The sequence below is a fragment of the Rattus norvegicus genome, chromosome X, assembly GCF_036323735.1.
Source record: "Rattus norvegicus strain BN/NHsdMcwi chromosome X, GRCr8, whole genome shotgun sequence".
Lineage (NCBI taxonomy): Eukaryota > Metazoa > Chordata > Mammalia > Rodentia > Muridae > Rattus > Rattus norvegicus.
In genome coordinates this window covers 154,628,328-154,700,416 of record NC_086039.1, presented here as the reverse complement: position 1 = coordinate 154,700,416, position 72,089 = coordinate 154,628,328, and the positions used below count along the sequence as shown (strand labels likewise).

Genomic DNA, 72,089 nt, shown 5'->3' with positions numbered 1-72,089 from the left:
TAACACTGTGTCTCTTCCTTATAAAATTCTAATATTCAGCAACAATTTGAACCTTAATGGGTTTATCTAATTCTAGTCACCTCACAAAGTCACCTAAATACTATATTCGGATTAGGCTTCCATCCTTTATACTCCACAATGGTGAATACATTTAAATAAAGTGAAGCACTGGGGGAGCAGAAAAACTACATTGAGCCCATAGCAACTCCTGTCCAAGATTTCATGGATATGCTGTGGGTCTTCAGACATTCCTCCATGGAATACAGAATACAGATGCAGAAGCCTAATTTTCAAATAAGACCAAATTTTGACATACTGGGTCTCAGTTCTTCACACAGGAATATTGTGAAGATACTATTAAACGGTGACATCACATTTCTAGCTAATGTCACTGGAAAGATTGCAGTTCTATCTATGAAAACATGCAGGATAGCAGGTGTTGACGCTTTCTTCCATGCAGGTTAAAACTAAAAAGTCAGTCAGGTATCTATAGTTTAGGGTAAAATATAAGTAGCTACAAGTAATAGTCTATATTAGGTAAAGAGGTGTGTGTGTGTGTCTGTGTGTGTGTGTGTATGTGGTGTGAGAGAGAGACAGAGACAGAGACAGACAGAGACAGACAAAGACAAAGAGATCACCTAGTGTGTAAAAAGATTTAGATAAAACTGAATTCCAGGATCTAATCCCTTTAATATTGAGAGGAATAGTCAGCATGGAAGAGTACCAAGAAGAAGCTTGAGGGTCAAAATGAGAGTAAGTAGAGATAAGCAGTCATAGAACGCAGAGGAGGAGAGAAGGGAATGGTTAACAAATGAATCAGAATTCCCAAAATCCACAGAACATGGTAGTGAATGGGGGATTTGGCTGACTTTTCTTTTCTTTGGTGGGAGCTGGTTCCATAAAGCAGTACACACTGAGGTTGCACATGTGTGTGTTAAGGAGTATTGTGAGCAAGCTTAAGTCCAAGTGGATCAAGGACCTCCACATCAAACCAGATACACTCAAACTAATAGAAGAAAAACTAGGGCAGCATCTTGAACACATGGGCACTGGAAAAAATTTCCTGAACAAAACACCAATGGCTTATGCTCTAGGATCAAGAATCGACAAATGGGATCTCATAAAACTGCAAAGCTTCTGTAAGGCAAAGGACACTGTGGCTAGGACAAAATGGCAACCAACAGATTGGGAAAAGATCTTTACCAATCCTACAACAGATAGAGGGCTTATATCCAAAATATACAAAGAACTCAAGAAGTTAGACCGCAGGGAGACAAATAACCCTATTAAAAAATGGGGTTCAGAGCTAAACAAAGAATTCACAGCTGAGGAATATCGAATGGCTGAGAAGCACCTAAAGAAATGTTCAACATCTTTAGTCATAAGGGAAATGCAAATCAAAACAACCCTGAGATTTCACCTCACACCAGTGAGAATGGATAAGATCAAAAACTCAGGTGACAGCAGATGCTGGCGAGGATGTGGAGAAAGAGGAACACTCCTCCATTGTTGGTGGGATTGCAGACTGGTAAAACCATTCTGGAAATCAGTCTGGAGGTTCCTCAGAAAATTGGACATTGAACTGCCTGAGGATCCAGCTATACCTCTCTTGGGCATATACCCACAAGGTGCCCCAACATATAAAAAAGACACGTGCTCCACTCTGTTCATAGCAGCCTTACTTATAATAGCCAGAAGGTGGAAAGAACCCAGATGCCCTTCAACAGAGGAATGGATACAGAAAATGTGGTACATCTACACAATGGAATATTACTCAGCTATCAAAAACAATGCCTTTATGAAATTCATAGGCAAATGGTTGGATCTGGAAAATATCATCCTGAGTGAGGTAACCCAATCACAGAAAAACACACATGGTATGCACTCATTGATAAGTGGCTATTAGGCCAAATGCTTGAATTACCCTAGATGCATAGAACACATGAAACTCAAGACGGATGATCAAAATGTGAATGCTTCACTCCTTCTTTAAAAGGGGAACCAGAATACCCTTGGCAGGGAATAGAGAGGCAAAGATTAAAACAGACACAGAAGGAACACCCATTCAGAGCTTGCCCCACATGTGGCCCACACATATACAGCCATCCAATTAGACAAGATGGATGAAGCAAAGAAGTGCAGGCCGACAGGAGCCGGATGTAGATCTCTCCTGAGAGACACAGCCAGAATACAGCAAATACAGAGGCGAATGCCTGCAGCAAACCACTGAACTGAGAATAGGACCCCCGTTGAAGGAATCAGAGAAAGAACTGGAAGAGCTTGAAGGGGCTCGAGACCCCATATGAACAACAATGCCAAGCAACCAGAGCTTCCAGGGACTAAGCCACTACCTAAAGACTATACATGGACTGACCCTGGACTCTGACCTCATAGGTAGCAATGAATATCCTAGTAAGAGCACCAGTGGAAGGGGAAGCCCTGGGTCCTGCTAAGACTGAATCCCCAGTGAACATGATTGTTGAGGGGAGGGTGGGGAGGAGAACACCCATAAAGAAGGGGGGGAGGGAATAGGGGGATGTTTGCCCGTAAACCGGGAAAGGGAATAACATTCGAAATGTAAATAAGAAATACTCAAGTTAATAAAAAAAAAAGAAGAAGAAGAGCAAAGAGCACAAAAATTAGCAAGAACCTTACTTATTAAGTGTCATTGTGTACACTCTGTCCCCTTCCTTCTGTGGTGTACTAGTCAACTAACCCCTGCCCAAAATTATGGAGCTACTCTTAGAAAAAGGCATGAAACTATGTATGTATTTCTGTTACACAGTAACACATAGAAACACACAATGCATTGTGGAATATCTGTCCAATGTATTGCCTTTGAATCAGATGTATTGGCAGAATTGCACAGTGAATAAATATCAGGTTTTTTGTTTGTTCTTTAAAAAAAAAGGAGTACTGTGAGCAGGGAGAGAGAAAAGTGAATGAAGACAGGGCTTAGAAATGGAGTAGAGAGAGAAGTCGTGGCAGGAATATGGCGGGTGATGTTAAGATTCCACGCTGTACCTTTTACAGGTTGTTACAAATCTTCTTAAGGGATGGATAGTACTGGACTTTGTATGTTTAGGTGGGCGATTATATTATCAGTTGGGCAAAAAATGGAGTAGAGAACTGTCTAGCTAGAGGAGAGCAAATCAATGTCAAAGAATGATGTATTTTAAGGTAAGGGACATGAACACCATACTTGCATGCTGATTGGAACTGGTGAAATAGAAAGGGGGATTATGATACTGCAGAGGAAGGTAAAGAGGATGAAGTGAGATCCAGAATGTAGACAAAGATATCACTGTTAGGAAGAAAATTTCTTTTAGCATGACGAAGGATTAATACATAGGAAGCCCCCCCCCCAAAAAAAAAGTCCCACTGAAGAGACTCTGAAGCAACTCCTGTTCCATACTTCTGACTTCTAAATTGAACATAAGGAATGGAAGGCACAGAGAGCTGGAAGTCTGAGCATGGGACTGGGAAGACTCAACACATAAACATCTTGAACAAGGAAGAGTGCCTAACTGAGACTAGTGGGGGTTGTGAGCCTATAGGCTATGTGATTTGTTCATCAGCATTTGTAATTCTCTCTTCCCATGGAGACCCTGAGAATAGACAGCTGGGTTCATCCAATGACCGCTACTTGTTCATCAACTGGAGCACAGGCAGGGAGGGCAAAGGACTGACAGTTGTAAGAGAACAGAATGTCTTACTTAAAAGGCTGAGAACAGAACACACAGGAAATGTTAACTGAAGAAGGTCACAAGGGAGTCCACTGAAGAGCTGCAATTCTGATACTGTACACAAGGGGGCAAAAGATGATCAGAAATGAGTCTGACCACACCCTATCATCTGGTTTGGGACTCTTGTGTCCAGAGCATCTCTGTCCCTACTGCCCACTCTAAACATCCCTTGAACTTCAAAGTGCGTGCAGATGCTTACTAAGCTGGCACCATTGCTGATACCACCCAATGGTTGATGTGGGGTGTGGTGTGGTGTGGTGTGGTGTGCTGTGCTGTGCTGTGCTGTGCTGTGCTGTGCTGTGTGGTAGTGTGATTGTATGGTATGATATGGTATGGTATGATATGATATGGTATGTATGGTGTGTTAAGCAAGAGCAGAAGAAGCTATGAATATCAAAAAACAATAGGAACCTTTTTCATCTGTGCTTGTCTTGAACTCCTGGCCCATGTGTGGGGTTTTGGCAAGTCTCCAACTTTAAAGTAACCCATAAAGTACACACTGAGTGTTCTTGGACACCCCAAGTTATGGGAAGTTGGTGTGAAGATGAAACTTATATGCTGATCTTAAAAGCCATCAGACCTTTTGCCTGAGGCTGAGACCATGGTATGTAGCATCACAGGCTGGACCTAACTCACAACATTCCTGGAAACAAATGTGCAGAGCCTTTCAAATGTGTTCTTGATTAAGAAGGGAGCCACTAGCTAGTCAGTCTTCCCCAATGTCTTCTGGCCTAAGATGAACATGGGCTGATGAGACAATGTAAAATCTACTCCTCATTTTTGACTTTATCTCTCATTAATTTACCCTTTCCGTATTCCTTCATGCATGCCAGGAGAAGAGACAGTGAGTGATTCTCAACCTTCCTAATGTTGTAGTGGCCCCAACCATAAAATTATTTTTGTAAATTTGCTACTATTGGTGAGGTAAATAACTTATATGCACATGGTCTTAGATAACCCCTGTTAAAGGATTGTTCTACACCCAAAGTGGTCATAACCCAAAAGGTTGAGACCACTGTCCTAGGTGATAGATGGGAGAAAATGGAGGAGTCAGCCAGATATCTGAGAATTATCTTGGTGACTGAGAGACTGGGAAGGGCTGTTCCTGAAAGAATAAAGTACAATGGTTAAAGGAGGGAACCAAGAGAGAAGATCCAACTGGACCAAGAAAATGGAAGGGACTGTGTGACCATTTAGGAGGGGCTGGTCTCACAACAGATCAGGAGGAGGCTGCAGGTTGACTTTGAGATGACTGATGTTTGTTTGTGCTTTAGTTCCTAGGACCCTGAAGAGCTTTAGGATACAGATGAAGCCTCTGCTGTCAAGCAACGATCTTGTATCCTCCCTCTGTGATCCTGTGAATCAATAGAGATTCACCTGTGGTCCAGGTCAAAAGTCATAATGTCTTGGTTCTCCTAAATCCACAGTAGACACTAATTATTTGCAGGCAATGAATGTAGAACAGAATATCAGTACTAAGTCAGATAAAGCACATCACCAGTCATGGGGAATTTACTGTGCACAAGTACTCAACACAGATTTGCCTAGCAGACCATAGGCCCAAAGGCTCAAGTTTAAGTCACCCTATGATATCGGCCCTCTCCTAAAATCTAGAGCCTGTTTCCTTGGTGAACTCATACCCCACTCCTAGTCAGATGAATTTCCAGCTCCTCTCTCACCTACTTGACCACGGACTGAAACTTGGATTATACAAACATTTGAATTCACTATTCTAAATACTGTAATTTGTCTGTCCTGTCTGCTGACCTTTGCCTGTCTTCATTTGACATGTTTTGATTCTGTAGGGTTGTGGGTTTTGTTCCATCAACAAGGTGACTATGTGGTTAATTACCCTTTGACTTTTGAGGTCAGGGCCTCCATCAGAGCAGGAAACACCCAGGGCTCCAGAAGTTTCAAGCATCTTGGCATTTAACTATCATTGTCAGTCTCTCATCCTTCTACCATCCCCATCTCTTTGCAGTCTCAGGAGTTCTGTGTGCTTTGGAGAAATTTCCAGAGGCTAAATGCAGCCACTAAAGTGTTGGTAGTGTGTATAGCTGTGTCATCTATCAAGTTTCATTAGCTCCCTAGATTCGTCAGACTATACCTATCCCAAGGTTCAGAACTCTGATGGTAGGGGTGCCTCTGTGAGGAGGAAGCCTAAGCCCATTTACTGGTTTAGGTTCACATGCTTAGGATGAGTTACACTTAAGCCAGATAGACTGGGTAGAGGTGGAGTACGTTCTGATCCTCTTAGATTCATAGCATAGTGCAGTGGTCCAAGTCAATCTTGATTTCCCACTTGCTCTTGTCTCAAGCCACTTTCTTTGTGAAAAATTTTCCTGGTGTCAACTAAGCACTGGGTTCACAAAGACATTTATCTTGAAAATTTGTGGAAAGCCAGTTAAGTTCAGCAAGGCCCTAAGTTTTGGGAGCTATGGGAGTATCTACCCATTGTGGGGCAGTTTAAAAGAGTAACTATGCACATACAGCTGGTGCTGAACAAAGTCAAGGATACTCTAAGGGAGCCAGGGGGCTCTTTGCACCTGGGTTCTGCATAGCGGGCAAAGATCCAGAGGCAAGAGGGGAAGAAAAACATAGTGTTTAGAATATTGGCAATGCATGAGAGCAGAAGGGTGCAGAACCTTTGTATCAAGCCCAATGTTTCATCAAAGCTGAAGACAGTGGATGACAGCAGAAAGAAACCACTGTGGAAGGAAGGAAAAGATAGGACAAATGAAGAGAACTTGGATTGCATTGGATAACAATAGATAATCATGCAGCAGTGCCTTGTTTACCTGTTAATGCTAGAAAGCACAGTCACTTAATATCTCCTGTGACATATTTAATCCAACTGTAGTTCTGAATTTGAGAGTTATTTTTAATTTGATGTTTGAGAATGAATAAAATGTACTTTGATTCATCTGCTTCTCTCACTCCCTTCTAACGCTTCATTACGCTTCCTAACACCACTCCCAGCTAATTTCTTTTTATTGGGTATTTTATGTATTTACATTTCAAATGTTACCCCGTTTCAAGGTTTCCCCTCCAGAATCATTGTCTACCATTACCCCTTCTCCTGCTTCTAGGAGGGCGTTCCCTGTCACACCCACCCACTCCCACCTCACTGCCCGGACATTCCCTTACACTGGGGAAATCAAGGCTTAACAGTACCTGGGGCCTCTCCTCGTATTTATAATAGACAATGCCATCCTCTGCTACATATGCAGCTGGAGCCATGGGTTTGTCCATGTGTTGATGGTTTAGTCCCTGGGAGCTCTGGGGGGTCTGGTTGGTTGATATTGTTGTTCTTCCTATAGGGTTGCAAACACCTTCAGCTCCTTCAGTCCTTTCTCTAACTGCTCCAGTAGGGTCCCCATGCTCAGTTCAGTGGTTGGCTGTTAAGCCTCTGTATTTGTCAGTCTCTGGCTGAGCCTCTCAGGAGACAGCTATATCAGGCTCCTGTCAGCATGCACATCTGCAATAGTGTCTGTGCTTGGTGTCTGTATATGGGATGGATCCCCAGGTGCGGCAGACTCTGGATGGCGTTTCCTTCAGTCTATGCTCTACTCTTTTTCCCTGTATTTCCTTTAGACAGGAGCCCTTCTGGGTTAAGAATTTGGAAATTAGTGGGTGGCCCCATCCCCCAACAGGGGGCCTTGCCTAACCTCTGGATATGATCTCTCTACAGGTTCTCCCTCCCCTTTGTTGGACTTTTCAGCTAATCTCATCCCTGTTGGGTCCTGGGAACCTCTTGCTTTCTTGGCATCTGGGACTTGTTGGTGGCCACGCCCAGTTCCCCATTCCCCATAGCTATACACCTCTGTTCAAATCTGTTCTGAACCTCTGTATATCATCCCAGTCTCTTCCCATACCCGATCCTGCCCCCCCTTTATTCCCCTCTCCCTCATCTTTTCCTTGAAAGTCCCTCCAACCCTCTACCTCCCCTGAGTATTTTGTTCTCCCTCCTAAGAAGGACTGAAGCATACATATTTTGGTCTCCCACCTTCTTCAGCTTCATATGGTCTGTGAGTTGTATCTTGGATAGTTCGAGCTTTTGGGCTAATACCCACTCATCAGTGAGTGCATAATGTGTGTTTTTCTGTGATGGGGTTACCTCACTCAGGATGACATTTTCCAGTTCCGTCCATTTGTCTATGAATTTCATGAAGTCATTGTTTTTGATAGCTGAGTAGTACTCCATTGTATAGATGTACCACATTTTTTGTATCCATTCCTCTGTTGAAGGGCATCTGGGTTCTTTCCAGCTTCTGGCTATTGTAAATAAGGCTGCTATGAACATAGTGTGTCACTGGTATATGTTGGAGCATCTTTTGAGTATATGCCCAAGAGAGGTATAGCTGGGTCCTCAGGTAGTGCACTGTACAATTTTCTGAGGAACTGCCGGACTGATTTCCAGAGTGGTTGTACCAGCTTGCAATCCCACCAACGATGGAGGAGTGTTCCTCTTTCTCCACATCCTCACCAGTATCTGCTGTCACCTGAGTTTTTGATCTTAGCCATTCTGACTGGTGTGAGGTGAAATCTCAGGGTTGTTTTGGTTTGCATTTCCCTGATGACTAAGGATGTTGAACATTTCTTTAGGTGCTTCTTGGCCATTCTATATTCCTTAGCTGAGAATTCTTCTTTTTTTAAAGAGTTATTTATTTTTATTTATATCAGTACACTGTAGCTGTCTTAAGACACCAGAAGAGGGAATCAGATCCCATTACAGATGGTTGTGAGCCACCATGTGGTTGCTGGGAATTGAACTCAGGACCTCTGGAAGAGCAGTCAGTGCTCTTAACCTCTGAGCTACCTCTCCAGCCTAAGAATTCTTTATTTAGCTCTGTACCCTATTTTTAATAGGATTATTTGATTCTCTGGAGTCTAACTTCTTGAGTTCTTTGTATATATTGGATATTAGCCCTCAATCAGATGTAGGATTGGTAAAGATGATATCCCCAATCTGTTGGTTGCTATTTGTCCTAATGACAGTGTTCTTTGCCTTACAGAAGCTTTGCAGTTTTATGAGGTCCCATTTGTCGATTCTTAATCTTAGAGCATAAACCATTGGTGTTTTGTTGAGGAAATTTTCACCAGTGCCCATGTGTTTGAGTCTCTTCCCTGTTTTCGTTTCTATTATTTTCAGTGTATCTGTTCTTCTGTGAAGGTTCTGAATCCACTTGGAGTTGAGCTTTGTACAAGGTGATAAGAATGGACAGATTTGCATTCTTCTACATGCTGACCTCCAGTTGAACCAGTACCATTTGTTATAAATGCTATCTTTTTTCCATTGGATGGTTTTAACCCTTTTGTCAAAGATCAAGTGACCATAGGTGTGTGGGTTCATTTCTGGTTCTTCAATTCTATTCCACTGATCTACCTGCCTGTCTTTGTACCAATACCAGGGAGTTTTTATCACTATTACTCTGTAATACAGCTAAGGGAAGGGATGGTGATTCCCTCAGAAGTTCTTTTAATGTTGAGGATAGTTTTTGCTATCCTGAATTTTTTGTTACTCCAAATGAATTTACAAATTTTTCTTACTAACTCTATGAAGAATTGAGTAGGAATTCTGATGGGGATTGTATTGAATCTGTAGATTGCTTCTGGCAAATGGCCATCTTTACTATATTAATCCTGCCTATCCACAAGCATGGGGGATCTTTCCATCTTCTGAGATCTTCTTCAATTTCTTTCTTCAGAGACTTGAAGTTCTTGTCATACAAATCTTTCACTTGCTTGGTTAGAGTTACCAAGGTATTCTATATTATTTGTGAATATTGTGAAGGGTGTCATTTTCCTAATTTCTTTCTCAGCTTGTTTATCCTTTGAGTAGAGCAAGGCTACCGATTTGTTTCTGTTAATTTTATACCCAGCCACTTTGCTGAAGTTGTGTATCAGGTTTAGAAGTTCTCTGGAGAAATTTGGGGGGTCACTTAAGTATACTATCATGTCATCTGCAAATAGTGATATTTTGACTTTTTCCTTTCCAATTTATATCCCTTTAATCTCCTTTTGTTGTCTGATTGCTCTGACTAGGACTTCGAGAAATATATTGAATAAGTAGGGAGAGAGTGGGCAGCTTTGTCTAGCCCTGATTTTAGTGGGATTGCCTCAAGTTTCTCTCCATTTAGTTTCATGTTGGCTACTGGTTTGCCATATATTGCTTTTACTATGTTTAGGTGTGGGCCTTGAATTCCTGATCTTTCCAAGACTTTTATCATGAAGGGGTGTTGAATTATGTCAAAGGCTTTCTCAGCATTTAATGAGTGGATCATTGGGTTTTTTCTTTGTGTTTGATTTTATAGTTGATTAAGTTGATGGATTTCTGTATTTTGAACCATCCCCACATCCTTAGAATGAAGCCTACTTGATTATGGTGAATGATCGTTTTGATGTGTTCTTGGATTCAGTTTGTGAGAATTTTGTTGTGTATTTTTGCATAGATATAAATAAGCTAAATTGGTCTGAAGTATTCTTTCTTTGTAGAGTCTTTGTGTGGTTTTGGTATAAGCATAATTGTGGTTTCATAGAACGGATTGGGTGGTGTTCCTTATGTTTATATTTTGTGGAATAGTTTGGACAGTGTTGTTATTAGGCCTTCTTTGAAAGTCTGATAGAATTCTGAACTAAAACCATCTGGGCCTGTGCTTCTTTTGGTTGGAAGACTTTTAATGGCTGCTTCTATTTCTTTAGGTGTTGCGGGACTGTTTTGATGGGTCACCTGATCCTGATTTAACTTTGGTACCTGGTATCTGTCTAGAAAATTGTTCATTTCATCCAGATTTTCCAGTTTTGTCAATTATAGGCTTTTGTAGTAGGATCCTACACTTTTGAATTTCCTCAGTTTCTGTTGTTATGTTTCCATTTTCAATTCTGATTTTGTTATTTTGAATATACTCTCTGTGCCCTCTGATTAGTCTGGCTAAGGGCTTATCTATCTAGTTTATTTTTTCAAAGAACCAGCTTCTGGTTTTGTTGATTCTTTGTATAGTTCTTTTTGTTTCTACTTGGTGGATTTCAGCCCTGAGTTTGATTATTTCCTGCAGTCAACTCCTCCTGGGTGTATTTGCTTCTTTTTGTTCTAGAGTGTTTTAGGTGTGCTGTCAAGCTACTAATGTATACTCTCTCCAGTTTCTTTTTGGAGGCACTCAGAGCTATGAGTTTTCCTCTTATCACCACTTTCATTGTGTCCCATATGTTTGGGTATGTTGTGCCTTCATGTTCATGAAATTCTTAAAAGTAATTTCTTTCTTATTTCTTCCTTGATAAAGCTATCATGGAGTAGAGCATTGTTAAGCTTCCATGTATATGTGGAATTTTTGTTGTTTTTGTTGTTATTGAAGACCAACCTTATTTCATGGTGATTGGATAGGATGCATGGGATTATTTCAATCTTCTTGTATCTCTTGAGGCCTGTTTTGTGACAGATTATGTGGGTAATTTTGGAGAAAGTACCCAGAGATGCTGAGAAGAAGGTATATTCTTTGTTTTAGGATGAAATATTCTATAGATATCTGTTAAATCCACTTGGTTCATAACCTAGTTTTACTGTGTCTCTGTTTAGTTTCAGTTTCCATGATCTGTCCATTGATGAGAGTGGGGTGTTGAAGTCTCCTACTATTAGGGGTGAGGTGAAATGTGTGCTTTGAGCTTTAGTAAGTTTTTCTTTATGAATATATGTGCCCTTACATTTGGAACAAAAATGTTCAGAATTGTGAGCTCATCTTCTTAAATTTTTCCTTTGATGTGTCCTTTCCTAACTTTTTTGATAACTTTTGTTAGGAATTAGATCGTATTCGATATTAGAGTGGCTACTCCAGCTTGTTTCTCGGAACCATTTGCTTGGAAAAATTTTTTTCCAGCCTTTTACTCTGAAATAGTGTCTGTCTTTAAGACTGAGGTGCTTTTCCTGTATGCAGTGAAATGCTGGGTCCTGTTTATGTATCCAGTCTGTTAGTCTATGTCTTTTTATTGGGGAATTGGGTCCATTGATTTTAAGAAATATTAAGGAATAGTGATGGTTGTTTCATGTTATTTTGTTGTTAGAGTTGGATTTCTGTTTGTGAGGCTATCTTCTTTTGGGTTTGTTGAAAGATTACTTTCCTGCTTTTTCTAGGGTGTGGTCTACCTCCTTGTGTTGGAGTTTTTCATTTGTTATCCTTTGTAGGGCTGGATTTGTGGAAAGATATTGTGCAAATTTGGTTTTGTCATGGAATATATTGGTTTCTCCATCTATGTGGATTGAGAGTTTTGCTGGGTATAGTAGCGTGGGCTGGCATTTATGTTCTCTTAGGGTCTGTATGACATCTGCCCAGGATCTTCTGGCTTTCATAGTCTCTGGTGAGAAGTCTGGTGTAATTCTGATGGGTCTGCCTTCATATGTTACTTGACTTTTTTCCCTTACTGCTTTTAATATTCTTTATTTGTTTTGTGCATTTGGTGTTTTGACTATTATGTGATGGGAGGAATTTCTCTTCTGGTCCCATCTCTTTGGAGTTCTGTAGGCTTCTTGTATATTTATGGGCATCTCTTTCTTTAGGTTAGAGAAGTTTTCTTCTATAATTTTGTTGAAGATATTAACTGGCCCTTTAAGTTGGGAATCTTTGCTCTCTTTTATACCTATTATCCTTAGGTTTGGTCTTCTTATTGTGTCTTTGATATCCTGTATGTTTTGGGTTAGTAACTTTTTGCAGTTTTTATTTTCTTTGACTGTTGTGTTGCTGTTTTCTATGGTATCTTCTGCCCTTGAGATTATCTCTTTTATCTCTTGTATTCTGTTGCTCATGTTTGCATCTATGACTCCTGATCTCTTTCCTCAGTTTTCTATCCCCAGGGTTGTCTCACTTTGTGCTTTCTTTATTGTTTCTATTTCTGGTTTTAGAACCTGGATAACTATCCAGATTTGTTCAATTCCTTCACCTTTTTGGTTGTGTTTTCCTGTAATTCTTTAAGGGATTTTTGTTTTTCCTCTTTAAGGGCTTATACCTGTTTACCTGTGTTCTCCTCTATTTCTTTAAGGGAATTATTTATGTCTCTCTTAAAGTCCTCTATCATCATCATGAGATCTGATTTTAAATCAGAATCTTTCTTTTTTGGTGTGTTGCAGTATCCATGACTTTCTGTTGTGGGAATACTGGGTTCTAATGATGCCAAGTAACCTTGGTCTCTGTTGCTTAGGTTCTTGCGCTTACCTCTTGCCATCTGGTTATTTCTGGTCTTAGTTGGTCTTTCTGTCTCCGACTGGAGCTTATCCTTCCTGTGGGCCTGTGAGCCTGTTATCTTAAGTGTGTAGTACTCCTGGGACACCAGCTCTCTCTGGGCAGAATTTGGGTATGGAGGGTTATGGGACAGCCTTAGCTCCACGGCACAGATGGAGACTGGAAGGATTTTGTCCCAGGCTGCTCCGCAGTTTTTGTGCCCTGTGCGCTCCTGAGGGGTCCCTCTCTGGACAGTTATTGGAGGAAAAGTGGTGGTCTCACCTATGGGCTTAGGATTGACAGCACTCCTGGGAGACTAGCTGTCTCTGGTCATAATTTGGATATGGAGGGCTGTGGGACAGCCTTACCTCCAGGATGCAGATGGAGACCTGGAGGGATACTGTACCCCACTCCCAACTAATTTCAAGTGCTCATTTTAAAGCCAACTTTGTCTCTTTAGCTCAGCCAACATGTGCATGGGTGTAGGGACATTCAGTGGGACCTGGACAACCTGAAGTGGAAACGTAAAGGTTCTTTGGAAACTCAGTTGTGTTGGATGGTGATTTGCTGGGGCAAACATGTGATGAAGTATTTTCCTGAAGCATATACAGATGAAAGGCTAAGGCAGATTTATTAAGGAACATTTTGCTGAAGCAGACACAGGAGAGAGGGTGTTCTACTAAATCAAGCACATGAAAGGACATGTGATGAAGGATTTTTTGCTAAAAGCCCGCATATATTGGTCTGCCTTATACTGCATAGTTAAGCTAAATTTGTCTGGTCTCTATAGAAAGAAATGCACCAAAAATCTTCTGGTGGTGTGCTACAGTTTCCTGCCACTTCAAAGGACTCAGGCTGATTGTCAGAGTGATGTTAACTGAGACAGATGCATATGCTAAGGCAAGACCTTTGGAGGATTTGTGATGTTTGGAGGGTATAAATAGGACTGGACAGTGATAGGAGCTGAGCTAGGTTTTCTTATAGAGCTAGCTGTGCAATGCTTGTGTGATCTTGCGTCTTCACTGTTCATCACTTTGCTGAGAGAGTCACAGTTGAGAACTTCTCTTGGCGTACCTCTGGGTCCCTCCTGCTGACTTGTGCCTAGTCTAAGGCCTGGCTGTCTCTGCTAGGTAATGCCATCACTACTGATTCATATTTGCTAGCCAGACTCTACTGAACTGGACTGCTGGTGTATCCCTGAAGTGTTTGTGAGTGGATCGAGCTGCTGCTTCTGACCTGTCAACTGAACTGCTGATTTCCTGACAACACAGATGGGAGTTGCTCTGAAGAACCTTTCTAAATAGGTCCACTCCCCACTTCACTGAATCCTTTCTTTTCTACTACCTCTTATGAGTGATGGGCTATAAGGGAGGTTAAAGCATTTAAGAACCATCATTAAAAGCAGGCATTTGAAAAAATTAAAGTTACAACAACCTATGAAAGCCTGCATCCAAAGAAAATCAACCCTCCGTCTGCCAGGGGCCATCTGTTATTATTAGTGAGTGGTGCTTGAGGTCGAAAATTTTGGAACTACTCATGCGTAATTAGGATAGCAAGCATAGACCCACATCAGCTAGGGCAAGGTGTGGCTTCTGAGGAATCTTAGGCTAGCAGGCCCTTGTTTCAGTTAGTCAGAAGTCAAGTGTCAGTAAGCCAGAGGTGAGGGTTTCAGGAGGATGCTAACTGCCCAACACAACCCTTCCTTTGACAAGGTCAGAGTCCCAGCAGGTAGAAGTAGGGAAGCACTCTCTGGAGCACATCAGGGGCTCAGGAGCAGTGGGTGGGAATGTTGTTACTGTGGACCATGTGCCCAGATCTGTTAGGGTGAACAGTTCTTGCATGTTAGAATGTTTCAAGGCTACTTTCCTTTTCATTATTTTCAAGATACTCTTCAAATTATTGCTCACTACATAACACTGGGTATTGGCTGGTGCTGTGTTGGGTGGTATGAAAGGAATTAAGGCTGATAGTTTTAATAACACTTTATTATAAAGTGCATTTGGAAATAGGAATGTTTATAAATGTTTATTGCCAGGGCAAACTCTTGAATATGTAGCTGTAAACCTGTGTGTACTTAATGTTCCATTATGAACAGGTCAAGCCTTGTCCTGCTGATGTGGAAGTGAGTAGTTATGGAAGTTACAATGGCTGCCTGGAAGCTCTGCTCTGTTTCATCTTTTCACCTGCACAAACCACACAGAAATGCAACTCCTGAGCTTTCCCAGATATGTGAATTGAACTTGACCTCATGCTGAAAAGGTAAACAAACTCAAAGCGACCCAGCCTGGGGCCATCTTATTGTCATTGTGGCTAAGAACAGAGAACCACATGAGAGGGGATCAGAGCTGCCTTCTTTGAATCTTGTGGTTACTGACTACTGTGTTGAGGATGGTGGAAGAAGGCTAGCACTTCCTCTCCAGTTTCTCCAATCTGGAAGATTTTGCAGCCTTTCCTGTGGTGTGGAATGGAGAGACAGGTCTCCTGGATTAGCATGCCAGGCGAGCTCCAGCTGTTGACTCCAGTGTTCACAAGCTCTGGAGAAGTCCATGCTTCCACTTCCTCTCAGCTGGTATGGACTGGGTCTATGTAGCAAGGGAAATAGCCAAACCAGGAAACTCGACATGTCTCAGCATTTACCCAACAACCTAACAATGTGAGGGCAACTATGCTCAGATATCCCAGGAATTCTTAGAGGAGATCACCACCAAGAACGTCCACATTCTAAACAGTGAAGTAAAACAGTCATCCCTACAGGTGGCCTCTGGGCTCTTGGGATTCCCATGCTTCTCTGAGACTTGCTCGATCCAACTGCTGCATTCAGCAGTGCTGTGCTTTGTGAATAAAGTGTTGTTCTTCCATGCCCTATTCTGCAGTGGAAATGCTGAAGTGACTTTCCAAATGTGGAGCTTTACTTGTAATTGTGAGAACTGTAAGTGTTGCCTAGGAAGCCAAAGGGAACTTCAAAGTCACTCTGGTACCAGGGTGGTTGAGTAGCTATCAAAAGCCACTGCCATACTCCTTCTGTCCTCAGAACTATAATCACCTCTCAAAGACCTCATCTCCAAATCAATCACATTGGAGGTTAAGGATCCCAATGAATTTGGGGAGCACAGAAACATTCCTTTTCTAACACTCTCAAATAAACCATAGGCCTGGAGGCATGTCAAACTACTCTTGGTTGTTTCCGTGGTTTGTTTACTTAAAAGTAAGATGGAGACAGCACACACAAAAAGACAAACTGAACAAACAAAAAGGCTGCACGCAGGAGAAGAGTGCCTATATTCATAGCCAAACACAAGAGTAGCAGCCAGTGACATGTGTAAGTGTGGCAAAAACTGCTAATACACTGGGAAAAGTTATTGCATGAGATGTTTAGCTCTAGAACATGAACTCTTCATCAGGACGTGGTCTACCAAGTCAGTAATATTCCTAGGATTTCAAAACCAACCACATAGACACAAGATTTGTAGTAAAGCATAGTATTTATTAAGTAAAGATGTTCACTATTTTGAGCAGATATTAGTTTCTCCCAATTGGATACAATTTAACATACGTTATCAAGTATCACGGAGATGCAGAAGAGACGTAGAAATAAATAAAAAAACAAGGCCCCAGAATTTGGGGAAAGGGCATGATGGAACAGCTTTCCCCTTGCATTGCACAGTTCTGTGGTATTTTTAATTTTGTCAAGAAAACTATATAGGGCCCTGATATTCTGCCCACTAAAGTCAGCTTGCCACAAAGAAAGCACATATGGATATACACATACACCACATAGTGTTGGACAAGCAGGGGCCAGTGAATACTTGTTATGACACATCAAGTTGGATGTCACAGTCTACTTCTGCAGCATTGTTTCAAAGCAAGTGACTATGCTTAAGAAATAAGTACAAACTCAATTTGCAAGTAAAGAAATGTAACCCACCCACCCTCTCCCATCAAGGGACTCTTCCCATTTTGTATGTCCCTTTCCCACACAGACCATGAAGGTCTGTCTTCAGCCTCATCTTCCCCTCATGGGTGAGGATTGGCGTTCTCTTCAGCACGAGAATAACCAGAATGATCATGCAGAAAGTGTGGCATGTTGTCTCTTCGGTTGTCAGAGGAGGCTTGCTGAAAAATAAAGAGGGAGGAGGGAGAAGAGTGGTCAACTTAAAATGCTGGGCTAGAGTTCTTTCTTTAGGTAATCTATGCTGGGGAAGATTGCAAGTAGGATTGTATTGAGAACCAGCATCTAGCTCAGCAGTAGACAATGGTTTTACTTAGCAGTGAGTTCTACCGTTACATGTGTAACCTCCTTCAAATTGATAATGCTTCAAGTCTGCATTTTAAACACAGACTATATTCCTGTGGTGTTCCCCTTATCAAGAAGTGGACCACAATCCTAAATTCAAAATTAAAAAGCTATAGAATATCTCAACTCTATAATACTGACTCTCTCTTTGGCTGTAAACCCAAGAGTGGACCTTTAATAAATGATGATGTTCTGTAATGGGGTCCATGTCATTATTCTATAGGTGCATAAAATTTTCTGAGAATTCCAGGCCAGGTATTTTTAAGTCAAGACTTTCAGATGATTAAGAAGCACCTACATGTGACATTGTTGATGATGCTGTTGATGCTTGCTGTGATGCCGATGCTTGACACGGTGGTGCAGATGCTTGACATGCTGCTGCAGATACTTGACATGACGGTGCAGATATCTGACACGGTGGTGCAGATGCTTGACATGCTTCTGCAGATACTTGACATGACGGTGCAGATATCTGGCATGATGGTGCAGATGCTTGACATGCTGCTGCAGATACTTGACATGACGGTGCAGATATCTGGCATGATGGTGCAGATGCTTGACGTGAAGCTGCAGATAATTGACATGACGGTGCAGATATCTGGCATGATGGTGCAGATGCTTGACGTGAAGCTGCAGGTAATTGACATGACGATGCAGATACCTGGCATGATGGTGCAGAAGCTTGATGTGATGCTGTTAATTCTTGGCATGATCTTGATGCGTGATGCAGAAGTGGAGGAGCAGGATCCTCCCGATGTCTGTAAGAGAATAAATTTGGAGCAGTGACATAAGCTCTTTAACAATGGCTCATGAGAAATTCTCCATGATACATATAATATGATCCAGGTTTGTATATTATTGGTTCTTCACAGCATGTAACAAACATCTTACATCTACCTGCCTGGTTTTTATAGCCAATTCCTTCATTCCAGAAAAGTTGAAGAAGGGACACCAAACTGGAGTTACTCAGCTGTGGTCAATAAAGACTTCTCTACAAACACCCTGTGCTGAGACTCAGAACTTGAGCAATGAGGCCAAATGATTTCAGGGTCTATATTTGAAGTCTCTAGCTTTGAGGCTGTCTTGTCTAGGTTTTCTGTGTAAAAGATCCTCCATTCTATCAATAGATACTCAGATAGGCACTATATAGGTAGGGATGAGGGCAAAAGCGGTGACCTCCCACCCTTCTACCCACTCAATCTACCTCTTACCTACGTCTGCCATTTCGTGGATGCTCAGAGTTGTCATTTCTAAAAAAATTCATGGCATGTGGCCCCACGTCATCAATAACAGTCACCACCTGTCCAAACCAACAGGGTTAGTGTAAAAAGATACAGGTATGCCATACATCCCCCTTTTGACAACAAAGTCTTGGACTACCCCTGTACCTGCTCTCGTGGACGATATACACGAGGTCCTTGTCCTTGCCCAGTTTGTTGCTGCCCCGGCCGTTCATATGGTAAGTTTCGAAGCATCTCAATACGCTGAGCCAACTCATATTCACATTGTTCTCGTTCCCTTTCCTGCAGGTATTGACGCATCAAAAATAAACATAAAAGTTACTTGATGTCGGAAAAAGCACCCTCTTCCCAAGAAATGAAATTAACACTCAAATGAATTAAAAAATAATGAAAGTCTGGTCTTTGCTAAAACACTATTCACAGACATGTCCCTGGGTTACAGATTTCTAAGAATCCAGAACACCCACACATGTATATATCATCTAGCCCATATTTAAGTCTACCTTGCATAGGTATTTTTCACTTTCTGGGGTAACTCAGTGGCAACATATGGAGTAAGCTAAGCCAAGTAAACCAACTACTTATGAAAATAAAATCTCCTTTCCGTTATAAAAGTAAAATGAATTTTCCATACCTCCTCTTCAATATCTGTGTAAGAAGGTGGTTCATCATCGAAGGATCTGCTTATAGTCAAATCATAGACCTGTGTTGGCACTTGTGGTCCACAGAGTTGGGCAAACCTTTCCCCCAAAAGTGGACGCTGGAATTGATATGCTCTCCTTGCCTGCATTCGTAAGGACACAAAATTACAAAGGTCTTGCTGCTTATTCCATACTTTTCCTTAATGCACCACAAACAGTGAACATGGAGAGGGATTGCTCACCCAAGCCCACAGGAAATCCCAGATATAGAAATGCTACACTGGATTCTGCTAAGACCTACCTGGGCTCTCACCTCCTGTACACAGCCAGATTGCAGACCTATTACTGATTATTTTAAGAATTTAAAACCATATCTACACTGAGACTCTAACTGTGTACTAATTAAAAAGACAAAAAAAAACCCTGAAATATTTTAGTTTAAGGACATTTTTTAAAGGATAAATATATTCACATAAATGTCCTTCTAAATAGTTCAAAGAAATTTCATGGTACTACAAAAAAAAATCCCTGCAAAGCAAGAAGGCATTTTCAAAAACAAAGAAACGAAGGCTCAGGAATTTGCCATTGTCACACTGCTGGGGTTAAACTGAAACAGCTATGTTTTAGGTTTTCATTCTATGAAGATTGCTTTGGGCACTGGTGATGGAGTATCTGGGTTTTTTTTTTTTTTGGATCAGTAAGAGATACAAACAATTCTGCATAATTGATACAAACTCCCTTCCTTGCTTGATCATTCTGTATATTTAAGAATCCTATCTTTTTTTAAAAAGTCATCCAAATCCATAGTTATATGCACAATCACAAGGATAGAAGAGATTCAGCCCAGAAGAGGAAAAAAAACTTAGCTTATGCTGCTGTTTGCAGAGGGGAAGGCTGGTATAAGTTTTCAGAAAAAGCTGTCCTCTCTTGAGATGATTAGCATTCACCCACAAATTAGGAAAATTAGGACCCATAGAAATTCAGCTCAACTTCCTACTTACTTCATATATTCTCTGAAGAACAAAACATTCTTGTATATTTGAAAAGCTAGTACATTAGAAACTATAAAGCAAACTTGAGCAAATAAGGTGAATTTAATCTTAACAATGTTAGAGATGCAAAAAAAATGCATTTTGAAAGACTTTTAGATGTACCTCAGCACCATGTACCCGCAAATCTGTGCGCACTATGGGTTCCACCACAGCCTCTGGGCGCACTGCCTGTAATGGTGTGGTTGGACGTGATGAGGTAGTTTCAGGTGACTTTTGATGTTCTTGTTCTTGGCACACAGCTTCTTTGATCTTAGGGTCTTTCTCCTCTTGAACATTTTCTATTATACAGCAATCATCATCCGAAGAAACATTGTGATGTGCAGAATCTTTATCAATTCCATGGTCCTCAGAAATGGAGCCCTTTAACTCTTCCAGGGGTTTCTTCACATTCTCTTCAGTGCATTCTTCTTGCTCTGTAGAGGCCTGTTCTTCTTGGCTGTCATTAAGAAGGAATTCTGGAGCCACTTCAAATTCCATGTCCTGGGGCTCTAGCAAGTTTTTTGGATCCATCAAATACCCCAGTCCGGATGTAGGGGCTATGGAAGGAAGTACAGAGGAGATTGTAACAAAACAGTAAAATGTGCCCCCCCAAAAGCAGGTGAAAATATGAATTAAATAGGAAGAAGGAGAATCTGCACATTTCTAGTCGAGATTTCAAGGATGTCTAAGACTAGTGATTGCTTGAACCTTTGAGGAGACACTGATTTTTATTGCTCTGAAAGCAGCGTCTCCAAAAATCTACAGGAAAAAAAAGCCAAGCTGGGCTTGACAACTGTGATTTCACACCATTATAAACTGAGCACTATCTTTATTTTAAACTTTGCCAGCACCTTGAAGGTCATACTGTTTATTTAGACCACATCCAAATAGCTAGTTGTACCTACTTGATACTGGTGTTGTTGTTGTAACATCTGTAGATGAAGTGCTTGTGCTTGTCCTCACAGCGGCGCTTAAGCTTGTAGCTGCACTTACATCTGTGCTTACACTTGAGCGAGAGGATGTCCTGACCTGAACTAATTCAAATGGCATTCGCTGAGTGGCTGGTTGAACATCTACAATCTCAACCTGAATTTCCAACAGAAGATAACACATTTCACTAACAAGATAGAATAAGACAGACAACAGGAAAAACAGGTAGAAGCCCCAAACCTTAGACGTACTTTACAACATAACTCCAATAATTGAAGAACAAGCATAAAATCCTTACACACTTACACACACACACACACACACACACACACACACACACACACACACTCATACGTATCCTTAAAAAAACTGTCGGGGGTACTAAGCAGAGTTCCTGCACATGCAAAGTAGGCTTCAAACACTAAAATTCATGAGAACTTAGTGTTTTAGGCAGATTAAATGGAAAGTATCAATAAGAGTATTTTGGCTGTAAAGAGTATTCTTGGCTGTAAGCCACTAGAATTTCTAGGGGTAAGGCTATAAAGCAAGTTAGGAGAACAAAAGAATAAAATAATCCAAGGATGTCAGTTTTCCCTAAGGCTGCTTAAATATTAGTCAAATGTTACTTTAAACCATTTATAGATGTTCAACTTAGGATCAGGCTAAGCACAGAGACTATTCTAAGCACAGTAATTACTTACAGTAAGAAAAAGTGTCAGAAACTGCCATGCTCAGGAGACACTTATTGAAATGAAAGTCTTTCTACATTGAGATAGCGCACATTAACTAAATAACATTACAGGAATAAAGGCCCATGGTTCTACTCAGTGACTGTCAATGTACACACTTCTGTGCCTGATTCAGGATGCTCCTCCACATTCACAACTTCAGACTGGGCATGTCTTTGCATTTTGCTCCTCCGGCGTCGTTTTATAAGCCTTAATAAAGCCATAAAGAAATCATTATTAATATGTGTTTTGTAGATTGGTCAGGATGCTTCCTCTCTGCTGGATAGCTTTCATAGTACTGGAGGAAAGAAAGTCATCAACAGGCTTGCCAGCTGTGAACACTGTGATAACCAATAATGCCCGGCATGGCAAGACATACCCTTGTTTGCAATCATGGCATTAATGTTTTGGGGACGATCAATCAATTTCTGAATGGATTGATGGCCATACCACAGGAGGAAACACATAGGAACTGATCTAGAAAGCATTAGGAAGAGAAGCTGAAGATAAATATAATCTAAAGGCACTGTGTGAAATCTTAAAGAATTAATAAAATTATTAAAAATCTATTTCGTATAATGATGGGTATGTGTGGAAATGTCTTAAGTAAACCCACTACTTTGGGCCTAACTTTAAAATGTCCTGTGTCTTGGGATTAGAGGTCTGATTCTGTGGAAAAACTCTTAGCCAACATATTTAAAGTCCTGGTTTTAAATTTTAATCTTGTCTTGCAAAAGACAAGAACACAAGTCTTGATAAGTGGATATTAGCCTAAAAGCTCGAATTACGCAAGACGCAATCCACAGACCACAGGAAGCTCAAGAAGATGACCAAAATGTGGATGCTTCCACTCCTTCCTTAAAGGGGAAAATATATCCATAGGAGGGGATATGGAAGCAAAGTTTAGAGCAGTGACTGAAGGAACAGCTATTCAGAGCCTGCCCCACATGTGGCCCATGTGGCCCATATATATATGTGTGTGTGTGTGTGTGTGTGTGTGTGTGTGTGTGTGTGTGTGTGTGTGTGTATATATATATATATCCACCAAAACTAGATAACATTGATGAAGCTAAAAAATGCATGCTGAAGGGGTGAAGGGGACCGGTTATAGATCTCTCCTGAGAGACACATCCAGAGCATGTCCAATACAGACGTTAATGCTAGCAGCAAACCACCAAATTGAGAACAAAACCCCCTTGGGGGCATTAGAGGAAGTATTGAAAGAGCTGAAGGGGCTTGCAACCCCATGGGAACATTGCCAACCAACCAGAGCTTCCAGGGACTAAACCACTACCCAAAGACTATACAAGGACTGACCCAGGGCTCCAACTGCATACATAGCAATGAATAGCCTAGTAAGTGCTCCAGTGGAAGGGGAAGCCCTTGGTCCTGCCAAGGTTGGACCCCCAGTGTAGGGCATTATTGGGGGGTGGTAAGGGGGTTGTATGGGGGGAATACCTGCATGGGTGAAGGGGAGGGGATGGGGGCTTATGGACAGGACACCGGGAAAGGGAATAATATTTGAAATGTAAGTAAAGAAATATATCTAATAAAAAAAGAAACTTCTAAAATAACACACATACACATATATGTATGAACATATACACAACACACATGTTGTTTTCCTTTAGGAAGCAGGATCTCAGGTGTCCCTGGCTAGCCTTAAACTCAGTATGTTGTCAAAGAAGACCTTAGAATTTTTGATATCGGGGCTGGAGGAGTGACTCAGCAGTTAAGAACTGACTTCTCTTTCAGAGGCCCTAGATTCAATTCCCAGCTCCCACATGGAAGCCTACAACTGTGTGTAACTCTAGTTCTGAGCATCTCAACTCCTTTCCAGCCTCCATTTGAATGAAAATAACACAGGCTTCATATACTACTAGATTTTATGTTAGGCAAGCACTATGTCAACTGAGCTACAGTCTCTGCCTGTGGAGAAATGCTTTTAAAAAAAAAGAACAAATTCACATTTCAGAGAATTCAATTAAAGTTTTCAATTCAATGATTCCTGGTACATTCGGATCACACAATGACTAGAATTTTAGTTCCCTTTGGATTTTTAGTCCTTTTATATTTACGTATTTATTTATATGCTGGTGACTGAACTCTGGACAAGCACTAAGATAAATCTCCAACCCCAAGACAGTTTGAGAACATTTTCATAGCTCAGAAAAGAAATTCTACTGTTCTAGCTACCACTCCTCTCTGTCCCCATCCACTCTGCACACAATACCTGGCCAAAGGCAACTTCTAATCCACCTCCAGTCTCTGTTGAATTTCTTGTTGTGAATTTACAGATGAGCAGAATTCAAAGTTTGTCTAGACAAGCTTCGTGGCCCGCAGGCTTTGGAGCCGTGGCCAGCAGACTTCGGAACCGGCAGGCTTCGGAGCCGTGGCCAGCAGGCTTCGAAACCGGCAGGCTTCGGAACTGGCAGGCTTCGGAACCGGCAGGCTTCGGAACTGGCAGGCTTCGGAACCGGCAGGCTTTGGAACCGGCAGGCTTCGGAACCGGCAGGCTTCGGAACCGGCAGGCTTCGGAACCGGCAGGCTTCGGAACTGGCAGGCTTCAGAGCAGTGGCCAGCAGGCTTTGGAACCGGCAGGCTTTGGAACCGGCAGGCTTCGGAACGGGCAGGCTTCGGAACGGGCAGGCTTCGGAACCGGCAGGCTTTGGAACCGGCAGGCTTCGGAACCGGAAGGCTTCGGAACCGGCAGGCTTCGGAGCCGTGGCCAGCAGGCTTTGGAACCGGCAGGCTTTGGAACCGGCAGGCTTCGGAACGGGCAGGCTTCGGAACGGGCAGGCTTCGGAACCGGCAGGCTTTGGAACCGGCAGGCTTCGGAACCGGAAGGCTTCGGAACCGGCAGGCTTCGGAGCCGTGGCCAGCAGGCTTCGGAACCGGCAGGCTTCGGAACCGGCAGGCTTCGGAACCGGCAGGCTTCGGAACCGGCAGGCTTCGGAGCCGTGGTCGGCAGGCTTCGGAGCCCGCAGGCTTTGGGGCCTTCACGGGCTTCCAATTGTAAGCTTTGGGGTCTTAACGGACAACTGCACAATACCCAAAGTCCTCCTTGTTTTCAATTTAAACCAATCGTTGAAGAGTGAAAATTTCACGTCATCGTGGACTTTTCTAAACCCCGTGCCTTGGCTGCAAAATATTGTTACTTTTTATCCATCTGTTCCCAGTCGTGAATTTTTTAAGGTGGTAAGTAACCTGGGACCTCTGATTCTCCCATGTACTTCAGACGTTAATCTGTTTTTCGCCTTAAATTTACTTGGCTTGGCAGAACTGTCTTAAAACCAAGCTTGGGTTTCTTTTGAAAGCTTAAGGCAAATGTTTGCCTTCGAATTGTGTTGCCAACTGTGCATAGTGGCCCACTCTTGAAATCCCAGCACATGGCAGGCAGAGGCAGGAGGATCTCTGTGAGTTTGAGGCCAGCCCGCTTTACATATCGTGAGTTCCAGTCTCTCTTTTGCTTTTTCTTTTTTTTTTCTTTTTTTTTTTTTCGGGGCTGGGGATCGAACCCAGGACCTTGCGCTTCCTTGGCAAGCGCTCTACCACTGAGCCAAATCCCCAACGAGTTCCAGTCTCTCAATCTCTCTCTCTCTCTCTCTCTCTCTCTCTCTCTCTCTCTCTCTCTCTCCCCTCCCTCCCCCCTTGGGCTCTCTCTCCTCCTTCCCTCTCCCTCTCTCTCCTGCCCCTCCCCTCCCTCTCTCCACTCCTCTCTCTCTCTCCCTCTCTCTCTCTCTCTCTCTCTCTCTCTCTCTCTCACACACACACACACACACACACACACACACACACACACAAACTGACAAAAAAATGTGACCTGCACTAGCAGCAAGTGAATGTTTGGCTCCATTGTCCTAAGTTGATGGAGCAGAATATGGACCACTGTTATATCGTTAGGAAAGGCCTTTTCGTTAATATTGTCAAAGGATAGTGAATCATGCTGACTTGGACTATAAAACATTGAGGCAACTGTGTTTTGCCTTAAATTCACCAAAAACGTTCATCTCTACTTGTTAAAACAGGGTTGACATATATTCCAAGTTATGTCACGGAGGATAGCTCTGAGCTACTGATTCTCCTGATAAAAATGATAAAAAGCTACTATGACAGCTTTTAATATTCCTATTTTTAAAAACCATTCATTCAGAGAGAGAGAGAGAGAGAGAGAGAGAGAGAGAGAGTCCATTAATGTATGTCAGTTGTGTGGAGGAGAGAGGAAAACTGAGGAATCAGGCCTCTCTTTCTGCCATGTGAGTTCCAAGAATTGGGCTCAAATCCTCAGATGTATATTATATGCTTTTGTCTGTCATTTTTTCTAGGACCATTATTGGACTAAGCTAGGAAATGGTGGGACAATAGTTACATGATTCCTTCCACACATTAAAATACACAGATTTGGAAGCTGGAAGTGGTATTTGTGGTGTACACAAACACAAATACAGATGGGAGGTAGGTAGACCGACAGACAGACATAGATGAGAGAAATAGGCAGACAGGCAAGGACAATTCTGCAGTTTTAAATATAATTTGAATATTTTAAAAATTAAAAATAAAAATTCATTCATCTTCATTTATTCTCTTGCAGAACAATAAATTATACTAAATGATAAGGTAGGCACAGAACAGCAAATTGATCATTTTTAGAGTCATTAAAACTCTTAGATAATCTTTCTTATTTTGGCTTTATTTAGCAAAAAACCATATTTCAGCTCTGCATTACTTACAGCCATGATATTTCTTACCTGCGGGGTTGAATAGTATTGTCATCATCCGATTCAATAACTATAACATTTGTTTGAACCTTAACAGGTTGTACCTGCAAAAATTAGCATATTACTTGTTTGAGAATTAAATCTACAGCTTTGTACAGAGTAGAGTTATACCTTCTCCTAGCCCCCTAACTGGCAATTAAATGTATCTATATACTAGAAAACCTTGACATTTATAGCATGCATTACTTATTCAAGTTTCTAATAATCCAAATGTCCTGTCAGTGTGAGGAAGTCACAGTTATGCACATACAATGGTTTAGCCCAACACTAGTAGATCTATGACTTTCCCTTTGATTCAAGTTCACTGCTCACTGTTTTATAAAGACTCCTCTGACTGTTATCTCTGTTCTCTTGAAATTTGTTTTCCAAAATATCAACTAGTATAGTAATCCTAGAGGCCCAAAGAGAAAAACTGGAGGAAATCACAAATAGACTTCCTGGTTCCATGATGGGAACTAATGGAACACAGGTGGGCCAAGCAAGATTTTGTTTTTTCTTTCTTGGAAGTGGAAACATCTTGGAGCTGAGCCCTATACCTTAGAAGTCTATATTCTTGTGGCAGATGACAGAACTCAGATCCCAGAGGATTCGTATGAAGGAAGAATGAATGAAGCAATCAAATCAGAGACACCTTCCTTCAGTTTTCTCCTCTATACAGCTTTCCCCACTGTCTTCAATATGGAGAAGTAGTTTATCCTAAAATTGAATCTATAAGTGATCTACTATGCCATCACAATCAAAACATGGTCCACAGGCTAACCAAGCTCTTTATCTAGGCTGCAGACACTACTCAGTCTACAATGTTCTAGTTAGCCTATTGTCAATTCATTACACATCCTGGAGTTTCCATACCTATCACTACAATCAGTCCAGATTCCTTCCAGTCACATCTGGTTACCTCCATTCTTGTTTCTTTATGCTTCATGTTTCACCTACAAAGCAGCCTAGTGATTTCAGTCCAGATCATACTCACCCTCTACTTTCCAGTGAACTTAGCATAAATCCCATATGTATTACTGCAGAGAGCAAAGTTCTGTACAATCTATCTTCTGCCTGCCTCCACAACCCTCTACCCTCTTTCTCCTTATTTGAGTCACATAACCAATTTTGTTCCTTCAAACTCTCCAAATTGAGGTCAATGCACTCTCTGTATAGATTGCCTTTGTTATCCTTGGGGGTACCCTATTCAAAATACAAATCACCAACTCACTTCCTTATGACACATGTCATCAGTGCTTTGTCTATTGGTTGCCTGTATGTATTCCCCAGGTACTTACCACAGTATCCAGTACATGAAAAACACCGCATGTTATTGAAAATATAAACTAAAGGATTTTCAATCTACCACATGCATTTTAATAACTAGCTTTTCTTTTGAGCTGTAAAAAGCCTTTACCATCAACTACCCAAGGGTGGAGGTGGGGAGGACAGAGTCATTGGTACATGAAAATTCACTTTATAACAGAAATGTACAAGTTGTTCTTTCCTTAATGAATACTCGTGTATGTGCACTGATGTCCAGTAACCGAAAATGAAAATAATGTTCTGTTCAATGTGGGAGAGATATACTCACTGACTCATTCGGTGTACGAAGAACGGAAATGTTTCCCACAAGGTAGTACTGTTGCTCCCATAACAGCCTTGGAGCAGATGACCAAATGTTTCGGCTATTAGGACCATAGTGTCCAAAAAATACAAATGACTCTAAGGATGACAGACACAATGGCAATTAACTTAGAAGCTATGCTGGCTAAGCAAGTAGGCAGACCACTGCCACATCACAATGCTGTTTGCCACCTCACTGGCATTTTCAAGATTCTGAGCCATGGGCTTCTCCTTATTTTCCTTCCCTTCCAGCTAAGCTCCCCAGATTCCCCAGATGGTCACCACCAAAATATGAGGCATTCGTACTGAAAATCAAATGTGAGTTTGTGCTGATGTCAGTCTTTTGCTGTGTAGAGATTCTTGCAATAGTCTCTAAAAGAACTCTGTGTGTGTGTCTGTGTGTGTGTGTCTGTGTGTGTGTGTCTGTTTGTGTGAGTGTGTGTGTGTGTGTTTACATGCATCTCTGTAAGTACATTTTAATGATATTTCACCTTTAACTTTCAAGAAAGAAACATGAGAAATAGTTTAACAAGCATTTGGATACCTGACGCACAAAATGCATCATACCTCTGATTAACACAGATCTTTTATGGCTCTGAAGTGATTAATTTTAATTGTGTATCTTGACATCTCAGCTTGCATTTCCTTAACCCTGAAAAAGCTAGGTCCCATAGCACACCTGACATAAATTTTATCCATTGAAACTTTTGGAGAAATGACTTCATTCCCCAGGTTAGTATATAGAGCTTTAATATTTATATTCTATATTTTGGTCCTTGATAGGATGTTAGAATTCTAGACTCCAGTTAATCTAATCTGTGGCATGATTTTCTAACTATGAAATCCATCTGTAACTTTAGTTATTCATGGAGTTCCCTTTAAGTTATTCAGTGTATTACACCTTTTTTATTAGGTTTTTAATTATTTTGTTTTGTAAGAGAAGACAGCCATTCTCTACCAATATGATCATCCATGTTTCTAGACAACCCCACCTTAAAATTTCACTATCATTTTTAAAAGTCTAATGCAGCCAGAAATTGTGAGTGTAGCAGTATCAGGGATTTTGCAAATGACAATAATACAAGAATAGGTATGCTAACAATCAGAGAATACAACACTAATGAACATCATGTCAATATCATCAACTGGATTGCTTACCATCATAAGAATCCTGTAGGTACAAGATGAATTTCACATACTCATATGTGTCTCTCCCTTGGTACATGGCCCTATAACGATATCTGTCCAGGGCACTCGGACATACATTTCCTTTTCTTATGTAACAGCAAAATTCTATTAGACTTCCCACTAAAGAGAGAGCAAGATACAGTTATGTAGTGTGATGGATTATTTCAGGTAATATTTGTCTTCCTTAGTCAAGACAACATTTTAAAGAACACAATTTTCTTTCCACGAATTTGTGCAGAGACATTTTGTTAGATCTGTAGAATAAGGTACTAGCCAGAAGATCAACCACCGAAATTTATATAGTACTACTAAAATCAGAGAAATGCTGCTGTGATTAGGGTTTAGGATAAAGAATAAGACAGGTTGTGGATGATTTTTCAATAACAATTTTCTTGATTCTTTGAGAATTTCTTATATGCATATATTTTGATCATGTTCTTGTCCCACTCCCTCCAACTTCTCTCAGATCCAGTTCCACTCAGTCCTTCCCAACTTTGTGTCTCCAAAAATGTACAATTCCAATGTGTGCAACCCATATTCCTCCACTAAAACAACAGCCCTTTGGGGGTAGAACAACTCTTTCATATGGGTCACCTAAGGCAATGTACTTATCAGATATTTACATTACCATTCATAACAGTAGCACAATTATAGTTGTGAAGCAGCAATGAAAGTAAAATTATGGTTGGGGGTCACCACAGCCTGGGTAACTGCATTAAGGTTGAGAACCACTGCTAGGGCATGGTCAGTCTGCCAGGGGCCATATTCTTAAAGAAAACCCATTCATCCCCCCCAAATCCATCAGCTCTCTCAAGCTCCTCCAGTGAGGCCTCTCATCTGAGAGTGAGGACACATGAGCTCCGCCCTACTTCTCCAGAGGAAACAATTTTTTAATGTTACAAATGTAGTATTTGAAATTATAGGCTATAAACTTAATGAATATATTATCAGCAGCCACACTAATATTTTTTTCAAAAATTCCTAAGAAATAAGAGAGCAAGAATTGGTTCAGATGAGTATTACTTGTCACTCCAAACTGAAAATCTAAATTAAAAAGGAAATAAAGCCATGTATACATACCTTTATTTGCCAATGGAAGATTAAGAATAATCTTCTCAGACACTTCATCCTTTTGTTCATCAAGAACAATATTCAGTAGGTTCTTTCCCATAATATCTTCCTGGGGAGAAGAAGAAAGAAGAGATTTTTCTTTCTGTACTAATACCATTAGTCTTCCCTGTCTCCTTACCATATGAGTCTAGTGCTGCCAGTGCCATTTATGGCTATGGGCTGTGTTTCAGGCACTTTGCGTTACCCTCTAGCAATTATTCCATGTTAAAATCCATTGCAGCCACAGTTTTCCTGTGCACTATCTCCCTCAAACAATTGGCTCCTTCCCTATGCATCTCAGAGACCATAGATGCTGTAATCTTCATCATGCCTTATTTCCCTCTGTGCTATGAACCTGGAAAAAATTCCCAGTTCCTCATCCATAGTGTTGTTTCCAATTATGATCCAAGAAAGTGAATGCGGATAGGAAAAGCCCACACAATCATCCTTTCCAGTAACTATTCAATTCTGCCTGAAAGCCTTTCCCCCAACTGCACTTTCTCACTCTTCAATGTGAATCTTTTCTCATTTGCACCTTCCTCACACTTTCAACTCCCAAGCCCTCTCTACATTTTAATCTGGCCTTGTTTATTTTGATGGGAAAAATTTCAACCCTTCCCCCTGTACCATAAAGAAATATTTGTTTTCAATAATAATATTTTCATTGGTCCATTTATAAAATGTAATGCTGAGTCCAAGAACAACCTGGGACTACATAAGGAGTTTAGGAGCAGGCTGAACTGTACAATACTATCTTACTTTGTTAAGAAAGAAAGGGAGGAGGAGGAGAAGGAGGAGGAGGAGGAGGAGGAGGAGGAGGAAGAGGAGGAGGAGGAGGAGAGAGCGCCATAGTGAAACCCAATTATTTTGTATGCTAATTTTTAAAGTTTTTAAATTTACAAAAAATTAAAAATTCAACAAATTTGATGTGAAATATAAAATAACAAGAGGTATTGCCTATACTTCCATTGGTAAAAGGAAGCAAAATATCACTATAAAAAGAATTCAGAGGGCTGGAGATTAGCTCAGTAGGTCTATGTTCACCTGATATTTACAAAGCCTTGCTTTAAATCAAGCAAGCAAGCATAAGTACTCAGTCATTCCAAAAGAAGAAAGTAATTTACCCTGCTCAGGGCATGTTCTGAGACTCTTAGCAAGAAACGTGTTTTATTTTTCTGCCAGATTTCATCAGGGAAATGAATAGGCAGAGTAAGAACCTTTGTGGGAATACCAGGTTGTTTTCATTGACTTAACACTGAAATTAGTGGAGAAGGTGATGCAACGAAGGTATAGTTGAACACCAATGAGTTATATGAGGCTAAAAAGAAATAACTCATAAACAACAATCCAGAATGACCCATTTTCCCAAAAACTGCAAGAACTTACTGGACGGTGGCCAAGAAGAGGTGACACATTCTGGGATACAAAAATAAGTTTTCCATCTGTGTTCATTACAATTGAAATATTTTCAAATGACTAATAAAGACAGAATGATAGAATAATTAGTGGAATAACAATAAAATGATAGCTTTATTTCTAAATGTATAAATTATTACAACAGAACACAGAAAATGTATTCCATTTCTTATATATCAATAAAGTAGGTACATACTTAATTAAAATTCTATTATTCTGTCTGCTACACAGAATCTACTTAATCCTACTATGTCCTCATGTGACTTAGGCTTCCATCTAAGAATGTGTATTGTTATAACATTTGTTTTGTTATTTGAAAGTCTGTGCTTTTCCAGCTGTGCTTTGAAAAGTGATGTAGTGCATCTTGCATTTTATATGATTCACCACATATGTAAACAACATGAACAATGACTAAAAAGACCCTTACCTGGAGAACCATCTTATGGTATTCTTCATAGGTATTAAAAACAGGAACCTCATTTTGTTCATAATTTGTGCGTACTCTTAACATTCCTTTGAAGAAAAAATGACCGGTGTTATATTAAGATAATTATTGATATTAGATTTTTCAAGCTTATACTTTAGAGAAATACTTTATTATTTTGTGAAGGGGTGCTTTATGTTTTCCATAGCTCATATCTAGGGATTCAAAGACAACTTTCGGGGCTTGGTTCTCTCCTTCCATCTTTCTGTGGGCTCTGAGGATTGAACTCAGGTCATCAGGCGTCCATGGTATGTGCATTTAACCACTGAACCATCTTGCCAGAGCAAAGTTATAATTGATATTATAGAAAAGACTCAAAATATGGAGTACCAGTTCTCGTAAAAAAATGATGAAATTGAAAATCACCCAACTTATAGTGTTCCTTTTGGTTCTATCAAAACTCAGGATCCACAATATGGCATACAAGGTTAAGACTCTTCACAGACTCATACTACCAGTCCATAGCTAAAAACTAAAATTGTACTCTTTTCTTTTCTGGACAAAGGTCTTTCACTGGAGGATCTTCAGTCTCCAACAACTATCACTGTCCTTCCTCCTGTTCCCCAGATCTGCTCAGTAAGCAGCACACCTGATCTTGTCCTCTGCCTGTCCTCACGGCCCTCCTCATTGACCTGAATCAGTAAAGGAATTAAGTAACACAGCCTCCCACCTCAATGCTTTATGTAAATTGAAATTAGCTCCTCTACTCACAAGAAAACTGCCCTTGTGCTGGGTGATTCTGACTTTAGGGAAGGGGTCTCATAGCATGTCCTCAGAGTGCATGCTTGTGGACAGAGAAGCTCAAGTGCCTTCACTAAAGAGGCAATGAGAACAGGGTATGTGTGGAATTGGGGCAGTAGGATGAAGAGTGCTGGTAGCTAGTCTTTTTCTAGAGGGTTGAGGATGAAATGCAATGAGAGGGAGTGGACATGGCCTAGAAAATATTTTCAGAAGTTTAGCCACAAAGAGGGCATGGACTCAGGGAAGGATTGAGAGGACTAGTGAAGTTTTAAAAAAATAGTTGTTTCACCTAAGATTAAGAGAGTATGATTGATAATATGTCTATGGGCATAAAGTCATCACATGTCCTTAGCTAAATGGGTCCCAGTATATAAGCATTGTCTTACAAGTCCACATAAATAGACGTTGTCCATTTATGCTTCTAGTAAGTTCCATTCTTATAAAAGCCTCAGGAATATTTTATGCATTGAACATGTCTCTCTCCCCCCAAAAGCCTTGTGAATGAAGAGAAACAAACTATGTATCCAAAGATATGTCAAGGTCTCCTCCAACTAATACTCCCCACTTTAAGCCACTTGAAGCATAGTAAGGGCTGTGATGCTCTCAAGTCAGTAATGGCATGAGGAAGAAGTGGACCTAAGTCAAACCTCTTTGAGAAGATGTAGATGCAATAGCTGCCTGATATCTTGCAGGCCGTCCTCTGAATCTCTCTCTAGATGGTCCATACCCAAGTCGATCCATCATTTTCTGAAGTTTCTTCAGCAAATTGCGCAGATCTTCATGCGTTGGCCTCTGGCATGTATTAGAGGCACCTCTAATTAACAGAGAAATAAAAGTGACGTTTATGTTCGGTAAAGCTGAGGCTAATTACTCATATAGTGCCCCAATAGGAGAACTAAGATGAGAAAAAGACAGACCTTTTCATTAATTAAACAGCCAATGTCTTCATTATACACAATAACTACTGTGGCAGGATATGTCAGAAAATGGCCTTAATCCCAATACTCAGGTGGGATGGCAGGAGGATTGCAGGTTTGATGCAAGTCTCAGGCTAAATATCAAGAGCTAGCCTCAAACATAAATAATGAACAAGAAAACAAATAAGTTCTATTTCTATTAAAATAATTAAATGAAAAGTCAATGTTCCCACCCTTTGACTGTGAGGCCGTTAAAAGTAGAGACCAATTCATTTCCATGTCTTCCCATCACAACCCAATACATTGTCTGGCACTGTGGTTTAGCAAACACTTAAATTAAACCTGAATTAGCTAGAGTGAATGGCAAGGCTTTGCTTCCCTTCCGTTCTCACCTGCTTTAATAGTAATTCTGAGTACATCTTCCAATGAAATTGGGGTCTGGGAGAATGGAAAACCCAAGGAAGACACCAAATATCCTTGAGAGAAACAAGCTTCCCCGAGGATTTTTTCGTGTAGATATGACATAACAACAGGAGTCAGGGCAGAAGGCTTTTGCCAACTGCATTATGAATTCCTACCTCCTCATTTTTTGTTGTGTATTTCTCTCCATGTTTCAGGCAAGTAAAGGTGAATTCTAAAACCAAATAAGACCAACATTTTACTAAGTAAACACCTTTCTACAATCAATAGCATCTACCTGCTTTAGCCTCTTGTCTATCTAACTATATACTGGATAAGTGTCCTCTGTTTATTTTTGCATCTTCCATCAATGGATCTAATATACTGCAACTATTCTGAGTCTATCTTCCATTTATGAATCATGTATCCACTCTCATGTGCCCTTGTTCCATGTATGAATCATCTATACTCTAGATACCCTATGTCTATTCCTATCATATTCCCTCTACCTATCATGTGTTTAACTTTGATTTAACAAATACCCAATAGTTCTTCTGTGTCTGCATTATCTCTAATCTTCCACCAATCAGTCATCTATCTTCTGCACACCCTATATCTATCATCAATATGTCTATTGCCAATCCTCTTAACAATCTGCTACGTGCATTCTATCCAACTATCATCTATCCCCTAGCAATCCTAACTATCCTGTGACTACCTTCCATCTATTAATTATCTACATCACAGCTATACTGTGTCTATCTATACTGTAGATGTATCTGTCTACTATCTATCGTTTATCTTCTCACTGTGCTGCATTTACCATCTATTCTTTTGCAACCTTGTCTTTATTATATTACCTATCAGCTATGCTCTACCTACCTACCTACCTACCTACCTACCTACCTACCTACCTACCTGTCTATCCATCCATCCTCAATCCTCTAGCTATCCTGTATCTTCCATCTATCTATCATCTGTTGTCTATCTTTCCTGTGCCCGTCTTCCATCCATCTATACATCATCTGTCCTCTCGCTATCCTGTATCTTTACACCATTGATATAGCACTTATCCCCTAGTTACCCAGAATCCCTATAATTTATTATCTATCCTCTGGCTATACTCTGTCTGTCTTCTATCCGTATATCTAATATCTATGTTCCAGTTATCCTGTATCTGTATAACATCCCTGAATCATGTATCTACTAAATACCCTGCATATCTATCTATCTATCTATCTATCTATCTATCTATCTATCTATCTATCTATCTATCTATCTATCCCCTCTTTCTTGTGTCTGTCTTACACCTATCATCTATCCTTTAGCTATCCTGTGCCTCTCCCATCTGTCATCTACCATCTAGCTAGCCTGTGTCCCTTTATTATCAATGCATTATTTTTCGACTAGCTACCCTGGATCTCTGTGATCTGTCTGTCTGTCTATCCTCTATTGTCTAGCTACCCTGTGCCTGTCTTCCATCCATCTGTACATCATCTATCCTCTCACTATCCTGTATCTCTATACTGTTGATACAGCATTTATCCTCTAGCTATCCTGAATACCTATAATCTATCATCTATACTCTGGCTATACTCTGCCTGGCTTCTATCCATATATCTAATATCTGTCCTCCAGGTATCCTGTGTCTCTATAACATCCATGAATCACGTATCTACTAGCTACCCCATGTCTCTGTTTATCTACCTATCTATAATCTATCTACCTCTGTACAATCCTCTAGCTCTCCTGTGTATGTTGTTCATCTATGCTGTCTCCTCTAACTATCCTGGGTCTGTCTTCAACCCCTGTATCTATCATCTATTCTTAGCTATTCTGTATATCTACCCTATTGATATATCTCTTTTCCTCTAGAGACACTGAATTTTTGTGACATGTCTATCCTTCTTTCTCCATCTGTTCTTTTCTGACTTCCATCTTCCATCCATATATCTATCATCTATCCTCTAGCTATACTGTGTCTCTATATCATCCATGAATCATTTATCTTCTAGCTCCCATGCGCGCGCGCGCACACACACACACACACACACACACACACACACAAATATATATATATATATATATATATAATCTATCTTTCTATTTACCTTCCAATCTATATACCAACCTATCTATCATCAATCCTCTCTCTTTCCTGTGTCTGTCTTACATCTCTCTATCATCTATCCTCTAGCTACCCTGTGCTCCCCATCTATCTGTTATCTATCATTTAGCTAACCTATGTCTCTTTACTATTGATCCATCGTTTATCGTCTAGCTACCCTGGATCTCTGTGACCTATCTATCTATCCTCTATTGTCTAGCTACTCTGTGCCTGTCTTCTACCCTCTTGCTATCCTGTGTCTGTGTTCTATTTTTCATCTATCCTATAGCTATCCTGTGTCTGCCTTTCATCTGTCATCTATCTTCTAGTTATTCTATGTCTTTCTTCTACCTATTCTCTATCCTCTAGCTATCCTGTCTATGCCCCATCTCTATGTCAACTATGCTGTGTCTATCTCTATTTAGCATCTATCCTCTAGATATTCTATATCTATTCTATATTTTATCCTTTGCTCTCTCTTCTATCCTCTATTCTGTGTCTACCATCAACTGTTTTTATCCTTTATCCCATATCTCTCCTCAATCGTTTATCTATCCAATGTTCATCTTTCTTCTTTCTCTTATACCTCCATTCCTCAATTATCTATTATCTAATTCTTTATATTCTATAATCTACATTTTATCATTTATTGTTTATAATCTATCATCCTTTTAAATCAATGACCTATAATTTACCACCTAAAATAATTTACCACCATCCTTCATATATTTTTATACTGTATAACCCTCATGATAAAAGATATAATGAAATATTTTAAGACAGCCAGTCTGGTCCTTTATGCAAATCAATGGCATGAGGGTACCAGTGATTGTTAACTGTGGTATATATAGTATTACTCAACAAAAGCAAAGCTATTTTATAAAGATCAAGATAGACAACTAAGCTTAAATACCTCAGACAGTTGACTACATAAGTTTATACTAAGTAAAAACTGATACAACTAAAATATGAAATTATCTCATCCACAGTTTACTGTTGATGAATTTACCATCCCTATTTCAATTATTGGAACAAGATTAAACAGAAAATAACTCAGGATATTGCCCTTACAACAGAGCTCCAACTAACTCAACCTTACCTTACCACTCACTTGAAGTCAAGTGGTCTTATGTTTACTGTATCCTGGTAACGATAGAATACACACTGCTTATGAGATAGGTTGAGAACATAAGACTCACTGACTATGATTGGTCCTAAAAGCTAAGACTGTGATTGGTCAGAACACAAGTTTGCTTGTGTTCTTGTGCTTGCTGTTAAGAGCCAGGCTATGATTGGTCTAAACTACAAAGTTAAATGGCTAGGATTGGTCCTAAGAATCAACATTGTGATTTGTCCAAACATAATCCTTAGTGAATGTGATTGGTGGTTAGTGGCAAGGCTATGATTGGTTTAAAATATAATACTCAAGAACTGTGACTGGTTCTACAAGGCAGAGCAATTGGGTTCAAAACATGTCTGTAGGAATACATTCACTAGTTGCTGCCTTTCCTGGTTTGTAACACCAATCCCAACAAAAGATTTCTCTTAAGAATTCCTTTAAATATATCTATATCTGTATTTATTATTACTTTTATTTTATGTAAATGTTATGCCTAATGTATATATTTCATCATGTGCATGTTTGATACCTGTGGAAGTCAGAAAAATATGTTGTATCTCCTTCAACTTGAGTTACAAATTGTTGTAAGCCATTAAATGTGTTTTGGGAACCAAACAGGTCATGTACTGGAACAACAAGTGTTCCCAAACACATAATCATTTCTCTATCTCTTCAAGTGAAATGTTCTTGCCTCCTATTCATAGTATGAGCTAAGATGATAACTCAGTAATAAATCCTCAAAGGAAGGAGAAGAACAAAAGAGGCAGCAAAGCAGCAGTGCCAGCTGAGGTGTCAGCAGACTGAACTATGAAAGCAGCAAGGTATCCATCTGCACAGCTGCAGAAACAATAGCTGAACAGTTCAAAAATGGCCATAGCAGAAAGAAGGACAGAAGAAGAAGAGCAGCAATGGGAGCAGGAATATACCTGAGTCTGAAGAAGTGTTCCTAGTCTTCAGCTAAGAGCTCTAAGGCTACTTTGTGCTCATAGCTAAGAAATCCCCTACTTCCCATGTATATATAGGACCTAGAAAACTGGCTGCTTCCAAAGGCTGAGATGTTTCAATGTCCAAGCCTGCCTTAGAGCTGCAAGTCTAACCACAGAGGAATACTGGAGATACTCTGCTTCCTAGGCTCATAAATAACTGTAACCCTTTTAGGGTTAAAGGTCTCAATACCAGAGGCCTACACAAGAACTGCAATACTAGAGGATGTTACTTCCTGCCCCTCAGTTTACTGTGTATATTTTAATTTTTAAATTTTTGTTTTATTTGTTTGCTTTGACCTAGAATGTGAATGTCATTTAAATTAGCTGCCCCCTCAACTCACAATAAGACCTTAAGCTCCAGATCCTCCTGCCTCCAGCTCCCAGATACTGGGATTAGAGGTCTCTGTCATTGTATAGAACTCCTGCATGGCTTAGATGGAATCCAAATGAACCATATCACCAGTCCATTATTTATGAATTTTTTGCCATTCATCTATTTGTGGAAAATAAAGAGCCCCAAATCCCTACAATAATTTAAGAATAAGATTATAAGACAGAATGGGTTTTTACTTACTAGGTATCAAGGGTTATTATAAAGTTCCAGTACTCAGGCTGGCGAACAATGATGAAGACATGTAAAATACAGTGGAACAGAAGTGAAAACATAGTAGCAGAGCTCTATATAAAATAAATTTTAATTTTATTTATAATGAAAATGATTATAATTCTGAGGCTTATGCCATTAAAAGAAATGCAAAGTTTATAGTTACTATTGTTCTATATTCTAGGGTAAGCAGACTTCCTATGAAAAATAATTTACTGTGAAATCACAGTACTGTAACACATTTCTTTCCCAAATAGTGGACAATAATCTATGCTCTCAAATTTATCACTAAAGACACAAGAAAATGTCAAAACTGTCAACACTGCAAATCATTCTTTTAAAATGGGCTGGTTTTGTTCTCATTTACTTTATTATTTATTTCTTCATTTGTTTGTTGGCAATGCTGGGATTAAACCCAGGGCCTTGTTTATACCTGGCAAATGTTTCTCCAAAGTTTCATATTCAACCCTTTGTTCTTACTGACTTTAAAATGTCTTTTTAAAAAGAAAACTTATATGCGGGCTGGACAGATGAGTCTGTTGGTAAAGCTTTTGCCACGCATGAGCCTGGGGACCTACGTTCAGATCCCTAACACCCACATGAAAAAGCAAAGTATGAAAATCTGCAGCTTTAATCCTCACACTGCACTAGTAGATACCTAAATCTTATTGGCCAACCTAGCCAATTAGTGAGCTCTGGGTTCAATGATAGATTCTGCCTCAAAAAATGAAGTGTAGAGTGATTAAGGATAAATAATCTTTGGACTCTATTCATTTGTGTACACATGTGCATAAACAGATACATGTTCACCAAAAGGAGTGAAAACATAAATTGTATATATCCATATTTGCATGTACAAATATTTTTACATATTAAACAGTATGGAACTTGATTTAATTCATTACTGACTTTCTGAAGTAAAGAATCACTTGTATGTTTCCCATTATCCCAATGGTGTGCTTGCAATAAGGTTCAGAGTAAAAAGAATCATTAAAATTAATCTGTTTCAAACTTCAAGTTTTCCTCTGTACCCTGACTCCATGACAATATCAACCTTCTCTAAAACAAGTAATCTGCTGATCACATCTGAGCTGCTACCACTAACATTCCTGATACACACAGCTGGGGTCATATCTGGGGTATGTGTAAGGCATAAAACTTTTGGCAGCACCTGCTGATCCGGTACTACATGACACCAAAACTGTGATCCTGAGTTAAGAGTCAGTGTAAGTACATCTTGAGAATATTCACTGCCCCCACTTAGTTTTAGAAGATGTATATTATGTTAAGTCTTCCACCTTCTCTGAACTAAAGCTCAATGCAAAATAGGCCCACTGTAGGCACCTGCAAATGGGAGAAAATAGGGGAATAGAAATAGAACACAAGAGTGTGACCAGTGCACTCAAATCTGTACATGCAGGAAAGTGTCTCACTATTAAGAGCATAAATTCAATGACTTTACTTACATTGCTGATGGCCCATGATCTCTAAAGTCTCTGTAAATTCAAACCAATCCTTGAACTCTTCTCCTTTGACTTGTTCTAAGGATTTATGAAATTAAGTTTTCTGTGGGAAATGTCACCCTTGTGTCTATACTCAGTTTGCAATAGAGTAACATTTTCTCAGGACTAGGAATCCAAAGCTCCCTTTGTTCTCGCCTCAAGATTACATTCATTTCATAGAGAGGCATAACATTCCTAACACTCTGGGATATTCTGGACTGCAGTGGGTGAGATTCAGACATTAGTGTGTACTGGGCAAGTGCTCTACCACTGAGCTTCACCCTAGAACATTTTCTGTGTTTTTAATCAATGCAGAGGATACTGAGTATGTTTGTTAAGAATCTATTATTAGAAAGATAGCATTTTCAGCAAATGGTGCTGGTTCAACTGGAGGTCAGAATGTAGAAGAATGCAAACTAATCCATTCTTATCACCCTGTACAAAGCTTAAGTCCAAGTGGGTCAAGGACCTCCACATCAAACCAGATACACTCAAACTAATAGAAGAAAAAGTGGGGAAGAGCCTTGAACACATGGGCACTGGGGAAAATTTTCTGAACAAAACACCAATTGCTTATGCTTTAAGATCAAGAATTGACAAATGGAACCTCATAAAACTGCAAAGCCTCTGTAAGACAACTTTTGACACTGTCATTAAGGACAAAATGGCAACAAACAGATTGGGAAAAGATCTTTACCAATCCTACAACTGAGAGGGCTAATATCCAAAATATACAAAGAACTTAAGAATTAAGATGCCAGAGAGTCAAATAACCCTATTAAAAATGGGGCACAGAGCTAAACAAAACATTCTCAGTTGAGGAATATGGAATAGCCAAAAAGCACCTAAAGGAATGTTCAGCATCCTTAGTCATCAGGGAAATGCAAATCAAAACAACCCTGAGATTCCACCTCACACCAGTCAGAATGGTTAAGATCAAAAACTCAGGTGACAGCAGATGTTGGTGAGGATGTGGAGAAAGGGAACACTCTTCCATTGTTGGTGGGATTGCAAGCTGGTACAACCATTCTGGAAATCAGTCTGGCAGTTCCTAAGAAAATTGGACATTATACTACCTGAGGACTCAGCTATACCTCTCTTGGGCATATAATCAAAAGATTCTCCAACATACAACAAAGACACATACTCCACTATGCTCATAGCAGCCTTATTTATAATAGCCAGAAGCTGGAAAGAACCCAGATGCCCTTCAACAGAGGAATGGATTTAAAAAATGTGGTGCATCTACACAATGGAGTACTACTCAGCTATCAAAAACAATGACTTCATGAAATTCATAGGCAAATGGAATGAACTAGAAAATATCATCCTGAGTGAGGTAACCCAATCACAGAAAAACACACATGGTATGCATTCATTGATAAGTGGATATTAGCCCAAAAGCTCAAATTACCCAAGATGCAATCCACAGACCACAGGAAGCTCAAGAATAAGGATGACCAAAATGTGGATGCTCCCACTCCTTCTTACAAGGGGAAGATATCCATAGGAGGGGATATGGAAGCAAATTTTAGAGCAGTGACTGAAGGAACAGTGATTCAGAGCCTGCCCCACATATGGCCCATGTGGCCCATATATATATATATATATATATATATAAATATATATATATATCCAGCCACCAAAACTAGATAACATTGATGAAGCTAAAAAATGCATGCTGAATGGGACCATATATAGATCCTCATGAGAGAAACATCCAGAGCATGACCAATATAGTGGTCAATGCCAGCAGCAAACCACTGAACTGAGAATGGGACCCCCGTTGAAGGAAGCAGAGAAAGGACTGAAAGAGCTGAAGGGGCTTGATACCCCATATGAACAACAATACCAACCAACCAGAGCTTCCAGGGACTAAACCACTACCGAAAGACTATATATGGACTGACCCAGGGCTCCAAATTCATATGTAGCAGAGAATAGACTTGTTGGACCCCCAGTGCAGGGGAATGGGGGGGGCAGTAAGGGGATGGATGGGGGGAACACATGTATGGGGGAGAGGAGGGGTGAGGGACTTATGGATAGGAAACAGGGAAAGGGAATAACATTTGAAATATAAGTAAACAAATATACCTAATTAAAAAAAGAAAAAGAAAATAGCCAAAAAAAATCCGTTATTAGTCTTGTCTTTGGAATTATTTGTACTTGGCTTGATCTTTGAACTCTTCCTCTCTATAGTTGGGTGATCTTTGCTGAATTTCTTCTTTTTAATGAGTCTTAATTCTCTACTTAATTAATGTACATAAAGCAGTTAGAGTAACAGCAGCTTTTCAGGGGAGTTTACCTTGGAGAGTGTGAGTAGCAGTCTAAAAGATTGGCAAGAAGAAACACTTATCTCTAAAGGGGAAGTGATAGAAAAGTCATGACTGTGCAGAGAGGTTTTGTGAGAATGAGTTAGCCAGTAGCCTGTGTCTGCAGAGAAAGACAGCTGGGTAAGTTATATCATCATCAATTGGTGATATCTTGTGTCTGTCTATAGAGTTACATTATCAAAATGAGTTCTGTGTCCTCATAATGATCATCATATGACCCTCTAGGGGTAGTGACCTGCACCGGTGATACTTCCTCCCCTCCAAAACCAATGAGTGGTAGTAATGAAAGAAGACGAGCAGACAAACATTTCTCTGGATTTTTGCTGGCTCTAAGTTGGGTAAAGATCTACTAAGGATATTGGCCAGAAAATAGTAACTGAAATATTCATCCACGGTGTACTACACAAGGAACCTGGAAGTACGGGTGCAGGGGGGCACACTGAGAATAAATGTTCAGCTGTCGAGAGACTGGCTGAAATGTAGAGGCTAAGGACAGGGGTATTAAAAGACAATGCAACAATCAGATTATCTGGGCAAAACAGAGAATGAATTTGAAAATGACAAAGTTTCTTGGTCATGCCAATCGGGGGGAGGGATAGGGAGGGAGAGAGGGGAAGGGAGCGGAAGAAAGATGGAAACTTAAGGGTTTTTTGGAAAGACAAAGTTAGTTGTGTTTGGGTGGTGTTTTGCTGGAGCAAATGCATGCAGGAATTTTGCCTTAAAGTGGACACAGGTGAAAGGCTAAGGCAGACTTGGGAAGGAAAATTTCACTTAAGCAGACACAGGAGAAAGGATGTTCTGCTATCACAAGCATGTGATCAAAGATTCTTTGCTAACGACACACACGTATTGGTCTACATTATGTAGTTGAGCTGTATTTGTCACGACTCCATAGAAAGAAACACACCAAAAATCCTCTGGTGGTGTGTTGTAGTTTCTTGCCGGTTTTGAGGACTTGGATTGATTGGCAGAGAGCGATGTCAACTGAGACAAACGTGTGTTGAGGTAACACACATGCTGAGGCAAGACCTATGGAGGACATGCGATGTTTGGAGGGTATGAATGGGACTCTAGGGAGTAAAGGAGGCTGAGATAGGCTTGCTTATAGAGCTAGCTGTGCAATGCTTGTGGATCACAAGTCTTCCCTGATCTTAGTTTGTGCCCCCTGAGAGAGGCACAGCAAAGAATTTCTAGCTTTCCTCCTGGTCCCTCCTGCTGACAAGGCTGAGGCCTGGCTGTCTCTGCTAGGTCCTATCACCATGGTTGCCAACCCAATTCTACTGATCTGAACTGCTGGGGTATCTATGAAGTGTTTGCGAGTGAATGGAGCTGCCACTGCTGACCTGTGAACTGAACTGCTGATTTCCTGACAACATAGATGGGAGTTGCTCCAAAGAACCTTTCTAAACAGGTCCACTTCCCTGGTATCCTTTCTTTCCCACTACTGCTGATGGGCGGTGGGCAACAAAGGAGGTTAAAGCATTTAAGAACCATCACTAAAAGTAGGTGTTGAAAAATTAAAGTTACAGAGAGACAGAGAGGCAAAGATTGCCCTCTCTGGTCCCTGAAGGGGAAGGCAATGGTTACTAGACAGTGCTCTCTGACTCAGAGAGACCTGCCGTTGCTCTGGGGTAGCCTGAATCCCAGGCAGATGTTGCTATTCCTCCAATGAAAGCCACCCTGCTCAGCCAGACCGACAAGAGATGAGGAGAACTCTATGGACTCAGTGGGCGATAATGGCCAGAAAGTGTTTCAAGTGTTTACATTGAATTGGAAAGAAAAGCAGAAGGTATATGGAGAAAAGCAGAATACAGAGGTGTATACATCTTTGATTATTACTGTAGTTCAAGTATTTTTTAAACCTCTACATACTTACAACGTTATTGCAGAAGGTAATCACCACACAAAATTACAAATTTTTCTGTGCATTATCAAGGACCAACTCTTTAGACTGAGTGAAACATACACATATTTTTATAAACCTCTGCTTAAGTAAATAAAAATGGTCTATCAAATCTCAGTATGATTCCAGATTTTTTTTTGCATTTGTAGGGAAAATTCAGGATGTCATTTCATAAACGTGAATTAAGTCATCTTCTGCTATTCATACAAGGCATATTAAAAACAATCAGTAAGAAAGACTAAAATATTTGCATTTCTCAAGTAGACACAAATGATGTTAAACTATATCAAACCAACTCTGGAAACTTCCAATTTATTTCCAATCAAATTTTCTTTAAAAATTAGAGCTCATAACAGCATTTACTTATCTTGAGGTACAATAACTTAACAATAAATAAAGCCACCTGCAGCCAATTCTGATGACAAATAGTACCTCCTTTTCACACATAGGGGAATGAAATACAAAGCTATCAGCTCATTTCCTAAAATCAGAGTCAGTGTGGAAAGTGGCGCCACCTGTGCCTCCCTCACTGTGCTAGCTTTTCACTTTCTAGCATAGTCCAGCTACATAGGATGCTATCAAAAGCAACTGGACTTGTCATACACTGTCTCCCACCCACATTCCTTATGTCGCTTCAAATTCCATCAGTAACCTTTGTAGTCCATTGAGACTAAGCAGAAAATCCCATATTTCTTTTGTTTCTGGTTCTCTCTCTTTTTTTTTTTTTTTTTTATTAACTTGAGTATTTCTTATATACATTTCGAGTGTTATTCCCTTTCCCGGTTTCCAGGCAAACATCCCCCTCCCCCCTCCCCTTCCTTATGGGTGTTCCCCTCCCAACCCTCCCCCCATTGCCGCCCTCCCCCCATAGACTAGTTCACTGTGGGTTCAGTCTTAGCAGGACCCAGGGCTTCCCCTTCCACTGGTGCTCTTACTAGGATATTCATTGCTACCTATGGGGTCAGAGTCCAGGGTCAGTCCATGTATAGTCTTTAGGTAGTGGCTTAGTCCCTGGAAGCTCTGGTTGCTTGGCATTGTTGTACTTTTGGGGTCTCGAGCCCCTTCAAGCTCTTCCAGTTCTTTCTCTGATTCCTTCAATAGGGGACCTATTCTCAGTTCAGTGGTTTGCTGCTGGCATTCGCCTCTATATTTGCTGTATTCTGGCTGTGTCTCTCAGGAGCGATCTACATCCGGCTCCTGTCGGTCTGCACTTCTTTGCTTCATCCATCTTGTCTAATTGGGTGGCTGTATATGTATGGGCCACATGTGGGGCAGGCTCTGAATGGGTGTTCCTTCAGTCTCTGTTTTAATCTTTGCCTCTCCCTTCCCTGCCAAGGGTATTCTTTTTCCTCATTTAAAGAAGGAGTGAAGCATTCACATTTTGATCATCCGTCTTGAGTTTCGTTTGTTCTAGGGATCTAGGGTAATTCAAGCATTTGGGCTAATAGCCACTTATCAATGAGTGCATACCATGTATGTCTTTCTGTGATTGGGTTAGCTCACTCAGGATGATATTTTCCAGTTCCAACCATTTGCCTACGAATTTCATAAACTCGTTGTTTTTGATAGCTGAGTAATATTCCATTGTGTAGATGTACCACATTTTCTGTATCCATTCCTCTGTTGAAGGGCATCTGGGTTCTTTCCAGCTTCTGGCTATTATAAATAAGGCTGCGATGAACATAGTGGAGCACGTGTCTCTTTTATATGTTGAGGCATCTTTTGGGTATATGCCCAAGAGAGGTATAGCTGGATCATCAGGCAGTTCAATGTCCAATTTTCTGAGGAACCTCCAGACTGATTTCCAGAATGGTTTTACCAGTCTGCAATCCCACCAACAATGGAGGAGTGTTCCTCTTTCTCCACATCCTCGCCAGCATCTGCTGTCACCTGAGTTTTTGATCTTAGCCAATCGCACTGGTGTGAGGTGAAATCTCAGGGTTGTTTAGATTTGCATTTCCCTTATGACTAAAGATGTTGAACATTTCTTTAGGTGTTTCTCAGCCATTCGGCATTCCTCAGCTGTGAATTCTTTGTTTAGCTCTGAACCCCATTTTTTAATAGGGTTATTTGTTTCCCTGCGGTCTAACTTCTTGAGTTCTTTGTATATTTTGGAAATAAGGCCTCTATCTGTTGTAGGATTGGTAAAGATCTTTTCCCAATCTGTTGGTTGCCGTTTTGTCCTAACCACAGTGTCCTTTGCCTTACAGAAGCTTTGCAGTTTTATGAGATCCCATTTGTCGATTCTTGATCTTAGAGCATAAGCCATTGGTGTTTTGTTCAGGAAATTTTTTCCAGTGCCCATGTGTTCCAGATGCTTCCCTAGTTTTTCTTCTATTAGTTTGAGTGTGTCTGGTTTGATGTGGAGGTCCTTGATCCACTTGGACTTAAGCTTTGTACAGGGTGATAAGGATGGATCGATCTGCATTCTTCTACATGTTGCCCTCCAGTTGAACCAGCACCATTTGCTGAAAATGCTATCTTTTTTCCATTGGATGGTTTTGGCTCCTTTGTCAAAAATCAAGTGACCATAGGTGTGTGGGTTCATTTCTGGGTCTTCAATTCTATTCCATTGGTCTATCTGTCTGTCTCTGTACCAATACCATGCAGTTTTTATCACTATTGCTCTGTAATACTGCTTGAGTTCAGGGATAGTGATTCCCCCTGAAGTCCTTTTATTGTTGAGGATAGCTTTAGCTATCCTGGGTTTTTTGTTATTCCAGATGAATTTGCAAATTGTTCTGTCTAACTCTTTGAAGAATTGGATTGGTATTTTGATGGGGATTGCATTGAATCTGTAGATTGCTTTTGGTAAAATGGCCATTTTTACCATATTAATCCTGCCAATCCATGAGCATGGGAGATCTTTCCATCTTCTGAGGTCTTCTTCAATTTCGTTCCTCAGTGTCTTGAAGTTCTTATTGTACAGATCTTTTACTTGCTTGGTTAAAGTCACACCGAGGTACTTTATATTATTTGGGTCTATTATGAAGGGTGTCGTTTCCCTAATTTCTTTCTCGGCTTGTTTCTCTTTTGTATAGAGGAAGGCAACTGATTTATTTGAGTTAATTTTATACCCAGCCACTTTGCTGAAGTTGTTTATCAGCTTTAGTAGTTCTCTGGTGGAACTTTTGGGATCACTTAAATATACTATCATGTCATCTGCAAATAGTGATATTTTGACCTCTTCTTTTCCGATCTGTATCCCTTTGATCTCCTTTTGTTGTCTGATTGCTCTGGCTAGAACTTCAAGAACTATATTGAATAAGTAGGGAGAGAGTGGGCAGCCTTGTCTAGTCCCTGATTTTAGTGGGATTGCTTCAAGTTTCTCTCCATTTAGTTTAATGTTAGCAACTGGTTTGCTGTATATGGCTTTTACTATGTTTAGGTATGGGCCTTGAATTCCTATTCTTTCCAGGACTTTTATCATGAAGAGGTGTTGAATTTTGTCAAATGCTTTCTCAGCATCTAATGAAATGATCATGTGGTTCTGTTCTTTCAGTTTGTTTATATAATGGATCACGTTGATGGTTTTCCGTATATTAAACCATCCCTGCATGCCTGGGATGAAGCCTACTTGATCATGGTGGATGATTGTTTTGATGTGCTCTTGAATTCGGTTTGCCAGAATTTTATTGAGTATTTTTGCGTCGATATTCATAAGGGAAATTGGTCTGAAGTTCTCTTTCTTTGTTGTGTCTTTGTGTGGTTTAGGTATAAGAGTAATTGTGGCTTCATAGAAGGAATTCGGTAGGGCTCCATCTGTTTCAATTTTGTGGAATAGTTTGGATAATATTGGTATGAGGTCTTCTATGAAGGTTTGATAGAATTCTGCACTAAACCCGTTTGGACCTGGGCTCTTTTTGGTTGGGAGACCTTTCATGACTGCTTCTATTTCCTTAGGAGTTATGGGGTTGTTTAACTGGTTTGTCTGTTCCTGATTTAACTTCGATACCTGGTATCTGTCTAGGAAATTGTCCATTTCCTGAAGATTTTCAAATTTTGTTGAATATAGGTTTTTATACTAAGATCTGATGATTTTTTGAATTTCCTCCGAATCTGTAGTTATGTCTCCCTTTTCATTTCTGATTTTGTTAATTTGGACACACTCTCTGTGTCCTCTCGTTAGTCTGGCTAAGGGTTTATCTATCTTGTTGATTTTCTCAAAGAACCAACTTTTGGTTCTGTTGATTCTTTCTATGGTCCTTTTTGTTTCTACTTGGTTGATTTCAGCTCTGAGTTTGATTATTTCCTGCCTTCTACTCCTCCTGGGTGTATTTGCTTCTTTTTGTTCTAGAGCTTTTAGGTGTGCTGTCAAGCTGCTGACATATGCTCTTTCCTGTTTCTTTCTGCAGGCACTCAGCGCTATGAGTTTTCCTCTTAGCACAGCTTTCATTGTGTCCCATAAGTTTGAGTATGTTGTATCTTCATTTTCATTAAATTCTAAAAAGTTTTTAATTTCTTTCTTTATTTCTTCCTTGACCAGGTTATCATTGAGTAGAGCATTGTTCAATTTCCACGTATATGTGGGCATTCTTCCCTTATTGTTATTGAAGACCAGTTTTAGGCCGTGGTGGTCCGATAGCACGCATGGGATTATTTCTATCTTTCTGTACCTGTTGAGGCCCGTTTTTTGACCAATTATATGGTCAATTTTGGAGAAAGTACCATGAGGAGCTGAGAAGAAGGTATATCCTTTTGCTTTAGGATAGAATGTTCTATAAATATCCGTTAAGTCCATTTGGCTCATGACTTCTCTTAGTCTGTCTACATCACTGTTTAATTTCTGTTTCCATGATCTGTCCATTGATGAGAGTGGGGTGTTGAAATCTCCCACTATTATTGTGTGAGGTGCAATGTGTGTTTTGAGCTTTAGTAAGGTTTCTTTTACATATGTAGGTGCCCTTGTATTTGGGGCATAGATATTTAGGATTGAGAGTTCATCTTGGTTGATTTTTCCTTTGATGAATATGAAGTGTCCTTCCTTATCTTTTTTGATGACTTTTAGTTGGAAATTGATTTTATTTGATATTAGAATGGCTACTCCAGCTTGCTTCTTCTGACCATTTGCTTGGAAAGTTGTTTTCCAGCCTTTCACTCTGAGGTAGTGTCTGTCTTTGTCTCTGAGGTGTGTTTCCTGTAGGCAGCAGAATGCAGGGTCCTCGTTGCGTATCCAGTTTGTTAATCTATGTCTTTTTATTGGGGAGTTGAGGCCATTGATATTGAGAGATATTAAGGAATAGTGATTATTGCTTCCCGTTATATTCATATTTGATGTGAGGTTATGTTTGTGTGCTTTCATTCTCTTTGTTTTGTTGCCAAGACGATTAGTTTCTTGCTTCTTCTAGGGTATAGCTTGCCTCCTTATGTTGGGCTTTACCATTTATTATCCTTTGTAGTGCTGGATTTGTAGAAAGATATTGTGTAAATTTGGTTTTGTCATGGAATATCTTGGTTTCTCCATCAATGTTAATTGAGAGTTTTGCTGGATACAGTAATCTGGGCTGGCATTTGTGTTATCTTAGGGTCTGTATAACATCAGTCCAGGATCTTCTGGCCTTCATAGTTTCTGGCGAGAAGTCTGGTGTGATTCTGATAGGTCTCCCTTTATATGTTACTTGACCTTTTTCCCTTACTGCTTTTAATATTCTTTCTTTATTTTGTGCGTTTGGTGTTTTGACAATTATGTGACGGGAGGTGTTTCTTTTCTGGTCCAATCTATTTGGAGTTCTGTAGGCTTCCTGTATGTCTATGGGTATCTCTTTTTTTAGGTTAGGGAAGTTTTCTTCTATGATTTTGTTGAAGATATTTACTGGTCCTTTGAGCTGGGAGTCTTCACTCTCTTCTATACCTATTATCCTTAGGTTTGATCTTCTCATTGAGTCCTGGATTTCCTGTATGTTTTGGACCAGTAGCTTTTTCCGCTTTACATTATCTTTGACCGTTGAGTCAATGATTTCTATGGAATCTTCTGCTCCTGAGATTCTCTCTTCCATCTCTTGTATTCTGTTGGTGAAGCTTGTATCTACAGCTCCTTGTCTCTTCTTTTGGTTTTCTATATCCAGGGTTGTTTCCATGTGTTCTTTCTTGATTGCTTCTATTTCCATTTTTAATTCCTTCAACTGTTTGATTGTGTTTTCCTGGAATTCTTTCAGGGATTTTTGCGATTCCTCTCTGTAGGCTTTTACTTGTTTATTAATGTTTTCCTGTGCTTCCCTAAGTGTGTTCAGGTCTTTCCTGAAGTCCTCCAGCATCATGATCAAATATGATTTTGAAACTAGATCTTGCTTTTCTGGTGTGTTTGGATATTCCATGTTTGTTTTGGTGGGAGAATTGGGCTCCGATGATGGCATGTAGTCTTGGTTTCTGTTGCTTGGGTTCCTGCGCTTGCCTCTCGCCATCAGATTATCTCTAGTGTTACTTTGTTCTGCTATTTCTGACAGTGGCTAGACTGTCCTATAAGCCTGTGTGTCAGGAGTGCTGTAGACCTGTTTTCCTCTCTTTCAGTCAGTTATGGGGACAGAGTGTTCTGCTTTCGGGCGTGTAGTTTTTCCTCTCTACAGGTCTTCAGCTGTTCCTGTGGGCCTGTGTCTTGAGTTCACCAGGCAGCTTTCTTGCAGCAGAAAATTTGGTCTTACCTGTGGTCCCGAGGCTCAGGTTTGCTCGTGGGGTGCTGTCCAGGGGCTCTCTGCAGCGGCAGCAACCAGGAAGACCTGTGCCGCCCCTTCCGGGAGCTTCAGTGCACCAGGGTTCCAGATGGTCTTTGGCTTTTTCCTCTGGCGTCCGAGATGTGTGTGCAGGGAGCAGTCTCTTCTGGTTTCCCAGGCCTGTCTGCCTCTCTGAAGGTTTAGCTCTCCCTCCCCCGGGATTTGGGTGCAGAGAACTGTTTATCCGGTCTGTTTCCTTCAGGTTCCAGCGGTGTCTCAGGCGCAGGGGTCCTGCCGCTCCTGGGCCCTCCCCCTCAGGAGCCCAGAGGCCTTATACAGTTTCCTCTTGGGCCAGGGATGTGGGCAGGGGTGAGCAGTGTTGGTGGTCTCTTCCGCTCTGCAGCCTCAGGAGTGCCCACCTGACCAGGCGGTTGGGTCTCTCTCTCACCGGGTCTGGGAGCAGAGAGCTGCTGCGGGCCGGGGCTGTTTCTGGTTCTCTTAGCAATCAACAAAACATTGTGATGCCCTGTACCAGTTTTATTTATGTCCAATAGCCTTTCTGCAACTAATCATGTTCTTGAAAGTCATCAAAAACTATAAATGTGCTGACAGCATGTCTGTAAACACACAAACGTCTTAAGTTGGAAAAATGAGGGGATGGCTTTCATCATGCTGAAAGTCTTGTCCCTTGACAGCAATAGCAGAAACACAGGGCTTGAGTATCTGAAAATCCCTGGTCTATAGCAAAGACTGACAATCCCTTGAATTTCAAGATTCTAGACAATGTTGAGGCTAAACAAAACTATGAAAGTACATTCCATCCTGACTTTTGATTCTACTCTTGCTTTCCCACATATCCCCACTCTATTGGTTGACTTCCAAGCATTTCCTACTCTTCCCTCCAGCCTGGACATCTCCAAGAGTCAATGTGGTCATTTGCTGTTGCCATCATCAGAATAGACTATTACATCCAAGAACACAATGACCAGAATGTGGTCCCTGAATGTCTCCTGTAGTCAAACAATTACACAGAGAAAGTTCTCTCTCATTTTTCACTTCCTAATTCTACTCCATTTTAGGTGTTCATGTATTCTGTGCAAAACTGGGCAAACTGGGTTGTATGTCCACTATTTCTTCACCATTAGCCCAACTAATAGACAGTTTTCCTCTTCCACCATATTATTCTCCTCAATTCTCATTCCTAAGTTAACCCTGATATGCCAATATTAATTCTTCTCCAAAAGAAAGAAGCTTCAAAGCTTACATAAATGGACAATAAGAAACAGAAAATGAATATTTGATAATTCACTTGTAGGAAAATGGAGGAAATCACAAAGATCAACAGCAGAATATCTTCTAGCCCCATATTCTGCCTCTCTCCACTATATAACACTTGTGTAAAAGGCAGAGACTCATCTATGGACACAAATGCATGCTTCCCACTCATAGATTTGTTCAGTTGCCATGTAAACTAAATGAAATCCATTCATTTGCCATTTTATTTTCAGTTGTGGAATTGGCCTTGTGCTCATGATACTCCTGCCTTAGTCCACCTAATGCTAGGATTACAAACTAATGCCATTTCTTCTGTCTCTCATTTGGCATCTTATAGATATTTTCAAAGTTGGACTCTAGAGATGTCTCAAAGGAATGAAACCATGAGCTCAATCTTAAAAACAGTTAACTGGAACTCAAGGTTAAAGTTTCTCAATTCTAGAAGTTACACATAAAGTGACACAGAAACTGTTCATGGCAGAGCAGCAACAACTCATAGAAATCAGAGGCTCCTGTGTCCCATAGCAGCCCTACACACTAATTAAAGCACCAGAACAGTTTTTAGATGGGACATAACTTGACAATCAAAGCAAGAGCTTATCATAATTCAAGCAAGCACTTTACCACCAAACTACATACATAAGGATTTTTTCTAGAATGCAATCCTAATGGCTCCACCAAAATCACCCAGGGTTTCTTAGTACAAAGCTCAGGCTGCTACTCATGAAATTGTTGAGAGAAAAGAAGATGTTAAACCTTCACAGAGAAAACTGTTATCAAAAAATTGTTTTTATATGTTATATTCCAACAGAATTTCTGGCTCAAATCCTCTAGAGTAAATCAACAACAAAACCAGTGAAAAATAGCAAATACACACATGTCTTTCTTGCCAGCATGTGCTCTCACTTGCGTTTTTGATCTTACCCATTCTGATGTGTCTAAGATGGAATCTCAGAGTTGTATTTTTCTGATGACTATTGATGGGAAACGTTTCTTTAAGTACTTCTCAGCCATTTCAGATTCCATTTTTTAACTGGGTTATTTAACTTGTTGGTGTCTAATTTCTTCAGTTCTGTGTAAATTTTGGAAATGAACCCTATGTCAGATGTAGAGTTGATCAAGTTCCTTTCCCAATCTGGAAGTTGCCATTTTGTCTTATTGGCAGTGTCCTTTGTCTTACAGGAGCTTTTCAGTTGCATGAGGTCCCATTTACCAATTGTTGATCTTAGAGCATGAGCCATTGGTGTTCAGGAAAATTTCCCCAGCCAGTGGGTTCAAGGGTATTTCTCATTTTCTCTTCTATGAAATTTGGTGTATCTGGTTTTAGTTGAGGTCCTTGATGAACTTGGACTTGAATTTGTTTAGGGTGATAAATATAGATCTAATTTTATTCTTCTACATATATACATCAAGTTCAACCAGCACCATTTCTTGATGATGCTTTTCTTTTTTCCATTGTATGGGTTTGGCTTCTTTATCAAATATCAAGGGTCTGTTGGTGCATGAGTTTATTTCTTGGTCTTCAATTCGGTTCCCTTGATGAATGTGCCTGACGCTGTACCAATAGCATGAAGTTTTTATCACTATTGTTCTGTAGTGGAGCTTTAGGTCAGGGATGGTGATTTCCCCAGAAGTTCTTTTATTATGCAGGATTGCTTTGGATATCCTGGGTTTATTATTTTTCCATATGAGATTGAGGATTGTTCTTTCAATTTTTTAAAATTTTTGTTGGAATTTTTATGGGGATTACATTGAATCTGTAGATTTCTTTTGATAAGAAAGCCATTTTCACTATGTTATTGGTACCTATCCATGATCATGGGGGATCCTTCCATCTTCTCATTTCTTCTTCAATTTCTTTCTTCAGGGACTTGAAGTTCTTGTCATACAGATCTTTCACTTGCTTGGTTAGAGTCACACCAAGATATTTTATAACATTCATGGCAAGTGTAATGGGCGATAATTCCCTAATTTCTTTCTTGGCCAGATTATCATTTGCATAAATGAAGGCTAAAAATTTCACTGAGCTAATTTCGTATCCAGCCACAGTGCTGAAGGTGTTTGTGAGCTGTAAAAGTTCTCTGGAGAAGTTTTGGGGTCGTTTGTGTTTACTATCATATCATCTGTGAATAGCAATACTTTTATTTCTTGTCCAAATTATATCCTCTTGATCTCCTTTAGTTGTCTTATTGTTCTGGCTAGAATTCAGTATTGAATACATTGGGAGAGTAGACAGCCTTGTCTTGTCCCTGATTTTAGTGCAGTTGCTTTAAGATTCTCTCCATTTAGATTTCTGTTAGCTATTGGCCTGCTGTTTACTGCTTTGATTATGTTTAGGTATGTGCCTTGTATCCCTGATCTAATACTTTTAACATGAAGGGGTGTTGGATTTTGTCAAAGACTTTTTCAACATCTAATGAGATGATTGTGTGATTTTTTTTCTTACAGTTTGTTTATATGGTGGCTTACCTTGATGGCTTTTCATATATTGAACCATCTCTGCATCACTGGGATGAAGCCTACTTGATCATGATGGATAATATTTTTGATGCATTCCTGGATTCAGTTTGTGGGTATTTTACTGAGTATTTTTGCACCAATGTTCACATGAGAAATCAGCCTGAAGTTCTGTTTCTTTGTTGAGTTTTTGTGTGGCTTAAGTATCAGGTTGATTGTGGCTTCATAGAATGAGTTTGGCAGTGTTCCTTCTCATTCTATTTTGTGGAATGGTTTGAGGAGTATTGGCATTAGCTCCTCTTTGAAAGTCTCGTAGAATTCTGCATTAAACCATCTGGCCCTGGGATTTTTTTTTTTTTGGTTGAAAAACTTTCAATGACTGCTTCTATTTCTTTAGAGGCTATAGGACTGTATAAATAGTTTGCCTGGCTGTGATTTAGCTTTGGTATGTGGTATCTGTCTGGAAATAAGATTTTCCAATTTTGTGGAGTTCGGCTTTTGAGGTAAGACCTAGTGATTCTTTGAATTTCTTCATTGTCTGTTGATATGTCTGCCTTTTCATTTCTGATTTTATTTGGATACTGTCTGTCTTCTGGTTAGTTTGGCTAAGAGTTTGTCTATGTTGTTGATTTTACAGAGAACCAGCTCCTGGTTTTGTTAATTCTTTGTATTGTAGTTTTGTTTGTTTGTTTGTTTTTTGTGTATTGCTAACTGATTGGTTTCAGCCCTGATTTTGATTATTTCCTGATTTCTACTCCTCTTTGGTGTGGTTACTTCTTTTGTTCTAGAGCTTTCAGATGTGCTTTTAAACTACTTATATGAGAACTCTCAAGTTTCATCATGGAGGCACTTAGTGCTATAAAATTTCTTCTTAGCACCACTTTCATTGTGTCCCATAAATTTGGGTATATTGTGCCTTCATTTTCATTGAATTCTAGAAAGTTTTTTTTAATTTCTTTGTTTCTTTCCTAACCCAGAGATCATTGAGTAGACAGCTGTTCAATTTCCATGAGTGTAGGCTTTCCAGTGTTTTTGCTGTTGTTGAATTCCAGCTTTAATCCATTGTTGTCTGATAAGATACAGGCATTGTGTCCATTATCTTGTATCTGTTGATACTTGAGGCTTGTTTTGTGTCTGTCTATATGGTCAATTAAGAAGAAGGATCCATGAGGTACTGAGAAAAAGGTATATTCTTTTATGTTTGGATGAAATATTCTATGGATGTCTATTAGGTATTTTATTCCTGTCAGTTTCATTATTTCGGTTTAATTTTTGTCTGGATGGCTTGTCAATTGGTGAGAGTAGGGTTTTGAACTCTCCCATTATTAATGTGTGGGGTTTGGTGTTCAAATTAAGTTTTAGCACTGTTTCTTTTACAAATGTGGGTTCCCTTGTTGAGTATGAAGTGTCCTTCCCTGTCTCTTTTGATTAATTTTGATTAAAAGTCTATTTTATTAGATATTAGAATAGCCATCTTGGGTATGTTTGCTTGGGATAATTTTTTTTCAACCCTTAACTCTTAGGTAATGCCTATCTTTATTGTTGAGGTGTGTTTCTTAAATGCAGAATGATGGATCCTTTTACCCACCCACACTACTATCCTGTATCTTTTCACTGGAGAATTGAGTCCATAGATGTTGAGAGATATTAATGACCAGTGATTGTTTTTTCCTATTATTTTGATGCTGGTGGTGTTAGTGTGTTGGTGTAAGTTTGTGTGTGTGTGTGTGTGTGTGTGTGTGTGTGTGTGTATACTTCTCTTGTTTTTGCTAGTATGGAATTACTTATTTCCTGTGTTTTCCTGGATGAAGTTATCCTCCTAGGTTTGGAATTTTCCTTCAAGTATTATCTGTAGGGCTGCATTTGTGGATAGATATTGATTAAATTTTGACTTGTCTTGAAATATCTTGTTTTTACCATCTATTGTGATTAAGAGTTTTTCTGGGTATCTGTCTAGGGCCCTATACATTTTAGAGTGTCTGTTGAGAAATGGAGTATAATTCTGTGTGTTACCTGCCCTCCTTCCCTTGCTGCTTTTAATATTCTTTACTTTTTCCCCTTTTATTGGATATTTTCCTTATTTACATTTCAAATGTTATCCCCCTTCCCAGTTTCCACTCCAACAACCCCCTAGCCCAAAACCCTTCTAACTACTTCTATGAGGGTGCTCCCTCACTCATCCACTCTCTCCCTCCTCCCCACTCTGGCATTCTCCTACACCAGGGCATCAAGCCTTTACAGGAACAAGGGCCTCTCCTCCCATTGATGCTCAACAATGCCATCCTCTGCTATATATGCAGCAGGAGCCATCAGTTGCTCCATGTGTACTCTATTGTTAGTGGTTTAGTTCCTGAGAGCTCTGGGGTGTCTGGTTGGTTGATATTGTTGTTCTTCCTATGTGGTTGTAAACCACTTCAGCTCCTTCAGTCCTTTCTCAAACTCCTCCATTGGGGACCTCGTTCTCAGTACAGTGGTTGGCTGTGAGCCTCCAACTCTCTATTTGTCAGGCTCTGGCAAAGACTTTCAGGTGACAGCTATATCAGGCTCCAGTCATTCTGCACTTCTTTGCATCCGCAATAGTGACTGGTTTTGTGACTAGATGAGATGGATCCCCAGGTGGGGCAGTCTCTGGATGGCCTTTCTTCAGGCTCTGCTCTGTATTTTGTCTCCATGTTTCCTCCTGTGAATATTTTGTTCTCCATTCTAAGAAGGACTTAGACCAATGCACACATTGGTCTTCCTTCTTCTTGAGCTTTATGTGGTCTTTAAATTGTATCTTGGGTATTCCGAGTTTTTTTAGCTGATATCCATTTATCAGTGATTGCATACCATCAATCTTCCTTTGTGATTCAGTTACCACATGCAGGATGATATTTTGTAGTTCCATCAATTAGCCTAAGAATTTCATAAAGTCATTGTTGTTAATAGCTGTGTACTTCATTTTTAATAGGGCTATTTTAGTTCTCTGGAGTCTAACTCCTTGAGTTCTTTGTATATAGTGAGTATTAGGCTCTGTCGGATATAGGATGGGTAAGGATCTTTTCTCAATCTGTTGGTTGCCTTTTTGTCCTATTGACAGTGTTCTTTGCCTCACAGAAGCTTTGCAATTTTATGGGATCTCATTTGTCAATTCTTGATCTTAGAGCATAAGCCATTGGTGTTCTGTTCAGAAAAAATTTCCCCTGTGCTCATGTGTTCAAGGCTCCCACTTTCTCTTCTATTAGTTTCAGTGTATCTGATTTTATGGGCAGGTCCATGATCCACTTGGATTTCATCTTTGGATTTCATCTTGGTGGATTTTTTCCTTTGATGAATATGAAGTATCCTCCCTTATCTTTTTTTTGATAACTTTTGGTTAAAAGTCGATTTTATTTGATATCAGAGTGGCTACTCCAGCTTGTTTCTTGGGACCATTTGCTTGGAAAGTTGTTTTCCATCCTTTTACTCTGAGGTAGTGTCTGTCTTTGTCTCTGAGGTGTGTTTCCTGTAGGCAGCAGAATGCAGGGTCCTGTTTATGTATCCAGTCAATTAGTCTATGTCTATGTCTTTTTATTGGGAAATTGAGTCCATTGATTTTAGGATATATTAAGGAATAGTGATTGTTGCTTCCTGTTATTTTTATTGTTAGAGGTGGAATTATGTATGTGAGGCTATCTTCTTTTGGGTTTGTTGAAAGATTACTTTTGTGCTTTCTCTAGAGTGTAGTCTCCCTCCTTATGTTGGAGTTTTTCATCCATTATCCTTTGAAGGTCTATATTTGTAGAAAGATATTGTGTAAATTTGGTTTTGTTATGGAATATCTTGGTTTCTCCATCTACGTTAATTGAAAGTTTGCTGAGTATAGTAGCCTGGGCTGGCATTTGTGTTCTCTTAGGATCTGTATGACATCTGCCCAGGATCTTCTGGCTTTCACAGTCTCTGTTGAGAAGTCTGGTGTAATTCTGATGGGTCTGCCTTCATATGTTACTTGATCTTTTTCCCTTACTGCTTTTAATATTCTAATATTGTTTTGTGCATTTGGTGTTTTAACTATTATATGACGGAAGGAATTTCTTTTCTGGTCCAATCTATTTGGTGTTCTGTCGGCTTCTTGTATGTTCATGGGCATCTCTTTGTTTAGGGAAATTTTCTTCTATAATTTTGTTGAAGATATTTACTGGCCCTTTAAGTTGGGAGTCTTCACTCTCTTCTATACCTATCATCCTTAGGTTTGATCTTCTCATCGTGTCCTGAATTTATTGGATGTTATGGGTTAGGAGCTTTTTGCATTTTACATTATCTTTGACGGTTGTGGTGATGTTTTCCATGGTATCTTCTGTCCCTGAGATTCTCTCTTCTATCTCTTATATTCTCTTGGTGAAATTTGCATCTATGACTCCTGATCTCCTTCCTATGTTTTCTATCTCCAGGGTTGTCTCCCCTTGTGATTTCTTTATTGTTTCTATTTCTAGTTTTAGATCCTGGATGGTTTTGTTCAATTCCTTCACCTGTTTGGTTTGTTTTCCTGTAATTCTTTGAGGGATTTTTGTGTTTCCTCTTTAAGGGCTTCTACCTATTTACCTGTGTTCTCTATTTCTTTAAGAGGGTTATTCTTATCCTTCTTAAAGCCCTCTATCATCATCATGAGATATGATTTTAACCCCAAATCTTGCTTTTGAGGTGTGTTGGGGTATCCAAGACTTGCTGAAGTGGGAGAACTGGGTTCTGATGATGCCAAGTATCATTGGCAAGTATTGGTTTCTGTTGCTTATGTTCTTGTGCTTGCCCCTTCCCATCTGGTTATCTATCTCTAGTAATACCTGCTCTTGCTGTCTCTGATTGGAGCCTGTCCCTCCTGTGATCCTAGTTGTGTCAGTACTCCTCAGAGTCCAGATGTCTCTCTGATCCTGTAATTCTAGGATCCTGTGATCCTGAGATCCTGGGTGTATCAGTGATCCTGGGAGTCAAGCTGCCTCTGGGATCCTGAAATCCTGGTGTGACCAAGCTCCTGAGATCCTTTTGTGTCAGAGCTCCTGGGAGTCAAGCTTTCTCAGGCTTTTGCAGGAGTGGGTTTGGAGCCGTGCCCTGGGTTTGCTTTGGGCACAGGTGCAAGCTGGATGAAACCCATTACTCTGGCTGGGCAGGGGTTTGTGTTTCCCTGGTTCCTGTGGGGGCCCCAGTTACATTGGGTGTTGGGAAAGATGTTGTGGCCTCAACTGTGATCTTGAATGTGTCAGAGTTCCAGTGCTCCTGGTTTGTCTGATCTCCTGTGAGTTGAGCTTCCTCTGTGATCCTGGGCATTTCAGAGTACCTGGAAGTAGGGCTCCCTCTGGGTGTTCAAAGAGTGAATGCAGAGCCAGCATCTTGGGTCTTCTCTGGGGGTAGGTTCAAACTGCGTTCCTGGGCATGTTAGAGCACCTGGGAGTCGTGCTTCCTCTGGGTGTTGTGGGACTGGGTGTAGAACCAGTGATCAGGGCACTAGTTCAGATTGCAAGGAACCCATGCCACTAGGGGCCCCACTTACTCTGGGTGTTGGGACAGATGTCGCTTCTCCTGTGATCCTGGGCATTTCAGAGCACCTGGGTATTGTGTGAATGGATGGGGATCTCCAAGGAATGCTCAGGGCACTGGTTCAAACTGGAAGGTTATCCCTTTGATCTCCTTTTATTGTCTGTTCTGGATAGGACATCAAGTACTATATTGAATAAGTAGGGAAAGAGTGGGCAGCCTTGTCTAGTCCCTGATTTTAGTGGGATTGCTTCCAGTTTCTGTCCATTTAGTTTGATGTTGGCTACTGGTTTGCTGTATATGTTTAGGTATGGGCCTTGAATTCCTGATCTTTCCAGGACTTTTATCATAAAGGGGTGTTGAATTTTATCAAATGCTTCCTCAGCATCTAATGAGATGATCATGTGGTTTTTTTCTTTGAATTTGTTTATATAGTGGATTACATTGATGGATTTCCGTATATTGTTGAACCATCCCTGCATCCCTAGGATGAAGCCTACTTGATAATGATGGATGATCATTTTAATGTGCTTTTGGATTCAGTTTGCGAGAATTTTATTGAGTATTTTTGCATCAATATTCATAAGAGTAATTGGTCTGAAATTTTCTTTCTTTTTTGGGTCTTTGTGTGGTTTAGGTATAAGAGTAATTGTGGCTTCATAGAAGGAATTTGGTAGCACTCCGTCTTTCTATTTTGTGGAATAGTTTGGACAGTATTGGTATGAGGTCTTCTATGAAGATCTGATAGAATTCTGCACTAAACACATCTGGTTCTGTGCTCTTTTTGGTTGGGAGACTTTTAATAACTGTTTCTATTTCTTTAGGGGTTATGGGGTTGTTTAGATGGCTTATCTGTTCCTGATTTAACTTTGGTACCTGGTATCTATCTAGAAAACTGCCCATTTCCTCCAGATTTTCCAGTTTTGTTGAATATAGAATTTGTAGTAGGATCCGATGATTTTTGGAATTTCCTCAGATTCTGTTGTTATGTCTCCCTTTTATTTCTGATTTTGTTAATTTGGATACACTCTCTGTGCCCTCTGGTCAGTCTGACTAAGAGTTGCTGGTTTTATAGACAGGCCCATGCCACTACGTATGGCAATCCTAAAGGCTTGATTCTTTGGGCTAATTGTGGTGGCTCATGCCTGTAATCCTAGAACTATATGCAAAACTAAAGAAATTAAAAGGTAGTTGTTGGAGAATGAATAAATATACAAGAGAGGATGAATTCTAAGTATACTATGAAGGAGGCAGAGTAACAGCAGATACAAAAGGTGCAATTTTATTACAGGGAGCTGGTCCTTGGGCAGGTGGGGCTTATAGATTAATTTCAGGTCTAAATTTTCACCTTGAGCTTTATCCTGGATCAAATCCTTGACTCTGTGATGAGTACTTATTTATACTGGCATCCAAAAACCATCAGCTTAAAGGTACCTAGATAGGAATTATCAGTAAATATTTATTAATGATGCAAAATCCAGCAGTAATTAGTACAAGCATAAGATCCAAAGCCCCTGTGATGGCTGACAACAGAGTTACTATCTAGAAAGAACCTGGAAATTGACAAGGCACCAGTCATTTATTTGATCTCAGGTCCTCTTTTTGTTATGTTTAAGTACTGCCAGATTATAATCCTGATCCTGAATGATTTGTATGAAAATAACAGTTTTCTCTTAAAGCCATACAATACCTCCTTGTTCTGCATACAGCAAGCCAAGTGTCTTATCATACCGTAGAACCATTTCAGTTAATTAATCCACCAGATGATAACTCTGGGCCCATTTTCCTGGTAGGCAAGTTGGCATCACAGGTAGCAATTTTGTCCCCTATGTCAGGGAATTTCCTTTTGACTTAGCCCTTCATCCTGGTAGTGGGGCCAGGAACAAAATACTGTCTTCTGTATCTACTTGAAGCTGAAAGTAGGGCATCATCGTCAGGGCCCACAAAGGCTGAAAGGATAGTCAAAGGCTAGGCAATGGGGAACTTGTCAGAATCATCTGATTAAGTAATCACATCAGCTTAAGAGGTTTACACCAGCTTTCAGCAAAGTCTAGAGCTTAGCAGTTGGCAGTCCACAGGTGATCTCCAGATGGTGTCTGTCAGCCACGTGAAACTCTGTTGCAACAAGTATAGACTGTGACAAAAGTTAAAGTTTAGAAACTTAAGATGAAATTTTATATTTGTAACTTTTAGGTCCATAGTCCTAGTATTTGGGAGAGAGACCTTATTCTCAGGAGTAGACAGGTGCAGGACTGTAGACTGTACTTGTGTGGAGTCCATTTGACACAGGTAGATCCAAATCTTAAGATTTCTTTAGTTCCATAAAGTTTTCATGAATTTTTAGTTTACAAAAAGAAATAAACGTTTTATATATGTTAATATACACACACACACATATTATATTAACATTAACCTGTAGTACAATCCAAATAGACTCATACCTTTTTAGTCCTAGTAAAAAATATTTGTCCAGAGACCCCTGAAATATGTTTTAGCCCTTTAACAAGTATTTTTGAGTCTACATTTAGAAGACAACCAAAGGCAATTTAAAATCTAGAGCTGACGACTGAATGCTAGCTTATCAGAACTCCACTGATCAATGGTAAAACTCTGAACCTTTGAAAACTTAGTATAACAGTGGCATAGAAGAGGAACAAAATCTAAAGCATTTCCAATTTTCACATACCTTAAATCATATTTTATACTTTTAGAACTTGTGTTTGTATATCTTAAATAATTTTCCAAAGCCCTCAAAACTTAATTAAGCTTTTATATCCTCAGACTTTTAGATACCTTAGGACATATCCTTACACCTTCAGCATGCCTTTGAACCTTTTTCTTTCTATCTAATCATTTACATAGTGCACCATTATAAACTATAACAGTTTATATGTGACTCAGTTTACCAAAGTAGCTACTGCTTAACAATGTTAGCAAAGACAAGGAGGTTAGACATAAATTATTAAATCAGTCTTTGTTAGCATGAATAGACCTTAAATAAGGAGAAATATTCTCTAAGACAGGGGTTTTCAACTTTTCCAATGCTGCAACCCTTCAACACAGTTTCTCATGTTGTGATCATCCCCCAACCACAAAACCTTTCTGGTTGCTATTTCACAATTGCAATTTTGCCATTGTTATGAATTGTAATGCAGGCTAACTTAGGCTACCCCTGTGAAAGAGTTATTTGATACTTAGTGTTCATAGGTGTAGTCCTAATTTTTAACCTTGTATTTATGTATTTCTAAAGATCACATATTAATAAAGACATAATAAACTATCTTATAAATTTAAAGGGTTCCAAAGCCATAAACTTAAATATTTTAAAAGTTGTTTCTTACAAATATCCAGTTTTCTTTAATTTTCTTTAAGACTCCAAAATTTCCTCTTTAAAAAGTTTAAGATATATCAAATGTGAGCTCTAGTAATGTTAGAATAAAGTACCTTTGTTATTTCAAGAGTAGAAACAGGGTACAAACATAATTTGTACAAGGTAAAACCAAGCTCCAACAGTATAAACAACCCATTGTCTCTAAAATCAATACCATCTAAGTGATACTTATGTTACACATTTGGCTGCCAGCAAGGTGTGCTCTTGTATAGAAGGCATGGAGGTTTGATTTTAATATCTCATTAAACATGCATTGCTTTCAAATCCTATATTTTCTAAACCTTGGTTTTAAGACAGGACAGTAATTAACATACCAAAATTCTATCCAAATTTAAACTTATCTTTAGAGACCTTTTGTCTCCCTGGTTGGCCTATACCATACCCACAAGCTTACCCTTAACCAAGATAGTGGTGAAGCCATAGGACACTCATCTCCTCCAACAAAGACAGTTGCCAGCCATATGGCTGTCCAAAGATGGTGGTGAAGACATATGATATTTACCCTCTCTAACCCTAGCCAAGATGGCAATGAGCCATGTGGCTGTCTAAGGATGTCAGCAAGCCATGAGGTGCTTATATTCCAAAATGGAATCATGACACATAGTTCCTTTAAATTACCTATGCACAGACTTTTAATCAACTCCATGTTGCAAGTTTTAAGTTAACTTTTTGTTACAGATATTTTTGATTTTTAACCATATCCAATAAATAAGCCAGTAATTTATTTATCTGTTTCTTCTTGTTGTTGTTGTTTTGTTTGCCACAGTTTCTGACCCTAGACATAGAGACTTTAAAAGCATGCCTGGGTTTGAAATGGAGTGAGCCAAACCCAATTCCAGAGCCAGCTTTTTAAAAAATAGAACAGCATAAAACAACTTTAATATTATCCATATCCACATTGGAGAGCCATCGTAAGTGGCTATAGGGTCTGTTGTGCACAGACCCACCATATTCCATGTTTCCAAAGCTCCTTTGGTTTCAGGAGTGACTTTTGGAGTAATGTATCAGTTCTATCATTTGTCTATCCAGTCACCCCAAGTCAGAACATATAACAATAGGTACATCCATAAGGCAGGACACAGAGTCAAAATGACAATGGATGGAAAACATAGAGGCAATGACAACAGAAAACACAAGACAAAGATGGTTAATAATTGGAGTTCTCTGCTTCAGAGGTTCACCAGTCTGACCCAGAGACATCTTCTTATAGCCTTCTTGTACAATTCAGACACTAGGAACCTATTAGTCTTAAACTCTCTGAGAACTCCTTAGCTCCCAAACCCACACTGGGACTATCCACACCAGCAGTTTGACTTCCAGTGTCATGGAATATCCTTATATTTCCTTAGGTTTGTGGTGTAGCTGAGGCATGGGGATCCTATTGATTGCCAAGATGCCAGGCCTCGTGGAGGACAAAACTTTGTACCTCAACTTCCAGATTCAGGAGGGTGTTCTCAGGGTTCCAGTGTCAGTAGAGAGAATCTAGTGGCTCTGGTTGAACTCCCCAATTAATCAAAATTAACCAGTGGGCCATGGGTTGTCTCCCTTTGTCCCATAGTAAGGATTGGTAGGCCTCACCAGCCCCTCTATGTCCCCATATAGAATACCCCTACAACCAGAATCCAAAAATCTGGCAGAAAACTATCACAGGAAGCTAACTAAAAAAAGGTTTCTATGTATCTATGGGGGTGACCCTAGCTAAGATCCCTAGCAATGGGGATATGGAACCTGAACTGGCCATCTCCGACAACCAGGCCAGAATCCCAGTGGAGATACTGGGACACCAACCCAGCCACAAAACCCCAAACTAAAATTTGACCTGACTACAAGATGTGTGCAGGGATAAAGATGGAGTAAAGATTGAAAGAATGGTCAACCAATGACTACCCCAACTACTATGCCATGAGAAGGAGCCCACCTCTAACATTATTAATGATATTCTAGCATACCTGAAGACAGAAGCCTAACATAACTGTCATCAGAGTGACTTCACCCAGAAACTGATGCAAACAGATGCAGAGACCCACAGTCAAGTATTAGGTAGAGCTTGGGCAATCCTGTATAAGAGGGGGAAGAAGGATTGAAGGAGCCAGATCATCAAGGACACCAAAAGAAAACCTACAGAATCAATAAACCTGGGGCCTAGGGTCTCTCTCTCTCTCTCTCTCTCTCTCTCTCTCTCTCTCTCTCTCTCTCTCTCTCACACACACACACACACACACACACACACACACACTACATACATGCACATGCACATATCCATTGAGTCACTGTAAATTTGGGTTGGAATGGTTGTTCTTATCTAATCTTGAGATTTACCATTAAAAATAGTTCTACCATTTTGAGCTAAATTTGAATTAAGCTTTAATTAAACACTGACCAAGATGGGCTTTGGTCATGAGGACTCCATGGAATTCTGAGCTCAGTGCCCTGGAGACATGTTAAGTAAGAGCTATTTAAGGATTTTAAAACAAATCCATATAGCCACCAAATTTTGCCATAAGATGTTATTTTCCAAGAACTATAACTCCCAGAATCCCAAAAAGTTAACTGGTCCTTGGGTGGATGGAGCTTACAGGTTAACTTCCAGTTTACACAATCAATATGTCTGGTGAGAACGTAAATGAATCTTGAAATTTTTGAATTTCAAAATGTATACCTTAAAAAAGAAACAAGCTTGAAGGGACAATAACAACAGTTAAACACCTGAAGCCAAGAAAAACAGCAGCAAATAAGGTACATTGACAGACAATGAATACAAAGCAAGAGGAAGTTCTGAAAACATTCAGTGCATGCACATATTGTCACCACACAAAAGAACGGTAGCCAAATAGGTACATTTATGCCCTCCTTTCCAAAGCTAATTGAATACTAGCTTGACTCAATAATATCTAGAGGGCCTTGTGACAAAGGTGACGGCACTCAGCTCTCTGCCTTCCCAGAGGTACAAATTCTGTGTGTAAATATGGAAGACATTTATTGCTAGTCATGAGCACTAAAATCATGAACATCCTGTTACTTAAACAATATGCTTAATTATTAGGATCTGAAGAGAAACTCATTAACCTGCCAACATCCTCCTCTCTAGGGACATTAGGGAAAGTCAAGTCAGAACACACATACTCCAAAAATGCATATCAAGTGACAGGAACACTGTTCTGCTTCTTGTAAATAGCATGAGTCTATTTAGTATTCATATACTACTTAAAAAAACCTCATGCAGAGACTTTGAACTCTTGAGCACAGACAAATGAATACAATCGGAGGGTCATGAGTCCAGGCCAGCCTGGGCTTCAGAGAAAGAACACTGTCTGTAAAAATGAAATCCTAGTGAGTGCTGGAGAGCGAGTTTAGTGGCTAAGAGCTCTGGTTGCTCTTGCACAGCACTCGGGGTCTTTCTCAGTGCCTATGAGCTGTTTCACAATCATTGGGAACCCCAGTTCTTGAGCATCCAATGCCCTCTTCTCCATAGATACCAGATGTATATGTGAAGCCCATAGATACATGCAGGCAGAACATGAATATAGGGAAAATAAAAATAATCTGAGAAATTAAATAAGAATCTAAATCCTCATCCTCTTTAATCTACTTTCTCTGCCATGCGAAGGTTACTAAGTCCTTCACTGAAGTACAGAGCTCAGCATATACTGATTCTCACCTTGTGAGAAGCCACATGGTGAGGCTTGTTCCCTTCAGTTATTCGTTTAAGCTAATAAAGCACATGGACCTCTAAGTACCATTAATACTTTTGGCACAATTAAGTTGGCTACCTACTAATGATAGAATGGCTTAACTATATTGCAAATAGAGGAATATAGTCTATCTCGTTATTTCATTTTGTTAAAAAATAAACAAGAAAATATCAATGGGGGCTGGCAAGATGTCTCAGTGAATAAAGATGTTTGCTTTGGCTACAACCTGAGGATCTGCGTTCAATCTATGAAATATGTTTGCTGGAAGGAAACAGAATGCAAGCTCCCCTAGTTCAGCAATGACAATTATTCCTCTGGTTCCTTCCTCAGCTTGGACATAGAAAAAATATGTTTTCTCAGCACTTACAAACAGGAAGCTCCTCACTCGGCATGTTAAACTAAAAGGAAAAATACAACTATTTGCAGAGTTATTAACAATATAATTTTTCTATCCTATCATTTACTTTTGTTAAAAATGTAAATTAAAAAAATAACGGGGGTAGGAGTTCTGGCTTAATAGTTAACGATACGTTCTATCCATCCTAATAAGCTGAAAACAATGCCCAGAACCACAGAGTAGGAGGAGAAAAATCTCAAAAGCTGTCTTCTAACCTTCACACATGTGCATGGTGTGCAAATGTGCATGCACGTGTGCATGAATGCACACACACACATACAGTCACCCGCTTACAAAATAAATAAAAAACAAATAATAATGCAGAGTTCCCCTAATTAAATAATGAAAGTTATTCCTATGAATCATTCTAGTGTTGAATAAATTCTAGGGAAAAAAGCAGGCAACGTGACTTTTAAGGTCTTTGCCATTGGCAATCTTCATAACCTGGTCATGCTAGATTTCACAGCTATTTAATTCAACCAGATAAAAATTTACAAGTTCATTGAGGTCTTTCAATTTTGAAAAATAAAAGAGCTCAATTTCTTAAAACGTCACTTTTAACAGAGTCTAAGTCCATGCATGCTTCCTTGTTCTGCAAGCTGTAATCCTCCTCCACTCTGAGCATTCCCTTTTCCATATCTGGAAGGCTGTGCACTTCAATGTTGTTTTTTTAGTTAAATTACAAAGTCCTTGCACATGGCTTTATAGAACTACCAACTACATCACTACTTACAAGAGCAGTATGAATTTACAGGGTAAGTTTGGGAACAGAAAATCAAAATAACAAATATGAAACCACTTGATTTCTCAGCTACAAAACAGTTTATGCAAGTGCTATTGAAAGCTTTTATTTCTTCAACACAGACTTGAAAGCTACAGTGGCAAGCCATTACCTTCAGCAAAAGCCCCTCCAATTAGGTCCAGACCATAAAGTTCCTTTGTACGTTGATAAGAAATTCAAAGCAGCATGTGCACTTCTCTGGGACCTGTATTAAAAGTGCTTCTCAAAAAATAGGTTGTTCTATCACTTTTTTAAAGAGTTGGACTGCTTACTTCAGGAAACCCCATTCAGATTTTCTTCACATACACTATAGCTCCATTAAAAACAAAGGAAAAAACACATCAAACAAAAACTGCAGCACAGCAGACAGCAAAACATCTTATGTAAGTCCTTAGATTTTTGCAAATTATCTTCCAAATTGCATACACCATAACTCTATCCACTAAGAGCCACACTCCTCTGCAACTCCCAAAGCGTGCTCAGTCAGCTGTGGTGCAGACCTTGAATGTATTAAGGGACTCACCCATCACCCATCTGTAATTACATCTAACATTGTTACTTATGTTCCCAAGAACGTTTCTAAAGTTTGTTTTACTTTAAAACCAACATGCCAAGAAATTCAAAAGTTTCCAGAAGAGTCAGATTATATTTATATGTACCTGATCTTACCAAATATGCATGGCTCCAAATCTAAGGGCTATAATCTAAGCATCACTGGTTCAAACCCAGAGCAATGCTCTGGATGACACCTCTTATGTCAGAGTACAGTTGGAAGTCAAGGCTCAGTCTGGACTGTTGCAGGCTTTGTAGTTTACTTTATAAACCAGCAGTAAGCCCTGGCTGATCTCAGAGTAGCACCAATGGTGCCAGTGGAAGCCTTCTGGGATTTATGAACTCAACAGCTCCCAAGATGCAAATTAAGGTGGATAATTCCTCTACCCACATCCTCAAGTGGCAGAGTGAGTAGGCTAGAAACATGCTTCTTCAAATGGACTAGAGATTAAGAACCTTCTGCTAGCTCTCGTGTGTAAATTCCCATCCCAGGTTACCATGCCCCCATTTTCTAGACCCTGAGACACTAGCTGAGTGTCAACAGGAGAGTTCACATGCTGCTTTGCACTGAGTTAAAGGATCTGAAGAATTTTCAGGTGGAAAACCAACTTGAATTCAGCACCGAAATGTGGGTAAAAATGGAGCAAGGATATATTAATGTTTTATCATGAATAGAATTTTTTTTCACAATAATGCCAAGGCCACCCACTCAGACAACAAGGACAGTCACTAAACAGGCTTTACTGTTAAAAACAAGCCAGCAACTTTATTTCTGAGGGGCTTGTTGTGTGCGTTGTAAAGAGAACACAGTGATAAGTAGCTGTGTATACAAAGGCTATTAAGTTTTAAAAGCATTAAGCAAGCTGAGACAGAGAGCAAGCCCATGGTGAAAGAATAAAAGCCAAAGAATGGTCTCTGACTTTCACACATAACTCTGCGGCTTATGTGCCTGGGTGGATACACATGAACACAGACAGTTGAAAGAAAAGGAATACACAAGGAATGATACAGCATGAAGTTATTTAAGGGACTATAATATTCATGTACCATTTCTAAGACACTCAGACACATTGGTGAGGGCCAGAAAAGCCGAGGGCTGCTGTCCATCAACCCTCACTAGGTAAGTCAGATCTCACCCAATCATTTCTAGTCTTTTAGTGTCACTTTCACAGAAGCACATAATGACAGTATGTAGGTATGTAATGTTTATCATTTGCAGAATATAAATTAATTTAATTATCCAATTAGTACTGTGTGGATTTTTCCATGTATTCATTGTACTAATGCTTCAGTTGTCCTTCCTAAGAAATGAAGCATAGTGTTTAAAGGCAGCAAAAATGGAAGAGTTTGGGTTGAAGGACAAAATTCTCCCTGTCTAGGAGAATGCCACAAAAAATTCTGAAATCATGATCCAAATCAGAAATTAGAACTTTCCTGCAAAGTTATAGAAGTGTAATTCCCACAAATAACCGGTAAGCTCTACCTGCCCAGAGACCAGGTAACTCCCTGGAATGCTGGGAGTTGTTCCAGAAAAGCCTTGCAGAAGGTTATGGTAGCCTATAGTTTGTCCTTATAAACACCTGTAGTTCATGACTCAGTGTCATTCCAGCTAGGAAATTCCAGGGAATGGTCCTGACCAAAGTCCGTCTTTTTGTCAGTATTTATTATTTAATAAAGATTGCTTTAAATTTGGCCCAAAATGATGGGATTAGTTTTTCTCTGGCAAATCTCAGGATTAATGGAACTACAACAGAATTCTTACTAAAGTCAGAAAAGCCTTTCAGATGCCGAGCCAACCATAAATGTTTGTGGATTTGGGACAGTTTCCGCCACAGTCCCTAGGGGACTTGTTGGAGATGGCATGTTACTTCTAGCTCACCTTACTGGTGCTTGCCAGTATCTCAGACTGTGTACTTGTCCTCAAAGAAAATGTTGATGCAAGTACCCTCTGCAGCAAGCCTAAAAATTCCAGTGATAAAAAGCAAGTGGTGTACAGCTTTAGCTCACACTTCCAGTGATTTTTCTTAACTCCAAAATGTATCTTATTTTCACAACTCCCCAGGCAAAACAGCACATGAGCAAGGTGGATGTCAACTCGGCCTGACCACTAACCCTCGTTTGTCTCCACTTCACTCTGACGCCATCTGAAAATGCTTTGACAACCTTTTTCATTTAAAAGATACTACTGGGGCATGGCAGTACACGCCTATAATATCAGTCCTTGGGGGAAGGGAGTGGAGACAGGAGAATTGGGAGTGCAAAGTACTCCTCAACTACATAGCAAGTTCAAAGCCAACCAGGACTACATGAGGCTCAGTCTTAAAACATAAAACAAAACAAAACAAAGACCACTACCTAAAATATAGTAATCAATGTATGAAATGAACTTCTATCAAAAGT

General features: G+C 39.9%; 1 protein-coding gene across 3 annotated transcripts; it reads right to left on the bottom strand.

Annotated features, from left to right (window-relative positions):
- Positions 1-16,415: 16,415 nt before the first annotated feature.
- Positions 16,416-37,699, bottom strand: Pasd1 (PAS domain containing repressor 1). Of its 3 annotated transcripts, XM_039100341.2 has the most exons (17): positions 37,662-37,699; positions 34,635-34,690; positions 33,787-33,953; positions 32,342-32,427; positions 31,885-31,974; positions 30,469-30,568; positions 29,359-29,508; positions 28,169-28,299; positions 26,566-26,639; positions 21,937-22,027; positions 21,065-21,245; positions 20,283-20,716; positions 19,122-19,271; positions 18,635-18,769; positions 18,458-18,546; positions 17,545-18,004; positions 16,416-17,065 (listed from the first exon to the last, which is right to left on the bottom strand). In XM_039100341.2, exons 2-17 carry the CDS (start codon positions 34,664-34,666, stop codon positions 16,967-16,969), a joined length of 2,469 nt encoding a protein of 822 aa, XP_038956269.1. In that variant the 5' UTR covers positions 34,667-34,690; positions 37,662-37,699; the 3' UTR covers positions 16,416-16,966. The 3 variants fall into 3 exon arrangements, with proteins under 3 accessions (XP_038956269.1, XP_038956270.1, XP_038956271.1); XM_039100342.2 differs by lacking the exon at positions 31,885-31,974; XM_039100343.2 differs by lacking the exons at positions 34,635-34,690; positions 37,662-37,699 and adding an exon at positions 34,449-34,619.
- Between the last annotated feature and the right edge of the window lie 34,390 nt (positions 37,700-72,089).

Bases quoted from the DNA above. Each gene is read 5' to 3' on its own strand.
- Pasd1 (XM_039100341.2), bottom strand. From the start codon at position 34,666: ATGGAGAGAAATACACAACAAAAAATGAGGAG. The intron at 22,028-26,565 runs GTAAGAAATATC...GGCTTTATTAAG, and splicing joins AATACTATTCAACCCCGCAG to GCTTATAAAACGACGCCGGA. The intron at 19,272-20,282 runs GTACATCTAAAA...TTACGAATGCAG, and splicing joins TGCGGGTACATGGTGCTGAG to GCAAGGAGAGCATATCAATT.